The sequence below is a fragment of the Plecotus auritus genome (genome assembly GCF_963455305.1).
Source record: "Plecotus auritus genome assembly, chromosome: 3".
Lineage (NCBI taxonomy): Eukaryota > Metazoa > Chordata > Mammalia > Chiroptera > Vespertilionidae > Plecotus > Plecotus auritus.
In genome coordinates, this window is record NC_137772.1 from 133,665,346 (window position 1) to 133,726,293 (window position 60,948).

Genomic DNA, 60,948 nt, shown 5'->3' on the forward strand with positions numbered 1-60,948 from the left:
CTCAATGGTTGAGCATTGACCTATGAACCAGGAGACCACAGTTCAATTCCCAGTCAGGGCACATGCCCAGTGTGGGACATGCAGAAAGCGATCAATGATTATTTCTCATCATTGATGTTTATATCTTTCTCTCTTCTGCTCTGAAATCAATAAAAATAAATAAAGAGTTAATCTGAGCAAAAGTCTATTAGAACAGGGTAGCACCCAAACCAAAAGTGGTTAGAAGTGCTCCTCACCAACTGTTTTTAGGTAGCCCCAAAATGTACTTTCCCACCCTATAAAATCAAAGAAGCAGTTAAAGGCGGCCTTGTTTCCTGAAAGTTGTAGTTTCTTTTTTTTTAAAAAATATTTTTATTGATTTCAGAGAGGAAGTGAGAGGGAGAGATAGAAACATCAATGATGAGAGAGAATCATTGATTGGCTGCCTCCTGCATGCCCCCTACTGGGGATCGAGCCCACAACTCCTGGCATGTGCCCTTGGTCGGAATTGAACCCAGGACCCTTCAGTCCGCTCTATCCACTGAGCCAAACTAGCTAGGGCTGAAAGTTGTAGTTTCTATCACAAATGATATCATGTAGCTAGACTGTAAAGCCAGAATCTAGCCAGGGTGGTCTGTCTCTAGAGGCTGTGCCTTTAGCCCCGTCCTTGGGGCTATACTCCTCAGTCTCACTCCCCCCTCCCCGCGCCCCCCCCTTCCTCCCCCAGGCACCAGATGAGGCTGAGCACAGTGTAGCACAGTCAGAAAATGACCTGGTGGGGACTGAGCTAATTGGAAAAGATGCTGGTTGTGGGTGAACTCCCTCACCTGAGAAATTTCCAGAACGTGCATGCCAAGGCACCAGTGGGTAAAGACATCTAAGAACTGAGCAAGTGCTCTGAGTAGCTCAGTCTCGAAGGGAGTATAGGCTGTTGGCTCCTGTAGGTTCCTTGCAGCCTAAGCACTCAGTGTTCCGCTTCATTCCTAGAACCGCTGGCTGATAGAGAAATGCTTACGATAAACCACAGCATGGGACCAAAGGTGACAGGAACCGTGCCTTTGGCCTGATGTTTATCTTGTGGGCCAGCCAGCTACAGGCGGCCATTTACTAGCATTTCATCAGCTGTTGTAGGGCTTTCCCCATCAGCTTCCTTTCCAATTACTCATAAGCACCACACGAGGAGGGCAGGAAAGGAGGACACGTGGGGGAAGGGATCTCCCTCCTGAGTGCCACCCGGGCAGGAGGCTGATGGGAGCTTGAAGCACTGGCCTGGTTGCTGTCTGGACTGGAAAACCTGATGGTCCACTTTCCAATGGTCCAGCACCCAGAGTTTAGTTAGTAACACATGCCATTCATGCACCTCAACCATTGATTGTTTTACTCTCTGAACAAAAAAAAAATGGATTCACTCTATGTCCTCATTGATACCACTTTCTTTCTAACTACTTTTCTAGCCCATCTCATATACTCCCAAGTATATTCATGTACTCATTATCCTTTCATTGCAAATATTTTAATGAGCACCTATCATGTTCCAGCAGGTGGGCTTGGGGTGGTGATCCTTGGATCAATCTAGCATCAATCTCTGCCCTCAAGGAGCAACCAGCAACTGGGGGAAGCTGGCAAGGACTCAGAGAGCGGAGTGCGGTGTGAGAAATGTGTGTGCAGAATGAAGGGAGCTGGCCCAGAGACTTCCATTGAGGATGACTTTTGAGCTGGGTTGTGAAGATTGCTTTGGGTGGGAAAGGAAGGAGCAGCTCATGCAGGAGGCAGTGACTCAGAAGGAGTTGGATGTTGGGGAACAGTGAGTTCCGTGTGATACCTGGGGGTGGGTATTGAAAGTCTCCGAAGATTAGACTGTGAAGGGTTTGCACAGGGAGTTTAACTTTGTGAGGGAGTTTAGCTTTTATTCTATAAGAGATGTGGGCCAAAGAAAGCTCATTCTAGTGGCAACATGCAGGTGAACTCCAGAGGGACTGTGCAGAAGGCTCAGAGTCAAGCTAGATACCGGTTGCCACCATCCCGAGCACCCATGAGGAGGCACGATGAGGCTCAGCAGTGGCGCTGTAAATTGACAAGTTTGATGAAGACGTAGTGCACAACAGGTAAGAGCCACAGCTTAGAGTCAGACTTTCCTGGGTTTGCATCCTGGTTCTGCCCCTTCCTTGTGTGACCTTAGGCAAGTTCCTTAACATCTCGGTCCTTCAGGACCCTCATCTGTCAGTGGGGAAATGGTCAGAGCGCCCACCTTAGACATGCTGTGAGAGTTTAAGTGAGATGATGCCTGACCAGGGTGGGTGCTGTATGCACAGTGGCTCTTACGAATAAGGAAAGAAGGAGAGGAGTCACCAGTGACTGGCTTCAGCAGCTAAGTGGGTGGCGCTGCCAGTATCAAGAAGAGGATACTACAAGAGAGGCAGGTTTAGAAGAAGGACATAAAGAAGGGTAGAGAAGTTGGGTTGGGCATAAGGCTTGAGAGGACAGGCTCTTCATATCTAATAAGGCTGAGATGAGGACATCACTCCGTGTTGTTCCAGCTACAGCCACTTTATTTCTACAGGAACTTTGCACTTGCCGTTCTCACTTGTTCTAGTAACTACTGCTGCAAACAAATCACACCGAAACTTAATAGCTTAAAAACACAATCATTTTATTATCACATTTCTCAGTTCTGGGGTTGTGTGGGCTCAGCGAAGTCGTTCTCATTCGGGGTCTCTCATGTGGATGAAGCCAGAAAATGGCCACGGGTGGAGCTGTCCCAAGGCTTCCTCACTCACATTCCCGGGGTTGATCCTGGATGTCGGCCAGAGCACCTACAGTGGCTCTCCACCTAACCTGGACTGCCCCCCAGCAGGCTGGCTGCCTTTTAAGAGCGAGTGTCCCAGGAGAGCCAAGTGGAAGTTGTGCTGTTGGTGGTGATGCAGCCTTGGGGGCCATGTTGTGCTACTTCAAGTAGAGGGAGTGAGGACCTCATCTCTGAATGAGAGGACTGTAAACTCACAGTGTATTCAGATCATGTGGGATGAGAGCGATTGCTGTGTCCGTCTTTGGCAATGATATTTGTCATCTGCCTGTCTGGCACGCTTCCCTCTCCCTGCTGTACCAGCAGCTAATGCCCCCTCCTCAGGGAGGCTGCTGCGACCTTCTGGCTAGGTCAGATGAACCTATTGTGTGCTCCTGCACAATAGGTTTATAACTACATCGTCATGTATGTGATTTGAGGGTTCATGTCTCTTGTCTCCCACAGTAGACAGGTGCTCCTTGAAGAGGGATTCTTTTGACTATAATTATGCAATATTGTATTTCTGGTCTTAGGCAAAGTGCTTGCTACATAATAGGAGCTAAATGACTGTAAAAGAAATAAAAAGTGAAAGAGAGAGAGAGAGAGAGAGAGAGAGAGAGAGAGAGAGAGAGGAAGAAAGGAAAAAGAAAGAGAAAAAGAGAAAGGAAAGGAAAAAAAAGAAAAAAGAAAGAGAAGGAAAATAAAAAAGGAAGGATGGATGGAAGGAAGGAAAGAGAATGCTAGTTCTAGAAGCTAGGCTGGTTAGGGTTTGGACTCTAGGCCTCAGTCCCCATAAGGGCAGGAGAGACCTTGAGCTGTTGGGTGGCCTGGCCATGGTGACAAAAGAGCTGGCTCAGTAGTAGGTTTTATAACCTTGGTGCTTGCTGCCAACCTCGCTCCTCTGTCCACACTACAAAAACGACTGTGCACAGGTGCAGAGGATGGTCTTAGAGGCCTCTATAGTATGTAAGGCACATCAGTGATCATGGAGGGCTTCCTGGTGGCGATGACAGAGTTCAATGGGGTCTCTCTCCAGGCTCCTTCAGGAGAAGTCTCCCACAGCGAGAGATGTCCCTGACCCTGGGCTGTGTCTGCATGATGTGGCATGAGCTTTCAGAGTGGGAAGACTCCAGGAGGGGCTGTGACTGACCTCCTAGCTCTGTAGCTACAGGCAGATGGGCAGGCTGATTCTCAGAGAGGGTACTGGGGCCAGGGGAGGTTGGAAAGCAGCTGGCAGGGCTGGGACTGGTGAGGCCAGTGGGACCAGTAACAGTGCTGAGGAGAGCCATCCTGGGGCCTGGGACAAAAATGATAATACTGATTGTCTTTATTTAAAACTAGAGGCCCAATTCATGAAGATTTGTGCAAGAATGGGCCTTCCTTTCCCTGGCTGCTGGCACCACCTTTGCTCTGGCCGGAGCTGCCTTTGCACTCCAGTCTGGAGCCACCTTTCCGCCTTCCCACGCTGCCAAGAGGCCCGGAGCGGCTGGGGTGGTGCAGAATGCCTGCATCATCACCATGGCAACGATGCAAGCGTCCAGCCCCGCCCATGGCCCCTCGGTGCCTGCATATGCAAATTAACCCGCCATATTTGTTGGGTTAATTTGCATACTCACTCCTGATTGGCTGGTGGGTGTCATGAAGGTACGATAAATTAGCATGTTACTCTTTTATTAGGTAGACTAGAGGCCTGTTGCATGATATTTGTGCAAGAATAGGTCTTCCTTCCCCTGGTTTTGCTCCCAGCTGCCCAGGAGCTGGCAAGTCCCTGCTCTCGGGCCACCCGGGAGCCGCCAAGTCCTCACTCCCGGCCGAAGCACCACTCCTGTAGCTCCCTCCGCCCCCCTCACTCCCCCTCATAGCAGGCGTCCTGCCCCGGCCAGTCACTCCACGCCTGCATATGCAAATTAACCTTCCATCTTTGTCGGGTTAATTTGCATACTCACTCCTGATTGGCTGTGGGCGTAGTGGAGGTACGGTCAATTTACATGTTTGTCTATTATTAGGTAAGATTGTATTTCTGCCATCATGGATAATTTTGTATTAAGTTAGATTTTATTTACATTGATTATTGAGTTTTGGGGCATCCTTTTAAATTTTGCCCCTAACCCTAACTCTAATCCCAACCCTGTCTCGCTCATCTGACCCCAGCCCAGCCTTGGTAGCTGGACTCACAGAGTCTCATTCTTCTGGTCTTGGCTCTGCAGTTCCAGAGTCAGAAAACTCTGCCCTGCAGACGGGGCAAAGCTCCCAGATGGTCACCAGGCCAGTCCTCACAAGGCCTCCCTGTGAAAAGCCTCAAGGCACAGGCGGTGCCATGGTTCCTTCCCTTGGGAAGTGCTCAGTGCAGGCTTTCCCCCCAGGCCTGAAGGGGAGCACCCCTCCCAGAGTTCCCTGCCCTTCCCACGGGCCTTCTGCTTGGAACAAATTACTTCCATGGGTCAGAGCTCAGCAGAGATGTCAAGTGCCCCTCCCTAAAGATGCTTACAGGAAGCTACTTGGTGCCAAGCTACTTAGTGACAAGGCAAAATTCCTGCTGCACCTCCCGCTGCTAGGGCCCCAGATGGGCTGGCAGGCTAGGGGCTCAGAGTGGCAAGGGCAGGGGAAAAGTTAGGGGGACTGCCAAGCAGAACTTGTGGGGTTCCCCTATTCTTGGCACAAGGAGGGCAGGAGAATTTCAGTTGCATCCTGGGCTCTCCTCTGAGTTCCTGAACCTCTCTCCTGGACTCCCAAGACAGGCATGGATGATGCACAGAAGGAGCAGGGCTGCCCAGAGGGATGGGCGTTTCTCCGGCTCTAGAAAAGCCCCTGCTTGCCCCTTGCCCATATGCTCTCTCCCCAGTCACTACGGCAGGTAATTCCTACACATGGGGGTGAAGTGGGAGTGAGGAGAACCTGTCACTCTGTAGTTAGAGCAAATAAATAAATAATCTGTGTAAAGAAAATTCACATATGACTCTTAAAGCCACACTGTGGAGTCGCTATGATCATCTTCATTTCTGATGAGCTAAACGAAGCTCAGAGAGACCAACTGATTTTCTACCAGCTGGGTATGGAGCTGGGGTTCAAACCAAATATTCTAAGTACAAATTTCATGTTTTTTTCACTTATATTTACTGCTTACACTTGTAAGAAAGTACAAATGATGGTGGGGAGGGAAGTGTAGGAGATTCCCAAGGCTGTGGAGGGGTGTTAGGACAGGGCTGCCAGCTCAAGTACAAGATGCCCAGTTAAACTTAAATTTCAGATAAAGACTGAATAATTTCTTAGTATAATTATGACCCAAATATTGCCCAGGAGCATACTTATACTACAACATCATTTGTCACTTATCTGAAATTCAATGTTAACTGGACATCCTGTATTACTATTTGTTAAATCTGGCCACTCCCCTTCAGGAGTCTGCAAAGATGCACAGTAAGGAGACCAGGGATCTGAAAAGAAAATTTGAATCCACATCCTCTCCTCCAATGTTCATGTGTAACAGGCTGCCATGCAGGTGGTCCTCTGTGTCTGTGGGTTCTGCATCTATAGATTCAACCAACTGCAGTTTGAAAATATTCGAGAAAAAGAAATTACATTGTGCTGACATGTTCTATGCAGTTAGACCTATGATGGTTGTGTCTATAGTGAACATGTACAAATTATTTTTCTTGCCATTATTCCCTAACGATAAAGTATAACAACCATTTGCATAGCATTTACATTGTATTATGTATTATAAACAATCTGGAGATGATTTAAAGTATGCAGGAGGGTGTGCATAGGTTATATGCAAATACCACACTTTTTTATATAATGGACTTGAGCATCCTTAGATTTGGTGCCTGTGGGGGGTCCTGGAACCAATCCATTGCAGATTGGGATGAGGGACAACTATAGCCCTGTATGGGCGGTGTAAGTTGGGGGGAAAAGAAGGTTATAAGGAGGAGAGAGAAAGGCTTAAGAATTTAGTCTGATACCACCACATAGGGGACCCTTGATGACAGTATGCTCAGTGAAATAAGCCAGAAACAAGGGAAAACTAGTGGCTAATTTCACTATATGCAGTACTTATAGCCGTCATTCACAGAGACAGAAAACAGAATGGTGGTTGGCAGGGATGGGGTGGGAGGGATGTGTAGGAGATTCTCAAGGCTGAGGAGGGGTGTTAGGACAGGGAGAGCACCTGGGTTGGGCATAAGGCTTGAGAGGATGGGCTCTTCATATCTAAAAAGGCTGAGATGAGGACATCTCTCCGTGTTATTCCATCTACAGCCGTGGTGTTTAATATGTAGCACGAATGTCTGGTTAAAACGAATTTCAGTTGGGGAGGATGAAAAAGCTCAGAAGATGGATGGCGATGGGGCACAATGATGTGAATGTATTAAATACCACTGAACTATACACTTAAAAATAGTTAAGATGCTAAATTTTATATTTTACTACAACTAAAACAAAACAAACAAAAAAACCCACAGAAGATAATTTAGTCCAAGATCCTCTCATGTCCTTAAAAGAACTCCAGAGTGTTGCGGCCAGCTCACATCTGGGTCGCTCTGGGCTCTGGGTGTGGAGAATACAGGTGACGGGCTTCCTGGCTGCTTAGCACCCAGCCTGTGGGGCCAGGGGTTCAGTGCCCACCCACAGGCGGAGGTTCATGTCACTCAGTGAAGGTCACTCTGGACAGAGGCTCAGGGAGCCCAAGTCTCCCAGGCTCCAATATGGGGCCATTCCTCTGCTTTAAAGGGAGAGGAAAACACCAGCATCCTGCCCCCTCTCCTCCTTCCACTCCTGTCCCAGTGAGCTAATGCCGAAAAGAGCCTGGAGCTCTTCTCAGAAGGGTGCTCTATAAATACAGCATCTTCTTGCTAATTGGGCCTCCAGGGGTCACGGTCAGATCACCAGTGCGATCCAGAAGGAGGAAGATTCCTTGGGGACTTAAATTTAGCCCAGATAACTCAGCTCAGGTCACTGGCTGCAAAAGCCCTAGACGCTGTCCCCAGGAGGAGCCATCAGGGGAATACTGTTCATTCTTTGTAATTTGGTGGCTTCCTCTGATCCCAGTCACAGCCTATGAGCATAATGGATTAATATGGGGGTTTGGATACAGAGGATAAATTTTTATGAACAACTGTTAGGACATCCTCCCGGGTCCTTGCTGTAAGGTGCCTGGGCCCTGCTAAATTCAGACCAGACAGAGTTGCTGCTCAGACAGACCTTACAAGGAAGCCTCAAGGCCAGGGAGGCATGAGCTAAATACGACAGTTCTCCTGCCTTAGCCATGGCTCGCCAGGGTACTTTGGATGCTGTCGTGGCACCTTCTCTCGTAATATGAACTCACAGAGCAGTTCTCTACCCTAGCATACAAAACAGTACATTTAACAAAATAATATTTTATAGTACCATCTTTACTATCTTAAAGTGAAATTCATAGTTAATATAATTTATATGCAGCTTTAAAATCTATGTCTTAACTATAGGATAAGTGAAAGGAAAATAATAATACTCCGTATTTCAATTAAAAAATATTTTAAAATTGATTTTTAGAGAGAGAGGAAGGGAGAGGGATAGAGAGATAGAAACATCAACGAGAGAGGAAGTCATCAATTGGCTGCCTCCTGCACGGCTCCCACTGGGGATCTAGCTTGCAACCCGGGCATGAATTGGTAACCTCTTGGTTCCTGGGTTGATGCTCAACTGCTGAGCCACACCAGCCAAGCTGTATCTCAATATTTAAATGCTCGGGTGCAGCCACATTAACAGACTTATGAGGTATTCAGATGCTATTACCTAGTTATAATGGATACATTTGGATTTAAGAGCAGTAAGAAAATGTTCAACTAACAATTATGTGCCTAAAATTAAAAATAATGTACCTTTTGTCATTTAAAATAAGAGTTAAATTAATATATCTGTGTAAATATATATATTACGCTGTGAATGCAGAGCTACAAAAGCAGAGTGCTGATGACTCAGCACCACCAGCAGCGTCATCATTACATGATTATCCAAAATGGTAAACTACTGTTGAAAAATTCCAAACAAAAAGGTACAGTCTCCCTCAGACTTACACCCTAATGGGAAAATTCAATGTGTGTTAAACTCATGGGAAAAACACTTTTTGCATAATTAATTAGCGTCTGATTCTAGGTTCAGAGTTATAAACAGGTGTTTCACTTACATAAGATTTTATTTTAATTTTTTTAAAATCATTTTTTATTTTTCAATTACAGTCGACCTATAATATATATTAGTTTTAGGTTTTCACCCCAGTGATTAGACATTATAAAACTTACTAAGTGATCATTCCAATAAATCTTGTACCCATCTAACACCATAAATACTTATTATAATATTAATGACTATATTCCCTATGCTGTACTTTAAATCCCTATGACTATTCTGTTACTGTACTTCTTAATCCCTTCATCTTTTTCACCCAAATCCCCAAACCCTCTCCTATCTAGCAACCATCAAAAGGTTCTTAGTATCTATGAATCTGTTTCTGTTCTGCTTGTTCATTTATTTTTTAAATAGATTCAATTGTTGATAGATATGTATTTATTGCCAGTTTATTGTTTGTTTTTTTTTTTAGTTAATTCTCACTGGAGGATATTTTTTTCCATTGATTTTTAGAGAGAGTGGAAGGGAGAAGGGGAGGGGGACAGAAGAGAGAGAGAAAGAGAGAGAGAAAGAGAGAGAGAGAGAGAGAGAGAGAGAGAGAGAGAGAGAGAGAGAGAGAGAGAAACATGGATGTGAGAGAGTCACATCAATTGGTTGCCTCCTGGCATGTAGCCTGACTGGGGTGGGGAACCTGCAACAAGGGTATGTGCCCTTGACCAGAATTGAACTCACGACCCTTCAGTTCATGGGCTGTAATCACTGAGCAATGTCGGCCAGGGCTTATTGTTCATATTTTTAATCTTTCTCCTCCTCCTCCTCCTCTATCCTCCACTCCTCCTCCCCCCTCTTCTTCTTCAAGAAGACCCTTTAACATTTCATATAATACTGGTTTGGTGATGATAAGTTCTTTTAGCTTCTTTTTTTCTGGGAAGCTCTTTATTTGTCCTTCAGTTCTTTGCTGGCTAGAGTAATCTTGGTTGTAGGTCCTTGCTTTGCATCACTTGGAATATTTTTTACCAATCCCTTCTGGCCTGCAAAGTTTCTTTTGAGAAATCAGCTGACAGTCTTAGGGGATTGTCAGCTGCTTTCAATATTCTCTTTTTGTCTTTAACCTTTTGCATTTTAATTGTGATGTGTCTTGGTGTGAGCCTCTTTGGGTTCATCTTGTTTGGGACTCTCTGCTTCATGGACTTGTATGTCTATTTTTTTCACCAGGTTAGGGAAGTTTTCTTTTTAAAAAAATAATTCTTTATTGTTGAAAGTATTACATATGTCCCCCCCCTCCCCATTGACCCCCTCCAGCCCACCTCTGCCCCCCACCCCAGGCCTTCAGCATCCTATTGTCTGAATACATGGGTTATGCATATGTGCATACAAAGTGTTTGGTTGATTACTTCCCATCCACCCACCCTCCCCCACCTTCCCTCCAAGATTCCCTACTCTGTTCCATGCCTCCATGTCTCTGGATGCACTCTGTTCATCAATTTATTTTGTTACTTAGATTCCACGTATGAGTGAGATCATGTGATACTTGTCTTTCTGTGACTGACTTATTTCACTTAGCATGATACTTTCCAGTTCCCTCCATGCTGTCTCAAAGGGTAAGAGATGCTTCTTTTTTATGGCTGCATAGTATTCCATGGTATAAATGTACCACAGCTCTTTTATCCACTCATTTACTGATGGACACAGGGAAGTTTTCTGTTATTATTTTTTTCAAATAGGTTTTCCATTTCTTGCTCTCTCTTCTTCTCCTGGCACCCCCATGATGGAAATGTTGGTATGCTTGAAATTGTCCCAGAGGCTCCTTACACTATCCTTATATTTTTGTATTCTTTTTTCTTTTTGCTGTTCTGATTGGGTGCTTCCTTATATTCCAAATCACTGTGTTGATTCTCAGCTTCATCTACTCTACTGTTGATTCCCTGTAAATTATTCTTCATTTCAGTTAGTGTATCCTTCAGTTCTGACTGGTTCTTTTTTATGGTTTCCATTTTCTTTTTAATGCTGTTGAAGTTATCTCTAAGTCCATCTACTCTTCTCCTAAGTTTATAGAGCATCCTTATAACCAGTGTTTTGAACTTTGTATCTAATAGATTGCTTCTCTGTATTTTGTTTAATTCTTTTTCTGAAGTTTTGTTTTCTTCTTTCATTTGGACATGCTTCTTTGTCTCCTTGTTTTGGCAGCTTCTTTATGTTTCTATATATTAGGTAGAGCCTCTATGTCTCTTGGGCTTGGTAGAGTGGCCGAATGTAGTAGGTGTCCTATAGGGTCTTGTGAAACAGCCTCCCCAATCACCCAAGCTGGGCACTTCAGGTGTGCCCCTAACCCTGTGTGGGCTGTGTACACCCCCCCCGCCCTGTTGTAGTTGAGCCTTGATTGCTGTTGGCATGTCAGTGGGAAGGATTTACACCCAGGCTGATCAGCTGTGGGGACAAGCTGTGGCCACCATGAAGGATCAGCTGTGCAGGGGCTCATCCCACAGAGCAGCCCTCACTTTCGTGGGGCTCTGGTGCCCACTGAGTATGCCTCTTGAGTGTGTCACTTGTGGAGGGGGTTGGATGGTGCTTCAATGTGGTCTGAAGCTGTCCACCATGTACACTGGCTCTGGGGCCTACTGGGAGGTGCAGGCCATGGTCAGCCGCTACCTGTGTTCTGCAGGGGCCACCCAACCTGAGCTACAAAGTCATCTGCAGATACCTGCTACTTGTACTGGATTTGGAGATGCCCAGGAGAGGCCAAGCTCTAAACTAAGGTTGGCTGCCTCTACTGCCAAGCCTTGGACCACTTAGTGAGAGATATGGGGCACACTGAGACCAAATATTACTTGTTTGAGAAATTTTGGAAAAGTCTGAAGCATGAACCAAGACAGGTCATTCCTATGGGAAAGCCACTGGAAACAGCTTGGGTGAAACCACAGGTTGGTTGGGTGGGATTTTAGGGAATACCAGGGTGGGGCTGTTACAGAAGACCGGAAAAAAAACCAAGCCACGCTTAGAGAAAGGGAGTTACATTTTATTAAGGGCAAAGCCAGAGAAAAATGTGTCTTTCAAATTCTGCCCCCCCCCCAACATGGAGGAAACCTTTTCTATTTATACTTTTCCTAGCTCTTTTGTCTCTCAAATTTGGAATGAGACTTCTGGGCCTTCTGGGAAAGATGGCATATGTGCTGGGAAGGGGCCATGAGACCATATCTCAAGGCCTGGCCTGGTGTCAGCACTGACAACTCTGTCTGGGGCATAGTCCATGGCCTCTCTGGAATGGGAGTAGTCTTATTTTCCTTATTATTTAAGCAAGCAAGCATTTACAGAAGCCAAAATAGCAGGGTTAAAATTTCAAACAGCAGTTTTTATATAAAATGGATGCTTTAGGGCAAATAGTGTTAACTCTGTGGGGGGAAGTCTCAACAAAGAAAGTGGCATAATAAGATCCTACTTTAAGAGGAGGATCTGCCAGTACTTCTGTCTGGTACAAAGCTGCCTCCTCCCCACCCCCACCCCCCCGGCTCTCAACCTGATGCCAGACACTTAAGTTCCTCCCCATGTGCCCCTTGCTCCTTTGCTGCCCCACTGCTAGAACTCAGAGGAAGTGAGTCCAAGTAAGTCTATGCATGGATCCTTTAAGAGAAATTCTTGGGACTCTGCAGCCTCTGTATCACTCAGTCCAATCCCCACTTTTTTATTTTTATACCCTGCTTTTATGGGGACTTCTCTTCCTGGCACTGGAATCCTGGGCTGGGGGCATGGTATGGGGCTGGGACCCCCTCGCTCCTCAGGAGGGACATCTGCAGTTATATTCCTCTTGATTTTTATCCAACTCACGTGAGTGTGGGACCAGTCAGTTTTGCATCTCCACCCCTCCTACCAGTCTTCCGGTGGCTTCTTCTGTATATCCCTAGTTATAGGACTTACGTTCAGCTAGATTTCAGGTGGTTCTGAATGATTGTTGTTCTGTAGTTTAGTTGTATTGTTAATGTGGTTCTACATGACTTTTTAACGTTGAGTAAAGTACAGGACAGTTCATCATGACAGGGGACTGTCCTGCACACTGCAGATATCTCTAACCTGTGGCCCCTGTCCACTAATGCCAGCAGTATCGCCAATCATTGTAACAAAGCACCCTCCCAAATTGCCAAAAAGTTCCCATGGATAACCATGGACATAACAGTTCTGAAGGTGCTTCCTTCCTTCAATTCCTTCCTTTTCCTCCTTTTGTTTTTCCATATGATTCCAAGAAGTGGGAGCAGGGAGAAAGGAAAGAAGAACTTTATCTATCTTGCTGTGCAGAATGGCTAAGGAAGGACCAGATGAGTCCATTGCCAGGGGACCCATGGGCAAAGGCCTCAAAGATCTTCCCAAGAAGCCATCGTCAACAAGAAAAGAAAGACTTCCTTCTTACTTCTATAGTGATTGCACTTCACACAACTCTTTCCAGCATGTCATTTTATTAGAATTTACACACTAACTCTGCATGGTAGGCAGGGCAAGGTTATAAGCAACATTTAAGAGATGAAGAAACTGAGGAACAGGCAGCTTAAGTGACTCACTGACCCAAGGTTGTCCAGTATTTTAGCCTGTGTTTGTTTCCTTGCCAGCCCTCCCATGACATGTAATGATGTTGTTTGTTCTGTGGTGACTTAATGGACTGAAAGCTCCCACTAGCAGGAGCCTACTGCCTCTCCAGATCACCCATCATCATGAACACTAGCATGGTTATTTAAAGCAAGTGGGGTTTAAATAAATATTTTTAAATAAATGAGTTAGTAGCTAACTTGCTTCCAATCTTTTGTCATCTTTACAGGATTCTCCTCTTAAAGTAGGCTCTCATTATGCCATTTTCCTTGCAAAAGTCTGCAGTGGTTCACCACCATCTACAAGACAATGTTGAGCTCCTTAGCTTGGCATTCAATATCTGGCTTCAACTTATATTCCCCTCCACACCCATCCATGCCATCCACACTCTAAAACACCTGAACTACTGCCTTTATCAACTAGCATTTATTGAACACTTGTGTAAGCCAAGTAATGTATGTTATTCCATTTAATCTTCATAAGGACTCTATGAGATAGGTAACGTTATTATCCCCATTTTTGCGTGGAAGAGAAAACTGAGACTTGAATAACTCACCTGCAGTTCTTAGATGGACATCTAAGACTCGGCCTCCCACCTGTCTGCCACCCAACTTTATATTCTTAACACCCACACTAAGCGAAACTTAGGCTTTTCTATCTTGACGGGGCCTACTGCAGGCTCTTCTCAGCTTAGAATACCCCGTTCTTTCCTCCATGTGCCTTTCATCCTTGCAGTCCCATATCTAGTGGCCCTTCCTCCATGAGTCTTCCCATCCACCCACTCCAGTGAGTCACTTTTTCCTCTGTAACTTCTAATGTATTCTGATTTAAAGCAGCATCAGCTGGGCAGGGATTGTCCTCCACTAAGGACTGTGAGCTCTTTCTAGGAAAGGACTGTGGTATATTCATTTGTAGAGTCAGCATCCAAGTCCTAACTCACAGTTGGCATTAAGTGAGTCTTTCTTGAACATCTAGAGTTGAAATCCAGTGATAAAATCATTATTATTAAGGAAGTAACCACAAGGGGGCAGTAGCAAAGGGACTGATGATGGATTGCCCTTGACTTCCTTCTGGGAGATGGCTGTTCTATATGAGGTTCTGTGTAAGAGGCCCTGAGGGACAAAGGAATCAGGGTATAAAATAATTAAAATGTACTTAATCAAAAACAGTCAACAACAACATGAAGTGTGGAGGAAAATTGGAAGAAAATTAGAAAAATAAAAATTTTGGAAGTTTTAAATTTGAAATTTCTAAAAAATTTAGAAAACAAACTTATTTACATCTTTTGTTTCCCTAATATAATTTTATTAACAAACCAAAAAACATACAACATTCTATTAAGGAAAACATATATTTAGATCTGTATTGATAACTAAAAATATAATTGTTATTTTCTATTACAATCCTCCAAATTTTGCTACCTTTCTCCCTCCACCCTCCAAATGGTTATCTATGGATTTTAAATGTTTTAAATCAATAATTATGGATTATTTGCTTTTCATTTCTTTGTTGTTATTTTTAGGTTTTCCCAGCTGAAAATGGATAGAAGACCATACAAATTTTGAGGAATGTTATTTTCCAAGCACTGCTGGAGATCAAAGGACACCTACAGCTAACCCTGGAAAAGGGTGGGTTAGAACTGGATGGAGAAGAATGGAGAAGGCCTACCCCCCTATATTGTTGAGCCATAAGTGCCAGAATTCATTCATATTGAGGTTCAGAAAATAAGAGAATTTTGAGAAGTGAGTTCTTAGGGAGACCTCTTTAGAGGACTTTTAAGGAGGGCCTAGAGTGCCTTAACATGTCTAGAGAGAGATTTTGGTGAAATCCCACAGAAGGCTGGCTATGTGTTCCCAAAGCTGAGAGACGTGATGGGCGGCTGTGCTAATTCCTTCCTGGACAGTCTCCAAAGTAAGAGAGAGCAGGGTTCATTGCCGCTTCCGTGATAAGAGTGAAGGGCAGGTTGCTGCTGCTCTGGGGTCAATCTTCACTCCTGGAGTTTGTAGGGAAACATGCAGACTTAAAACAGGGCCACTCAGGTGAGAACTTACTGTCCTTCCTGGCTTCCCTTCTGCCCCCAAAAGGGTTAGAAACAACAGCTAACAAGTCAGGAAGGAGGTGATGGAGGAAAAGAGAAGAAACTGAGCACACCCCCCTCCTCCTCTGCAGCAGGCCCCGGGGAAAGCAGTCTTACATTTGAATGAAGACCGAAGTGCAGATTACTTTGTATTACCTGACATTATAATTTCTGGATTGTGGCTCTGTTTTGCAACTTTAAATGTCCAGATGCCTTTGTATTAACTTAGAGTGGCCAGAAAAGTCTTGGGAGTGGCTGGGTTTTCCTCCAGGGACAATAGCTCCATGGAGCCAATTGAAGGGGCAGAGAGTCAAAAACAAAATTGCTTTGCAGTAGCATCTCATAAACTGTGCTTATCCTATCTAGTTTGTTTTACATATGAAAAGCTGAAGGGAGATACAATAAAATCTAACATCAGTAGTCTCTGGGTGGTCAGATTATGAGTGATGAGATGATTTGTTAAATTTTCTGGAGTTCCTAAATTTTCTACCATGAACATATTTTAATTTTATAATCTTTAAAAAATGAAAATAAACAGTGTTCTTTGAAAAAGGAGAGAAGATCCCTAACCGGTTTGGCTCAGTGGCTAGAGTGTCGGTTGGCCTGTGGACTGAAGGGTCCCAGGTTCGATTCTGGTCAAGGGCACATGCCTGGGTTGCGGACTCGATCCCCAGTAGGGGGCGTGCAGAAGGCAGCTGATCAATGATTCTCTGTCATCACTGATGTTTCTATCTCTCTCTCCCTTCCTCTCTGAAATCAATAAAAATATACTTTAAAAAAAGAAAAAGAAGAGAAGAAATTAAGGTTATGTAGGTAAGAATAATTTATTGCTAAAGTTCTGTAGAACAGTTCTGCATGGCCATGGTGGGGGTGGGGTGGAGGCTGGAGATAAAACCATGATCCAGGTGTAAGGAGCTGAAAGACAATGGCAAGAAAGAAGGGTAAGTGCCTGTTGAGTTTCTTCCAGTTATTTCCCTTTGATACTAGACACCTGCCCCATGCTACTCTGTTGACCCAGAAACTTTTATCTGACACCCAGGTCTATGGTTCCTCAGTGCCCATATGCCAACTCTCTGCTCTGGACAATTCTTGATAGCTCATGGGGACTTCCTGGGGATCAAGATCTGCATGTAAGGGTGATAATGGCATCTGAAGCTTCTCTCCCAGCTTTTACGTCCTCATTGGTCTTCAATAGGGTTAATTTAAGAATTTCAGGACAAATAAGAGGGTGCATTACTTTGGAGCAGGGATTCCTTAACCTTGGCACTATTGCTCTGTGGGACTGAGTCACTCTTTGTGGCAGGAGGCTGTTCTGTGCATTGTAGGATGTTTAGCAGCCTCCCTGGCTGCTACTCATCAGATAGCAGTAGTACACACTCCCACTCCCAGTTCTAACAATCAAAACTGTCTTCAGATAGTGCCAAGTGCCTCCTACATGTCAAAATCATCCCTAATTGAGAACTATTACCTTAGAGGTAACTACCTGTTTCACCCACTCAAAAGAATAAGGCCCTGAAATTAGAGCTATATATAATTATAGGAGACCCTTGGGAGTCTGGTAAGTAGGTGACTGATGACTTCCCTCCTGAAATGTTACTAGAATGACATAGAGTCTGAGGTCAGGCTTCTCCAGATAGAAGTGGGACACTTTTAGGATGGAACGTTTGTGTCCTCCCAAAATTCATGTTATATTTGGAGATAGAACCTTTAAGGAGGTAATTAAGATTAAATGAGCCTGGCCGGCATGGCTCAGTGATTGAGCGTTGACCTATGAACCAGGAGGTCATGATTCAATTCCTGGTCAGGGCACATGCCTGGGTTGTGGGTTCAATCCCTAGTGTGGGGCGTGCAGGAGGTAGCCAATCAGTGATTCTCTCTCATCATTGATGTTTCTATCTCTCTCTCCCTCTCCCTTCCTCTCTGAAATCAATAAAAATATATTTTAAAAGAAGATTAAGTGAGGTCACAAAGGGCAGGAATTTAATCTTATAGGACTTGTGTTCTTATAATGAGTGGAGAGACACCAGAGAGCTCTTAATGTCCACATTCACACACAGAGGAAAGGCCATGTGAAGACACAATGAGAAGGCAGCTGTCTACAAGTCAGGAAGAGAGGCCTCACCAGAAACTGACCCTGCTGGGCCTTGATCTTGGGCTTTCAGAACTGTGAGGAAGTAATAGTGTTTAAGCCCCCAGTCTATGGCATCTGTGGCTGAGACAATGAAATAAACACTCTGTACATTCTCTAAGAGCAAGGGAGAGTCAGTCTCTTGTGGTCCCTTGGAACTATGAGTAGCCTTGCCTCATGGGGACATATTATGGCCCATTGGATGGAGAGTGTCCCACCAAAACCAGATGGGAGGGCTCTTGTGCTACCAATAAAAATAAGTAATAATTAACCATTGATATTTATAATCAGCACTGTGACTGGCCAGCTAAGTGACTCCCAAATGGCCACAGTAATCAGCCTCTCTTCTCTCTTGCACGACAACTCCAGGAGGAATGCTCAGAAATGGAATATTTTGATTGGCTAATTAAAAACACACACACACTGAGCATTGAACTCTTTTTTGATAATTGTACAAAGTTTTGTGTTGAAATCTTTTTAAAATTTGCATTTATTCCTTAATAAACAACTTTGTCACCTGAAGTTTCCATAGGTCTTAAGATGTTCACTCTGAGCATTACATCCTGTTGTATGAGACGGTAGCAGAATGTGGTGCAGAAGTTTGACTGAGTGTGGACAGACTTCAGAATATCCCTGGAATAATGTTTTCACAACAAAAGAAGTTCAACACCTTTTATTAGCTTGTTTCCTTGGCATTCAGCTCTTTCTCTTAAAGCCAGAGGAAAGGAGGGAAGGGTCTGGTCAAGCATGTGCTTGTAAAATGAGGTCATAGTGTCCCTTTGCCTGTATCAGAACCATCGTGCGGCCTCAGGGCCTTGTCAGACACAGATAGACAGAGGAGCTTCTTGTCCATCCATCCAGAAATATGAGTGGTCATACAGAGGATGTGCAACCTGTAGAGATCCACCTCAGAAAATGGTGGGGGCTGGTTCCTATGTTTCTGGTTTGAAAATTTTTAATTAATTTTTTTTTTTTAGAAGAATCAGGCTCATTCTACAAAGAGCTCCCTGGAGTCAGGGCTGTTGTATGAAGTGAGCAGCCCCTTTGCACCCTCCTGGCACTGTGCTGTCCTATGGGCATCTGCTCCCCCCTGGAACTCCAGCGGCCCCCACACTGTTCTCCCCGCACAGGGCTCACCTCCTCCGAGTCATTTTATATAAGACAGTTCCAGTGATCTTTCTGGTCTTATTTCTTCTTAAACTCAGTAAGGACCCCTCATTGTTTTAAGATTAAAAGAAAAGCTCCTTCAGTGAAAGAAGCCAAACACAAGGAACTACATATTGTATGATTACACTGCACGAAATACCCAAAAAAGGCACAACTTTGGAAACAGAAAGGAGGTTAATGGCTGCCTGTGATGGACATGGGAGGTGGGGAGGGAGAGTGAATGTGCGTGAGGGATCTTGTTGGAGGAATGAAAATGCTCTAAAACTGGTTTATGGTGATGATTGTACAACTGGTAGCTTTACTTAAAAATCACTGGCTTGTACACTTGAAAAGGGTGAATTATATGGCAGGAAAAATTTAAATATGCAGGCAGCTGACTGTACTTACCCCATGAGCCAGCTCCTAGCAGACTGTCTTGAGTCCCGTCTTTCCCAACTCCCCTCACTCTGTACCTCGTTCAGCGCCTCCAAGCTGCCCTGTTCTCCTCCTTGGCCTCCATCTGCGCCGTCAAACACCTCCCATGCTCTCCCTCCCCCAGAACACTCCTCCCCTGCTGCCTGTGACACCCCCCACCCAACAGGCCCTAAATCTGGCTGACCCCTTGAGCTCAGCTTTCTCTGGGATGCATCCCTCATCCACCCACATGAGGTGGGGACCCTGGTCTGTGCCCCCATAGTACCTGAACTTTCTCTTTCTTGTCATTCACCATGTTTCACCGTGATTATTTGTCTAATGTCCATCTTCCCTGCCAGTACATAAGCCCATATGTAATCTGCCAAGTGATATTCCTGGCGCCCAGAATGGTTCTGGCACACAGTAGGAGCCTAGAACATTGTGTGAATAAACACAGCACTGAGGTTGGAGGCCATGAGCAGGCAGCTCTCCTGAGAGCACATCGACTAATTCTGAGCCCACACTGCTCACCTGAAGGCACATGTTAACCTCCCCCGAGACTGCATGAGGAAGCAGAAGGTGCTGTGGGGTGCGGGTGCAGGGGTGTGGCGGGAGGATGACAGGTACGAGGATGAGGAGGTGTAGGGGGAAGAGCACCTGGGAGGGGAAACACAGCCATTGTGGGTTCTGGTTCTGGTTGCGTGATCCTGGATAAGAAACTGAAACTCCCTAATCTTCTTTTAACCTATAAATAGTTGTTGTTGTTTTTTTAAAAAAATAAGTTAGAGTCTCTCTTAGCTCAAATGTTCTACACTTCAGCCATCCTGTGAGGGCTTTTCAATGTCAGCATCACCTGGGGGGTGGGGTGTTTCAGAGCCAGACTCCTGAGCCCAGCATCAGAGTCCGTGCGTCTGTGCGAGTCGGCTGGGGAGTCTGCACTGTAACATATGCCTCGGTGACGACTTAGTACATGTTTGCAAGAGAATAGGGACTGTGTTACCCCGTGCACTCACGTATCCCAAAGCCAAGCCCCATGCAGCAGAGACAGGGTGCTCAGTAGATGTTCCCTGGTGGGTCACTAAGTGAATGAGCGAATGTGCTGGTCACAGACATGTGGGCATCTGGCCTTGACCAAGGCAGGAGGGGAGGGCAGCTGCCTCACCGTGTTTTATGGTCCACAGTGACTTCCTTCCCCTCCCCCCTTTATAAAACACAGTGATCGGACCAAGTGACCCGCATGCCTTCCTCCTGCCTTCGTAACCCACGGCTCCGTGCCTCTTTCATACCCACAGCAGGAATGTGCTTCTGTTTCCCCTGCTGCCTCCCTAAGAGGCGGGAAAGAGTGAAGATGAAAATCAGCCACAGCCCAGAGATTCACGGTCAGTTTTAATAGGAGGGGTGGAGTCAGTGTAGAGGAACGTATAAAAAGGCCTTTCACTTTTTGCTGGAACATGATATGGTTTGTGCATAGCACATACATATTAACAAAATAGAAGCATCACATTTTACAAGCACATGACTGAACAAATTCTGAGCTTTCCTACTCGCTAGACCTACACTTGAGAACGCTTTGCATTGGGATCCAGCCTGAGGTACGTAGTGATTTGTAGAAAGGGAAACCACGAGGGGACACAGCTGTCCAAGTGCTGGAGCCTCAGCGGTTTGTGAGGTAAACAACATGTTCTGCATGGCCTGTCTGCGCGATGGACTAGATTTGGGGTCTGTTTGGGTTGTAATCACTCCCTCCTGTTCTGGGAAGAGGAACCCCAACTCAGGTGCAAGTGCAGACTGGAGAATTCCTGTCTATTCTCTGGCCTTATTCCAGATATCCCTGCCCTTGGAGTTTTCCTGGGAGGTAGCAGAATGAGTGGCTGGTTCCTTGATGGGAGGAAGGGGGCACAAATATTGGAGACCTGAAGTGGCAAAGAAACCTCTTCAGAGCTGTTGGGGAAATCACTTGGAGGGAGGGATGTGGGAGTTCCCTAGTGTGCGTGCACATGAGAAGGCTCAGAGGGGACAGGGCAGAGGGGACAGGGCGACAGCACGTGGTGGATGCGGTGCCTCGTGGCTGTGGCGTTGGCAGTGAAGCCCAGCGTCGGAGGCAGGAGAACGCCAGCTCATGGACTTTTGCACTTGCTTCTTCCTCAGGACTTGCACAAGTGAGAACTTGCAGGGTCTGAGGTGGAGGACAAGACAGGGCCCCGAGCCAGCATGGGCAGGAGAATTCCAAACGCCCGGGGCAGGGTGGGGGCGGGAGAGGATTTTAGGCCTGGATTACTGGCCTGAGGAGAAACCTACTTGTCTGCAAAGGAGAGAGGTGTATAGACTGGATCAGATGAAAGAGAAAATACTCTCTTAAGTCATAGAATAAGGGCCCTGACTGGGGGCTTGGAGTGTGTGTGCTGGAGCTATCGTGGGACGTGGTGGCAGAGAGGGGAGGCTGTGAAGGATAATGACAGGGTATTAATCACATCATTATATGCTGCTTTCCAGGAAAGGTGGTTCAAAAACGTGTGGAAGTGGGAAGGGGGATCAGAAGGCAGCGAGTGATGATGCCAACCTAATCAACAGCTCGAGCAGGCAGCTGACGCTTCCTGGTTCCCTTGAAGTCCATCTGTTACCCTGACGGGTGCAGATCTCACCTGGCCGGGGGCTCCCCATGGTGTCTGAGCTAACCTCTTCCCAGCTGAGAAGTCTGTCTTCCAAGGGGTTCAGTATGTTGCTCTCTCTACCATTTATTCTTAAGAGGGAATAAGGCGGCCTCAGGGCTTCTGGAACCGCAAGTTTGCATGGAGCTGCCAGAGAAGTTCAGGGTAGAAGAGAGACCAATTAGCTACAAGACTCTCTAAACCAGGCTCAGAGCTCAGGGTTTGGGGGAGGGAAGACCAGGTCATTCATAGGACAGTCAGCAGGAAGGCGGGACACCTTTGTTCCCCTGCCTATGCAACGTTTTCTGCAGCCCCTTGGAGCCCACGGGGCTGACATCTGAATTCAGATTCACAGACGCGATGACCAACAGACACGACGATCAGATAGGTGAGGACTCTGCACCCCTGTGCACCGACACTAGCAGGAGAGGGGGAATGAGGAGCCCTGCGCGGATTTTGCGCTGTTCCTGCCCCTTAGCCTGCTTCTGTGAGTGGGGACTGATTTTTCTTAAGCCCAACTTACGTATAGGCCGAAGAGAAAGCCCTTGGCAGAATTCCTTTGGATGGGAAGGATTTCAGAGTCAAGGATGTGTGCCTTCATCCAGAGGTGTAATACAAAATACTTAATAACCTGGTACAGTAGGGACCTGGTACCAGTTAGAACAGACACCCAGCTGCTCAGAACTGATTTCGTTACAGCCAGCGTGCTGGGGCTGCTGTGTAGTGGCCGAATATCAAGCCTGCCTGGTCCTGGGTGTTCCACAGCTTCTCCTTCTCACTCCCAGCATGACAAATGGGAGGAGACATTTGGGGAAACTCCTTGTTGTGATTTCAGCGCTTTTATGAGCCTCTAGGCCAGGGGTGGGCAAACGTTTTGACTCGAGGGCCACAATGGGTTCTTAAACTGGACCGGAGGGCCAGAACAAAAGTATGGATGGAGTGTTTGTGTGAACTAATATAAATTCAAAGTAAAGGAGCGGAGGGGAGAGCAAGAGAACCCTCCGCTCTTTCGGCTCCGCGGGCCGGATAGAACAGCCGAATGGGCCGGATCCGGCCCGCGGGCCGTAGTTTGCCCATGGCTGCTCTAGGCAGTGGTTCTCAACCTCTCTAATGCCGAGACCCTTTAATACAGTTCCTCATGTTGTGGTGACCCCCAACCATAAAATTATTTTCGTTGCTACTTCATAACTGTAATTTTGCTACTGTTAATGAATCATAATGTAAACATCTGTGTTTTCCGATGGTCTTAGGCTCTACAGCAGCATTTCTCAACCTGTGTGTGGCGACCCCCAGGTTGAGAACCGCTAGCAGGGTCGCCTAAGACCATCGGAAAACACAGATATTTACATTACGATTCATAACAGTAGCAAAATTACAGTTATGAAGTAGCAATGAAAATAATTTTATGGTTGGGGGTCACCACAACATGAGGAACTGTATTAAAGGGTCGCGGCATTAGAGAGGTTGAGAACCACTGCTCTAGAGAGATGCAGAAAAGGCCTGGCAGTCTGCTGCCCCTCTCATGCCACGTTAGCTCAAAGAGCGAGGCAGGAAGGAACTAATGCTTTGGGACCTAAAACTTGTTCCTCCTCCATCCATCCACCCAGCCTTCTTGCACTCCCACCACATTCCATCGGAATGGATACGCGCCTCGGGTTCTGAGAGCATCCGTTTCTGACGAACCCTGTTACAAAGACCGATTGCTCTGGACAGCCTCCTGGAAAACAATCCGCTTTGTCCCCTGCCTCCTAGCAAGCCTGCACTTCAAATATTCCAGTCAAGATGGACCGCTTTTCTCTCTTCTACTTGATCTAGGACCTCAGGCCCCTCCAGTTGCTATCCCAGGTGTGGCCATGCCTTTCTTGCTCCTCCGCTCTTACTGTCTGTTCAAGATCGGCTCACCTGGGTGTGGCCTTTCCCTCCTCACCCAGCACATGTCCTCCTGCTGTTTGCTGGGCGGAGGCGGCGGCCAGTATGGCATCTCTCCCTTGGGTTGCCATTGTCCGTCTTGAGCTCACAGTCGTCCAGAGCAGGTCTATGTATAGATGGCACCTCTGCACTGGAGCAGCATGCCAGGGATGAGGCGCGGCAGCAGATGGGGCCTGTCTTGCAGGCAGGGGCCCCTGGGAGTAGTGGAGGGTGTCAGGTCATCGTGTAACTCCATGGTTCACGTAGGCCGAAAATATTTGCACTCTGACATGGCTCTCTCTGGTTTCAGATTTAGGAACGGTCCGATGGCTCAGGAATCTGAAGGCTCCGGGAAGACAACATTTATAGTCGCTCGGGGAACCTCTGCTTTAAATACTCTCAAAGGGCAGGAGGCAAGAAGCCATCGGGCAGCAAGGAGCTGCCTCAGCTTGGCTGCTTGGTTTTACAGGATTAACACTCTTCTACTGTAGGGGGCCGCGGGGGCAAACCCCAGACGCCACAGTGCCCATTCTCCTGCATCCAGGCACCAGCGTGTATGTGAGACGAGGACGACCAAGAAGGAAGTGCGGGTATCGGATGAGAACTTGGGTGAGTTTCCTGGACGGAGCTGGAGAGGAATTATCATCTGGAGTCCAGAGCTTCTCTACTTCCTTCATGCTCTATTTTGCATCCCCTCACCCCTTGCCAAAGAGGTTGCCATTATTAGGATCCTTGTCATCTGAGGTTAAAATAAGACCTGGTTCACAGTGAGGAAAAGTTATGGGCAGGCAGCCTGGCCCCACTTGATCTCGGAGCCACACAGCACTGAGTCCTCCAGCAGAATGGCTCTCCATGGAACATCCAGTCCCTCCGCTGCCTCCAGCAGGCCTTCCCCAACCTCCTGAGAAACTGCTGCTCTCCGAGAAGGGCACCCCTTCTCCCCCAGCTGCCCCGGCGATGAGCCTGTGACCCCACAGTCTTCCTGAGCAGGAAGATCAGAGTGCCTGCTCACGTTCCTTCTGGTTTGCCGTCAAACCTTACTCCCACTCACCCTGCCTCTCTGCTGCTCCCCGCCACTCATGCAACCCGTGCAGTCAGGGGCCTCTGAACGCAAAAGGTGATTGGAAAGAGGCAGAATGGGAGCACGCATCAATCCTGGTGGTTTGACAAGTGACATTCTTGCAGGCAGATGCCTGCCACAATGATCTGGAGGGAAGAAACCCAATGCTCTGAAATGCCTTTGCTCTGACAACATAGACAAAGATGTATGGATATACACCAGCACACACATGTTTCCTCTCTGGCCTCTCCTGGGCACAAGGTCACATTCCAAAAGTGTCATCTGCACCTTCTCTCTTCAGGTGAGGTCAGAGCATGGGCTCCACTGCCATTCTAGAAAGCTGGCTGCAACCCCTCATTTGGGTGGGTTGCATGTCCTGGGGTCTGGTGGCAGAGGGCACCAACACAGGCCTCCCCCAGCATCAGAGAAACCTGATTCAGGAGGCATGGGGATAAGGGAAATTGTTCACTGTGCAAAATTCCAGTAGAAAAAATGTCACTTTCAGCCTGGGCACCTTCTTTCAGGGTCCTTATATCCTGGGAAGGAAGTGAGTGACGGTCATGATTGGGGACACCTTGCTGCCCCGCTTTACCCGTCCATATTTGCTCAGTGCGATGTAGGTCCCTCGATACAGGTCTGACTCATAGGCGTTGTAATTGTTGGGCAGGAGGGTTTCTCTGAACTTGCATTCCTCTTGGAAGCTGGTCTGTGAAAGAATGGACAAACAGCAGGCCAATTACAAGTGAGGCCCAGCCGACCTGCTGCCAAGCGCCCTCCCCACCCCACCCCCCGCCCCCTTTGTAAAACAACCACTGTGAGATGCAAGGCACACCAGGTGAACAGAATCATGAAAGGCTGGAGCAGGAAGAGACCTCGGAACTCTCATGGTCCCCTCTCACCTCCCCTCCTTTGCGAGGAGGGAACCAAGGCCCAGGATGTAGATGGACAGTCTGTGTCACAGCGGGCGAGTCTCCTGATTTCCAATTCTGGGCACTTTCTGCTAAGCACCTATGATATTTATCCCACTCAGAGAAAGGACCAGAAAGGGATGTAACAGGCTGTTTTCTCCAGTCCACTGTGAGAGGTAGTCTAGTGGAGCAGGACCGAGAGAAAGAGCTCGGGGTTCTGGTTAGTGGCTTCTCCACTCCCTGGCTGAGTGCCCCGAGCAGGCTGCTCCTCTCTCAGCCTCGGTTTCCTTTTCTGCAAACTGTGTGGTGGTGTTGGAGGGGGTGTGGTGAAGGGGTCAAAGCAGATGACTCCTAACTCCTTTCTCGTGCTGTCTGTTGAACATAGTAATTCACTCACTCTTCCCACTTGTGTTTCCTCACTGCCTTTCCCACTTTAAGTACCAAGTTTGCAATTCCTTAAAGAGGCATTTTGACTTTGAGCCCGAAGATGCCCTGTGCCTCACTGGACATTCGTAGTTCTCCAGGGAAGTGCAGGAATAGAGATGGTGGGGAGCAGAGGTTTTTGTGGGGAAAAGAAGCTGGTTGCCTGTGTCACAGGGGTGCCATGGGGTTTGGGCCAGTGATAAAGCCCTGATCTGGTAGAGGACAGTGTGTGGACCGTCCGCTCAGACCGCTCAGAAGTGAGTGCTGGACTTCCTGTCACACACCCACAGGTTCATCCCCAGTAAATAGCCCACATCCTCCTTTATTCCTAGAAAAGAGAGCCCTTTGCTCCCCTAGCAGGCTGGGTCCCTGTCCTGAGGGGGGCTGGGAGGGTTTCTGTGCTTTTGATGAGGAGCAGCTCCTTGGGATCTAGAGGAAGAGAGCAAGCTGGGAGCCAGGAGACCTGGGATGTAGTCTTAAAAAGAAAAAAAAAAGAATGAAACAGAGAAATAGGTGGAGTATCATTTCTGATTCCTTCCTGCTGACTGAGGCCATCAGCTATAAAATAACCCACTCAATGGTTGACCACACCAGAGGTGTCATCTGACCTTCTCTACAGGAATTGTACTGTGAGCTCACTGACCCGCTGGCAGTGGGCTTCTTCCTGTTTTGAACAGAAGGTGATGAGCTTGCTCACCAGGGCTCCCAGACTCCCAGCCCTTTGAGTTCACCTCTCAGGCAGCATCTAAAACAGTGTGTGATCCCTGTGGACAGATTTTTCTATCCCAATAGACTCCAAGTTCCTTAAGACAAGAACTGTGCCTTGTTGAGTACATGGTGCTGAATGAATGATGACTTATTAGGGACAACACTGAAATGTATAGATACCCCCATGTGGATGGCTGTTTCCATGCAGAGTGGGAGTGAGCAGGGAGGAGGTGTGGTCTCCCCTTCTGCCCTTTCTCCTTCCCTCTCATGCCCCTAGTTTACAAAGCTCTTCCACATTATGTTAATTTCCTTGAGACAAATGTGAAAACTCTCACCAGCCACTATCAAATGGCTCCTTGATACCATCTAGGGAGTTGCCACAAGCTTTCCTTTCTCTCCTATGGGTGCTCAATAAATATTTGCGGAATGCGTGAAGGAAGGATTATCCCAAAGGTGGGGAGAATAAACAAATCAAAGTGGGTAAAGAGTACATTTGAGCAATAGCTTTGAGGTTAGACTGATGATGCTTCACCTCGTACTTAGCTGTGTGAACTTGGGCAAATTAACTTCCTAAGCCCCAGTTTCCTCATCTGTAAAGTGGGAGCAGTAAGAATAATTATGTCATAGAATTGGAGTAATTATTAATTGAGATAATGCATAAAAAGTCCTTGGTATAATGCCTGGCACATAGAAAAATAAAAAATAATTGTCTGGTGCCACAATAAAAGTCTGGTGCAGACAAATGAACAAAATAGAATGTCAAGAAGTAAACCCAAAGATACGTGAATATAAAATAAAAAATGAACCTGAAGTGAATATAAAATAAAAGTGTATTTAGAAATAGAAGTGTGTTTCAAATCACTGAGGAAACATGGTGTTGGTAAGAACAATAATAACAATAAAAATAAGTGATGTATGCCTTCGTTCTTATATTAAAATAAATTCTAAAAGAAGCAGAGATTTAATTGCAAAAAAGAGAACCTTAAAGATCCAAAAAATAAATTTTTTTTAAAGTCAGAAAGATCTTTCTAAGCAGGACACAAAAATCTAAATGTCATAATAAATAAATAAATAAATGAAATTGATTGTCTGGAAAAAAATTTAAAGACCTTAAACAAAATAAAAATATAAGTAATATACTGGATAAAAAATATTTCCAATGCATTTTATTTTGTAATGCAGTTTGCAATACATTGCAAAGAGGGCATTTTGTTACTGTATTCAGAACCCTTAACTCACTGAAAAATGGATATTCGTGAACAGACAATTCACAGAAAGGGACATACAAATAGCACTTAAACATAAGAAAATATGCCCTAGCCAATTTGGCTCAGTGGATAAAGTGTTGGCCCTCGGACTGAAGGGTCCAGGGTTTGATTCCGGTCAAGGGCATGTACCTCGGTTGGGGTGCATGCATGAGGCAACCAATCGATGGATGTTTCGCTCTCTCTCTCTCCCCCTCCCTCCCACTCTCTCTAAGAAGCAATGGAAAAAATATCCTCCAGTGAGGTTTAACAACAACAAACAAAAAAACCACATAAGAAAATATGCTTAATAAGAGAAATGTAATTGACATAAAATGTGAGGTCCCATTTTTAATTGTCAGATTACAAAGAGAACAATATTTGATAATATACTTTCATTGGTGAGGACACAGAAACTAGGATTTCTCATTCAATGTCCGTTGATGTGTAAACTGTTATACACTTTATAAAGAGCAATTTGACAGTGTTTATTAGAATAAAAAATTGTTACAGCTTTGAGGAGTGATTCTGCTCCTAGAAATTTACCTTACTGGTACAGGCTCCCACGTGTGCAAAAGTGACTGCGACATTGTTTACAGAAGTGAAAGCCCGACATCAGCCTAGGTGTCTATTAGGAGGAGTGGTGAACTCAATTACGGTGAGTCCACACAGACTGTAAGCCATGAGAACATTAAAGCCATGAGAAAGCAAGAACCCTTATTGTGCACTGACTTGAAATGGTCTCAAAGATACACTGTTAAGTGAAGAAATAAGCTTCAAACAGTGTGTGTAGTATGCTCCTGTTTGTGTGACTTTAAAAAAGGATGCTGTGTGCACGCGCAGGGACACAGGTGTTTCCTGGGATGGTATTCAAGACACTGGTAAGGGCGGCTGAATTTGGGAGGAAGTGGGTGGCTTTAGGACAACAGGGAGAGTGAGGCTTACTTCCCATGCTATATTCTTTGGTATTTGTTCTCCCACTTAGGCCATGGTCATGCATTACCTAGTCATATAAGTAGGTTACTTAAAATGGAAAAGGAACTCAGGATAGAAGATGGGCCAGGAAAGGGAGAAAACATCGGTATCAGAAACCAGTGGTCTCCTCCTCCCATCACAGCCCAGTCTCCACCCACCACTTTCCCCGCCCTTCTAATTGTGTATGTCCCTGGAGAGTAACCGCCCCGCTGATTTCCAGGAGAATTCATTTCTGACCTGGATGGTGTTTAGAAGAGAGGCTGCCTATGTGGTTTGCAATCTCCAGAGAGGGAATCAAATCCTGGGGTAGAGGGAGGGGGGAGAGAAGAGAAAGGGGAGAAATTGAGCCATTCTGGCAAGAAGCTCTGAAGGCCTTTGCTCATACCTTCTGTTCTAGAATGTGTCCAATTTAAGAACTCAGCCTTTCCTTAGTGCCTGGGTCTCCTAAAACATATTTGTTTACCTGTGCATGATGGTGCTTTATACATCATATTTTGTCTTGTTCATCAGATTTTGATTATTCAAGTCCCCCGCCCCCCCGCCCGCCTTTTAAAGAAGCTTCTGACTTGTTTTTCCCATTCTGTCCCTTTTATCTAGCTTAGCTCATATTCCTAGCCTTCCCCAGAATTCTGTACAAATCTAAAGAGAAATAGACCAAGTCTGCTTTAAAAGCCCTCTCTACCTTCCCCTGGCCCAGCCGTGGGCAAACTATGGCCCGCGGGCCGGATCCGGCCCATTCGGCTGTTCTATCCGGCCCGCGGAGCCGAAAGAGCGGAGGGTTCTCTTGCTCTCCCCTCCGCTCCTTTACTTTGAATTTATATTAGTTCACACAAACACTCCATCCATGCTTTTGTTCCGGCCCTCCAGTCCAGTTTAAGAACCCATTGTGGCCCTCGAGTCAAAAAGTTTGCCCACCCCTGCGCCTGGCCTGTTCTTTTAAGCACCCCCCTCCTACACCTTCCGTGCTCTAGTTCAGGTGCCTACAGACCTGTGGCAAGACAACTTCCCAAACTCTTGGTGCAGCTGACACTTTAGGCCCGTGCGATTTTCCTGAAGATTGGTGCTCCAGTTGGTATCACGACCCAGTCCCTAATTCACCTCCACCATTTCCCTGAGCTCTGAGTGCTCGAGCTCAGGAAGGTTGTTGGCTCCTCAGCTCTGGTGTGAAATGCACTCGGCCAAGTGAACACCGTGATAATAAAAGCAGCTACCATATGTTATTACTTGAACAAATGAAAATAATTCCAGTGGATCACATTTCCTGGTCCTGCTGGGCCTCAAGCCCCAGTATGACAATGTCTTAAGTTCCATATAGGTCTCATCAGACTTCTGTGGAGCCAGATCAAGCACTGACGCTCACTCTGGAGAAGGCCTCTGCAGAGGGGTCGATGTGTGGGTGTTTCCGCGTGAGTTACCTCTGGCAGAAATGCCCCTTGAAGTCTGCGTGGACCAGATAGCCATCTCCTGCCTTTAGGCAGAGTCCAGTCACCCAGGTTGATGGGAGTAGATTCTTGTCTTTAAAGTTTCTCCTCCTACGGCTGCCCTTGGCGCTTGTCCCTATTACTCTTGGCTGTGTGTGTGTGTGGAGGCGGGGGCGGTGGGTTAAGGAGTGGGCAGTAGAAACGAAAAAGAAAACACTTTGTCCTGAGACCCTTTCCTCCTGCAGCCACTGACTGCTTCTTTCCCTGTCCTCAGCTGAAAAGAAGACATTGCATCTCCCGGCTCTGAAGAGGTCTGTATTCGCTAACCCTCGTTCCTAGCGCACAACTGCATTGGCAATTTAGAAGTGTTTGAAAATGTTTTCACCAGGCACATCATTCTTCGCATTCCTGTAGCTCTTTGCAGGAGGCCATGCGTTCTGAGACTTCTCTGCAGGGCGCTCTGGCACTCACTGCAGCACGGCTTCCCCCTACACCAGACCTTGCACACACTAGCTGAGAGGGGCAGCAAACTGAGCACTGACGGAGGGAAAGGGTGGGTCCCTGCTCCCAGGTCATTCTCAGAGGCCTCTCGGGATGAAGCAAATAGCGTGTTTTGCGCATTGTCACACTGCTATTGATTTAAAAGATGTAGACACTGTTATAATTTGTAAAACTAAAACCACTTAAAAGCATAACTGAATTTCTAGTACCTTTTTGTTGCCGTTTATTGAGGATGAAAAAGGGGCCACATACTAAACCTGACAAGCTCAGGGGAGGCCTGCATGGTGGGCCCTGCAAACTCAGAGACTAGGATGGTCTGAAGTTAAAACTTCCTAATGAAAAGCGAGTCATGGCAGGTAGGCCCATCCTAGGCCTGTAGCTTCCCTGACAAAGGTCAGCCTTACCTTAACTGAGCCTGTCGATAGTCTTTTTGCATCTATGATAACATATCTTTGGAATGTCAGAGTAATCCCCTTTCCAGACCCCTAGGGCACAACTACAGGCACCAGGGCAGAGACCACAGAACCCCTCATTGTTATTTTGTGCCCCAAATACCATCTCCACGTGCTGTAAATGTTAACTCTTCTATACACCCCAATATAAACAAAGTGCTCTCCGTTTTACCTTTTATCCAATCCCAGAGATTTCTCCACTTTCTTTTCTCCCACCTCCCAACTCTACCACCAGTACATTCCCTGTAACCCTGTTACGTCTCCTCCTTTGATTCCAATGTATAAAATAAGCTGCAAAACTGCCACTCTGTGGAGCATTTTCTCAGTGTGTTGAGATTTTGCTTCCTGGCAATTGTCCTCAGTTTGGCTCAAATAAACTATTATTTGGCTCAAATAAACTATTATGGATGTTTTTTCATTGATGGCATTTTTTTTTTTTCAACCAAAGGATTCTAACAGAACCACTGTCAAGTGGAGAGTCTTGATTTTTTTTTTTTATTATTTAAAAAAGGAGATTGGGATTCATTCATTGATTTCTGCCTCATTTGAACTCGGGTCCTAGTCTGTACATCAAATGCACGTCTGCTGTGGGCCTTACCTGCCCTACCTGCTGGGCCTTGAGGCAGGTCCCCCACAGCCACGATTGACCCAAGACGTTGGAGACCTGGCTTCTTAACTATAAAGGGAGGGTCAAACGTGCCTCCCGGGGGGTGCTGGGGGATAATGCTCAGAAAGCCCTTTGCAGGGCACCCTGCAAACAGTAGGTGCTTAAAATGGGGTGGCTATTTGTATTGTCTGAGGAGGGCCAGGCTCTGCACCCCTCTTTCCTGCGGGTGAGACAAGTGGGAGGCCGCTTTTCCTCAGATGGGCTTTCATGACACTTTTTCTCCCCCCAAGGGCTGTCCCCTGTCCCCTGTCTCCAGCCCAGCACGGTTCCCTCCCTAGGAGAAGTCCCATTTAGCGGCAGGAGCAGCTGAGCCAGCTCGGGATGAGGCAGCGCTGGGGGCTTAAAGGGAAATAGTGTGAATGAAATCATCGCCCAGCAGGAGTCCTCCTGGCTCGGTTGGCAATTGTTTTCTCAGACGGTGATAACCAGCCCCGCGGGGCAGCGGCTCCAGGCTCAGCTCTACACTCCCCTGTCCAGCCCCACTCCTGCCTGGCTCTGGGCTCCATCCGAGATGAGACTCTCCCCAGTTGGAGAAAGTGCTTCTGGGCCCAGTGCTCCTGGGGAGTGTGACAATCGGGCGATCTTCTCCCCTTCTTCCTAAACCCTGGTCATTTAACGAGCCCTGCTTGTCCCCTTGGAAGTCATGTGCCTAAGCATTAGGGCCAGGGGTGTCCCCTGCACTAGGAGTCAGTCCACAATGCAAAGCGCTGGCTCCCTTCCTGTGGTTACTCTGAAGGCTTTACCCTGTGCGGCATGTCCCCTGATGTTGAATCTCGTGTTCCCAGCCTCCTTGGCTTCTCCTCCCGGGACCATGGACTTAAAGTGGGGAGGGGATAAACATCCCCCATATTTGTGTCCTTTCCCCGCCTCCCAGGAGAATTTCTTTCTGGGCAGAGAGATATGTTGAACAGCTTGTTAACAAAGGAGGCAAGAGTAAGGGCTGCTGTACTGAATGCTTCCTTCCAGATTTCCCTGCCTAAGCCCTTGCACAGGGTCCCCTAGCTCAGCAGTTGCCAACCTTTCGGACCTCACGGGCCACCAGTGGACCTAGCTCGCACCCCCACTGCGGCTCTCAACCAGTGGGCTCCAGGCATCATGCAGGCTGCGAGGGGCTCTGGGGGATGACGCACTCCTCAGAGGGGTGCCTGCTCCGTGGACACCCCTGGCCTAATGCTTAGGCACATGGCTAATACCTGGGTTGGTCCTGGCTGCCTCCTGTCCCCTCCATCACCAGTGCCGAGTTGTAAAAGGTGTCTGAGAATTCCATCTCCCCAGCCCTCCAGCTCTCAGGGCTGGGGTCACCCTTGGGCAGGGCAGAGGCTCTGTAGCCTGGTCATTCCCAAGCCTGCCTGTGCCTCAGAGACACCAGAGAAACTTAAAAAGCAAAAACAGACAAGCTGATTTTCAGGCCCCAGCCCAGCCCTCCTGGATAAGCATCTCTGAGGAAGGTCCCTGGAAATCGCTACTTTTAACAAGCTATCAAGGTGATGTGAATGCAAACGGTCCTGTCACGCGTCTCATCTGTAGGAGAGGGGTGCTTGCAGGTTGCCCTGCAGAGGGCTTTTTGAGCATTATCCCCCAGCACCCCTGGGAAGCATGTTTGATCTTTATCCTCGCTTTATAGTTAAGACCCCAGGTCTCCAAGGTCTTGTGTCAATCATGGCTGTGTGGGGACCTGCCTCAGGGCCCAGCAGATAAGGCAGGTAAGGCCCACAGTAGACGTGCATTTGGTGTACAGATTGGGACCCGCGTTCCAGCTCCTGCCCCACTGCCCCTCTGTTACTTGTCTTATTTCAGAGACCCATGGAATTTAATCCATGCCTGTCTGCATGGAAACAGCTCAGACGGAGAGGTGTTCAAGGGCAGAGGCCACATGGGCACCCCATTCAGGTATCTAACAGACCTGCTCTTGGAATAGTCTCCCCAGAAGCAAGCACCAATCCCAGATCTCTCTGTGCACTTCCTGATCCTCAGACTGTCTCCAAGGAGAGGTAGAGCAGCCCTCCACACCCTTCCCATAAATAACTCTGGTATTCCTTGACCATTGCTCAGAGGTCTTTCTTTTTAGCCCTCTTATTTCTGTCGAAAGAACTCTTGGTTTCTTCAACATCATAGGGATACTTTCCCAGCCTGTATTTTGGAATCAGCCAAATCATGGGCTGAGAGGCCCAGGATGAAGGGATAGAGAGGACAGGGATTTTGGTAAATGTGCTCAGAAGTCGGGAGATAAACCTTGCCAGGTGATCTGTGACAGGGAGGAGGAGTGGGCCTGGTGCGATAATAGGGCCGATGCTTCCCCAGCCTCTGGGGTCAGGGGTTAGACTTGAAACCTACGTGAAAAGTTCCCCACACTGATGAAGGCGAGGAGAGTGCCTCCCTTTCCCCTCCTCCTGTTGCACTGGGGCTGGAAGCGCCCCTCCAAGGGCGGGTTGTGGAGAACTGCGCACTGGCCACTTGCTTCTGTGGCCTCTCCAGTTCCGGGGATCAAACCTGCCACAGCAAGGAGGGCGGCCGGAGGCCAGAGGCAGCTTTTCCTCAGGCCAGCAGCCCTCTGAGCTGCGGGTCCCTGGAATTACAAAGCGCTGGGAGGCAGAACCAAGAGGATCATGGTCCAATGAAGCCTGAGCTTCAAGGCCTCCCCACCTGCACAGGCTCCTATTACAGCCCCCTCTGTTCTCATTCTAGAGAAATATTCATCTCCATACTCCAGAGTTTGTATTATTTTCCTCAGTGGCGTCAGTTTTAGGCCTTGTACAACCTGGAGCTTCCCCTGGCTTGATGAACTCACCGTTGTGTATAATCTTCCTTTACTGTTCATGGCAACGAAGAGGGCGCTTTTCACTCCAAAGAGACTCACCACACCTCGCTCCACGGTGGAAATCTCCAGCAAGCCTGATAGGGAAACACGGGCTGTGTTACCTGAGGCTTGTACAGATCCGACTGAGCTGTCAATCTAAAGGTGACCCGGCGGGCCATCCCCCTGCTCCTAGAAAGCCAGACCCTCGTCACCTCCATTCCTGATCTCTCTAATTTTAGGAAATCCTGCAGCTAGACTCGGCAGGTCTTGCCAATAGACTATCAAAAATCCGGTTCTGCAAGGGGACGTTCTGACATCAGAGTTAGGGATCACAGTGGCCACTTAGGTATCTACTTACGATTAGCTTTGAATCTGGGCTTTCACTGACTTAATCACTTTTTCAGTTGGGTAAAAATTGCATTCAGATTCGTTTTGTTAAAAATGTACACTCCACATGTTTCAACACATCTCAGCCCATCTGATCTTGCAAATGCATCCTCAGAGGCTGATGGTTTGCCTGGATCCTACAGTCCTTTCCCTCCCCCCACCCCCTTAGATGGGAGAGCTTATCTATGCAGCAACCATCAACTTGTAGGACCCAGACCCCAGAACAGAGTGAGCAGGCTGAAATGAAAAGAAGGATGTGCTTCAGCTGGAAATTGTGCAAACCACTTGCCTTTCCTTCTCAAAGGGGAAGCTAAATAAAAACAAGCTTGTATCTAATTTGGTCCAAGTATCCTCACTCATTCTCCCCATCCTTGCCTTTAGTTTCCCAGGCTGATGGTTCCCAGTGGTCTTATATGGCCACAGATGGCCCCCTAATGCTGAAATATGAGTGCCACAGGGGGTCCATGAGATAATGGCAAAGCACACGGGGATGCTGAGACTTCCACATATTGAGCCTACACCTGGGCAGAGTCAAAATGAGTCTGGAAGGGATGGCTCTGTTAAGGGCATCCAAGTGGCAAATAGCATTTCACTCTCCTTCATAACAGGACCCCGCGCATCAGAGCAAGTCCCCTGCATCCATTAGCCCTGCTTGAGCTCAAGCCCCCAGCTTCCCAACTGGCTGCAACTGGCACTCACTGTAGGGGTTCTCCTCGTGGGTCCCGCTGATCCGGCCGTCGGGGGGCACCTGGAGGTGAAAGCCGATGCCCACGTTGCAGTAGAGCCTCCGCTGTCGCTTGATCCCCACCAAATAGCCACTTTCCCAGTTCACACCGGCAATCTCTCCAGCTAGCCCAGCTCGGGACCTGGACAGCAGGGTGCCCCAGCCCCTGGAGTCCAGCAGCGTGCTGTTGGCTCGGGTGCCCGCAGGGGAGGGCACCACCATGCCCACTAGGACGCCTAGGAAGAGGAGAGCCTGCAGCGTGCCCTGAAGACGTCCTGCTCCCCGGGACATAGCGATGAACAGCCTCTGTCCCAGGGCCATCCACCTTGCCTCTCAGGCACGTGGTCAGAATTAATGGCCCTAAAAATACCGCCCTTCTTGTTTTTCTCCCCTCGGCATGGCGGCAGGGGCTTATTTTTGGAAGGCAGATGAAGGCTGCTGACATAAAACCAAAGCCTGCTTTGGGCACTCGGGTCGGGAGCAGAAGGACCCAAGCTGAGCCGCGGCTGGTAGGGACCATGGCTTGGGGACGCTGTCTAGTTCGCCCGCTAGCTCTGTCCCGAGTTGATTACATTTGATTTGACCTGTCTTTATAGTCCAGCAGTCTGGCGCTCCCCTCCACCCATCATCACCCTGACGTCAGCTGGCCCAGCTCACTTATCCAGGGCTGTAACATTAACCTGCTCCTGAGCTGGCTGCTCCCCAGACCCCCAGCACCCTCCCCATGCCTCAGGGATGCTGGGAGCCACTGTCATTCCAACTATGAGGCAGGAATGAAGTGAGCAGGGAGCATCTCTGAGGGAGGGAGGGATTGGCTGGGGGCCCAGGGAAAGAGGCAGGCGAGAGGCAACCCAGGATCCAAATTGGGCAGAAGTTCTTGGCTTGGCAGTGCTGGCTTCCTTATTTAGAGGGCAAAGGTAAAGATGGGGATAGGGGAAGGCTTGGTGGCACGTGGCGACCAGGGCCTATGAGTTACCCTAGAGATCTTTTCATGGAAAGAGCGCATGGTTGACAGCAATAGTGGCTCAGGGGACCCTTTCAGCAGGAGAGGACAGAGACTGGGTGGCAAGGAGTGGGGGATTATCCAAGGAGCATTAGGGTCATGGAGGGAGGGAGGTTGGGGTCTGGCTTCTGCTCACTGTCCTGGCCATGGCATTCACCCAGCCAATGGAGTGAACATTGTCTCTGGCCCTTGACATAGCCCACTAGCCATTTTCCTATCTGGCTCATCCTTGTCATCTGATAGGTACTATTCCCATTTTACAGACAGGAAAGCTCAAGCACAGAGAGCTTAAATGACTTGCCTGAGTTACCATAGCTAGTGAGTGGCAAAGCCAGGACATAAAGTTGGCCTGAGTTGAAAGCCCATGCCTTTAACCTCTGTGTGCTTGCCTGGAGTGGAAATGGGATTTCCAGGCTGGCCCTCGGGGACTACTGAGCTCATTACATGCCACGAGTCAACCACAGGATTATTTCAATAGCCAAAATGATTCACCAGTGTCCACAAGCTGGAGGTTGAAGGCAATGTGGGGAAAGCTTCTGAGACTCCAAGTCTTCTGCTTCTGCTTGGACCTCAGCCTCATCTGTGGCATCCACCTGACTTCTGCTTCTCTGCCTAGTTCACTTAGAGTGATGCTTTTGTTAGAATTTCTGCCAAGCCACACATGTCAGTTTTTCCCTCGACATATTCCCTCAAATCCTTTGGAGCCCAGAAAACTTCTGTCATTACTTTTAGCTGATAAACTGAGTGGGCCCCCAGCTTCCAAACATCTTTCCCCGCCCTGTCACATCCATTGTCTTCTGCCCAGCCTTATCATCACCAGCACCATTTCCCACCACAAGGGAAGACTGGTACCTCTTGGGCACAGAATGAGTCTACTATGTAGGCCTTTGTTGGGAAAATGGTAAATAAATAAATAAGTAAATAAAGCCGAAAGCAACCAAGTGTCTCTATGTAGAGTAGGAGAGTCATGAATAATGCAAATACAAAATTGTAAAAAACAAGCAAACAAACAATCAAAGCCCACAACCAAATGCCCTTCCCTTTGGATTCCCAGCTTGGTTTCATGTCTTTAAGCTTTCATGTATGCAAGAGCAGTGGAGACACTCTGCCAATGGTGTTTACTTTGGGATCTTGTGTTTACTATGCCTGCTGGACTGAGCTGGGGAAAAGGCACCCAGAAGCATGTGGATGGTCAGAAGAAGTTAGTCTGAAATGAACACTCGCCTTGGATAACTGGAGAGGTGCTCATCAGCAGAGGTCAGAATCTCTGGAATTCTTCTTGGAGCACATCCACTTTAGGACCTCCTTAGAGGAGAGATTAAACTATAATAAAGTCCATGCTATCTATTAATAAAAATGTTAAATCTCTTTAGATTCCCTTCATCCCAGATTCTTCCTTGTACAGAGCAATGGGCTTTGGATTGGGGGACACCTGGATTTGAGTTCTAACTCTACTTCCTATTAGCTGTGTGACCTTGGGAAAATGTTGAACCTCTCTGAGCCTCAATGTTTTCATCTGCAAAATGAGATCATTACTTCATGGGATTGTTATAGGAGTTAGCAATAATATATGCAAAGGTCCTGGTGCAAAGCACAGTAGAGCTCTTTCCCAGTCTTTCCTCTGAAACATGTTGAAAATCTCCTACCCAATTAAAAGAGGACAAACCCAAAGTGAGAAGGTCCCTCTCTCATCTCAGGGGTGAAAGAGACACATGAGCTTCTAGTTCTTAACTGCCAGCCACCAGAGCATATGTTGTGATGGCTGTTAACATATGTACAAACAGGCAGCCCAGATTCCTAAAATATTCTGAAAACCAGTAATAGCCTTGGTATCGTCCCCTGTTAAATATAAAACTTAAGTAATTCATGCTATTAAAAAGCCTGGGTCTTATTTTTATCAGGTGATGTGATGAGGCCCTGTTCTAAATGCGCCTCCTGGGCCTGTCTCTATAGCAACTCCACTGTGCTCATATATCCATATATTTTTCCTGAAGGCTAATTAAGTTGACAACTGCTAGGGCTTCTTGGTTTACCAGATTTGCACTTGACCCTTCTCTTGGGGCTTAGGGACCCCTATGGATGTGAAGTGATAAAGAAAAGAGTAACAGGTGGAGGAGGCCTCTCTGTGGACCCCTCTGTCAAATAGTTGTCCAGCAGCCTTTGGGGTTGTCAATCACTTTCTCTGGATGAGCCAAGAGTTAGTGGAGGTGAGTGGGAAAAAATGTTAACGGCTGTCTCCTTTCACGACAGGGTCCTTGTCCCTAAGTGGGGTACCATGCGGTCCAGGTTGGCCAAATTCTACCTGTATAGTGGAACTACCTTGGTCACAGCCAGACAGGTGACCTTCTACGAGTTCTGCTTATTACATAATAAAGTCAAACACCTTGGGAGTGACCGTAGGGAAAGCACATAAAGCTCATGTAGATTGTGAAAAGCTGTTTACTTGTACTTTTTACATTTAATTTTGAAAAAGATTTGCCTTTTTCTATAGCTAATTTGGTAAAGTAAAGAAAATTATAAAGTAGAGAATAAAATAGCTGTGGTGCTTAGTGTCTTTCTTTTGTCTTGGTCTTTCTTTGAGCTCACCTGGCACAGGGGCCTGGCCACCTGCCTTGGTCTCCCCCTCCCTCTTGCTTAGATAGGTGTTCAGCAGCGGAGTTTGCTCGGGGGCCTTGATGGATGGGAGATGGGTATGTGCCGAGGAGAGGGATGAGGAAGCACCTTTGCTCTAGAGCTGAGCAGAAGGGCGTTTAGGGCTCATGAAACTCACTATACATGGGAAGATTCGAGAGAAAAAGTTTCTACTAAAACAAAGGTCTCCAAGGACCTATCTTGCCAGTTGGTCTCTGGAGGAATCCATACTTTGCACTTTCCTAGTGAAATTCAACCTTCCCCCTGTCTCACCCTATCCTAGTGGGAACCCATTAGCATTCGTAATCCAAATTCTCCTAGTTAGTTTTTGCTTTGACCAGCTCATGTGGAACCTCTTCACCCTGCTCTAAATGAGCCCCGAGTTATTTCTGGAGTTCCAGAGCAGTCTCACTGGGGCCATGGCAGTGGGTCGGCGTGGACACCCCTGTCCACCATCTCCCACCTCCTGATGGACAGCTGATGGGTACAGTAGTCCTCGCTATTAGCAGTCTTACTTTCTGTGATTTCAGTTACCCGTGGTCAACTACTGTCCAAAAATATTAGATGAAAAATTTTGGAAATAAACAATTCATAAGTTTTCAATTGCAGATTGTGCTGAAGAGTGTGATGAAATCTCCTGCCACCCCACCCCACTCCGTCTCGCCTGGGTTGTGAATCTCCCTTTGTTCAGTAGCAGCAGAGTGGAGGTACATGCAAAATATTAATGAGGTAAGGCAAGGAGGGGAGACAGGGACACCAGATCCAGCTTAGAGACAGATCAACTGTTACCACATCACAGTGCTTGTGTTCAAGTGGCCCTTATTTTACTTAATGATGGCCTAAACGTGCAAGAGTAGTGATGCCGGCAATCGGAAATACCAAAGAGAAGCTTAAAGTGAAAGGTGAAAGTTCTCGATTTAAAAAGGAAAGGAAAAAGTTTATGCTGACATTGTTAAGATCTACCGTAAACACAAATTTTCTACCTGTGAACTTGAGAGAAGGAAAAAGAAACGTGTGCTAGTTTTGCCGTCACACCTCAGACTGCAGAAGTTACTGCCACAGTGTACAACAAGTGCTTAGTTAGGATGGAAGAAACATAAAATGTGTGTTCTGACTGATGGCAGCATGTTGGGCCAGAAAGCCCTGAGCCTATAAGAACACTTCAGCAAGGGATCTCCTGAGATAAATGACAACAAACTGTTCACTGCATGTAAGGGATGGTTACACAGATACGGGAATAGGTTTGGACTGAAAAACATGAAAATGACTGAGAGGTTGTATTTTCCGATGAAAACGCCGCTGCCACCTTTCTGGCAGACGAGAATTAAGGTTCAGTATGACCTGCAGTTTCAGGCAGCCACTGGAGGGCCTGGAATGTATCCCCGTGGGTAAGGCAGACTACGCTATTACCTTTCTCAGGATAGCTCAGGACCCAAAGACCTCGAGGAGCCGACCCACAGCCTTACGCTTTGTTTCAAAGCAAGAACGAATACCTCAGTCCTCTTCTTCACAGTGACGCTTGGTAAAGGAATGTCTCACTGCCTGTGTGCTGGTGATTCCTCGTCTGGATTTTATGTCAGTCTGTTTGCACAGAGGACTAAATCTTTGTTGTGGGTCCGGGCCATCAGGTTGGATTCCCTTTTCCTCCAGGATGGGCTCTTTCACAGGAGCTTCTTCACTTTCAGGCAAATAGACGCCCACTGGGGCCGCCCATCGGCTGTCCAGATCTGCCTAAATCCCGGCCTAAGTTCAGACAGAAGACTCTGCTCTACTCCCAGCAGTCCTTCTACTGGGGGGGAAGGGAGGCCCTGGACAATCAGCTTTGTGGCCTGAGCAACCAAGAATTTGCAGAGTCTGCTAGGAGGAGGCCATATTCTCCTCTCCACTCCAGAAATCATCTTCTTGGTTTAAAGTTCTTTGTGATCTATTTCTTCCATCTGAGGCCCCATCTTCCTGTTTCAGTGTAATTCCTGTCTCCCAGATCTGTCCTTTCTCTCTCACTTGCTCTCTCTTCTCCCCACTCTGTCCCTCTTGTCCTCTCCTGTTCTCCAGCCATCTAGACAAGCCTAGAGGGTTAGCCAGCTGCCAAGGAGGCAGCACCTCAGAGTTGGCTGACCACCATGGCCGCACATCTCAGCTGAATTTGCAAAGGGGCAGAGGAGTCAGATAACTTTCTGGAGTCTCAGAACATAAGAGACTTGGCTCTGATCAGAGTTTTGCAGTTTCTCAGGTTTGCCTCTCACGATCATCATCTAATAATACCTACTGCGTGCTGAGGCAGTCATGCTCCCTGCCAGCCACCGTGCAGAGTTATGTAAAGGACTCCGGCCTAATGGCAGGCTCCCCAGTGTGGCGTGACAGGCCCTCCGTGCCTGACCTCTGCTGGCCTCTCCAGGCCATCCCTGCCTCTCCCTCTCAGGGGTTCTTGCTTCAGCACCCTCACATGATCTGTCGTTCTCAGGCATACGTAATGCTGCTTCTGCTTTCATGTATTCATTTCCATTGTCCACTCTTTGCCTGGTGAACTGCTTCCCATCTTTAAAGATTCAGCTTAAATGTCACCTCCGAAAGCAATCTCTGTCCACTTTCCACCTGTCTCTAAACTGGATCTGGTGTCCCTGTCTCCCCTCTTCACCTTTTCTCATTAATGTTTTGCATGTGTCTCTATCACTGCCCTTACCAGGTTATCTATATAGATAAAAAGCCAGCAACTAGAAAGCCATGACCAGAATGACCAGTCGCTATGACGCTCACTGTGGCCAGCGAACTGCCCAATCAGGGGGTGGGGCTGGCCGGCCAACCTTCTGTGGTCCCTCCCTATGACCGACCCTAATCCTAATTGGCCCCCACCACTTTGATTGGCCTGCGGCCTCCCCCCAAGCCAACTCCACCCCTGATAGGCCCCCCCAGCCCACCCGATGCCAATTGGGGGTGGGGCTGGCTGGCCAATCTCCCATGGCCCATCCCCTGGCCACTGACCCCTGATCAGCTCCCCAACCCCTATTGGGGCGGGCCGGCTGGCCAACCTACTGCTGTCTCCTCCTCCTGAAAGGCCTGGCCCCGATCCACTCCCATCCGCCACGATTGGGGTCTGGTCAACCAGACCCCACTGTGCACGAATTCCTGCACTGGGCCTCTAGTATTATAATAATCTGAATAGGTTGTCACTCTGATAGTAAAATCCTTGAGGCAGCAATAGTGTCTTATTCATGTCTGTAAGGTTCATGAAATGTTTGAATAAATGTTGAATTAAAGGCTTTGAATGTATGGACTTCACTAGATGAGTGATTTTCATCAAGAGCCAAGGCCTCTGTTAACAGGTGATCAGAATTTTGGTGGGGGTGGAGCATATTAATTAGAAAAAAACCCACTTTTAATATTATAATTTGCATCTTGTCATTAAAAAAAATAGTTACATTGGCAATTTCTGCTTCCACTATGTTGGAGAAACTTGTGCTGGATTTGTACTTCCAAAACAGACAACAACAAAACTGGACAAGTATATAAAACAACTGCTTTTATATATTGGGTAACAGGCAGGCCTGTGATCCTGCAAGGAAAGAAACAAATGAAATGGACCCTAAGATCACATTTTCTTTCTTTCTGGATGCACTTTCCAGAACACAGAGCAGGAAAGGAGAACCCAAGTGGAGCCCAGAGGACACAGTGAGTTAAGCACACAGAGATCAAAGTTTGGGGAGGCAAAGGCAGGCAGTATTTGTAGGGTGGAGTAACAAAAAAAAAAAAAAAAGAGCTCCAAAATCTGTACATTTGTCCTTACGTCTGTTGTTGAACACTAAGCCACACCAGTAGCGGGGAAGAAGGTGGCACCGGCCCCTGCTATCATGAAGAAGCAGGAGTCCAAGAAGGTGGTAAATCCCCTGTTGGAGAAAAGGCCCAAGAATTTTGGCATTGGATAGGACATCCAGCCCAAAAGGGACCTCACCCACTTTGTCAAATGGCCACAGTCCAATCAGCTGTAGTGGCAAAGGGTTATTCTCTATAAGCTGTAAGTGTCTCTTACCATTAACCTGTTCACCTAGGCCTTGGACTGCCAAAGAGCTACTCAACTGCTTTAAGCTGGGCCATAAGTACAGGCAAGAGACAAAGCAAGAGAAAAAGCTGGGATTGTTGGTCCGAGCTGAGAAAAAAGCTGCCGGCAAAGGGGATGTCCCCACCAAAAGGTCATCTGACTTTGCGAAGGGGTTAACACTGTCACCACCTTGGTGGACAACAAGAAGGCCCAGCTGGTAGTGATTGCACACGATGTTCATCCCATCGAGCTGGTCTTCCTGCCTGTGCTGTGCCACAGGGCGATGGGTTCCCTTCGCATTATCAAGGGGAAGGCCAGCTAGGGCTTCCAGTCCACGGGGAGACCTACACCACTGTTGCCTTCACACAGGTTAACTCAGAAGACAAAGGAGCTCTGGCTAAGTTTGTGGAAGCCATTTGAACCAACTATGACAGATATGATGAGATACACCACCACTGGGGAGGCAGCATCTTGGGTCCAAAGATGATGGCTCACATTGCCAAGCTGGAAAAGGCCAAGGCTACAGAACTGGCCACCCAACTGGGCTAAGTGTATGCTGCTGAGTTTTCTGTACATGAAGTAATAAACACTCTCTTTCAGAAAATAATAAAAGTAAAAGTTACTATCTTGATTATAAGATTAGCATTTAATATTTTTTCCTAGATATTTTGCATTAGAATAGAATTGAGAGTCTAGAAATACATTCATACATTTATGGCCAGTTGATTTTAGAGAAAGGTGCTAAAGAAATTCAATGGTGATAAAGGATTGTCTTTTCAACAATGGTTCTTAGACAATTTGATGTCCATATATAAGAACATGAGTTTAGACTTTTACCTCATATAATACACAAAACTTAACTTTAAAAAATTGACTAGCTGAACTTCATTAAAATTAAAAGTGATTGTGCTTCAAAAGACACCATTTACAAAGTAAAAGAAGCCACAGGCTGGGAGAAAATATTTGCAAATCATATATCTGATAAAGGACTTATACCCAGAATATATAAGGAACTCTTATGAAGGTCAAAGACAAATAACCCAATAAGAATGCAAATAACACAATTAAAAAACAAGCAAAATTTCTACAATTAAAAAAAAGGGGCAAAAGATATTGGTAGACATGCCACCAAAGAAGATATAGAAATAGCCAATAAGCAAATAAAAACATGCTAAAGATTATTAGTCATTAGGAAAATGCAAATTAAAAGTACAATGAGACACCCATTCACACCCACCAGGATAACACTATAATAAACAGGACAAACAATAATAAGGGTTTGTGAGATTATGGAGAAACTGGAACCTTCATTGTGATATTGGCATTTATAATATGGACTATATGTTTGGTGTTTGTCCCATTACTGAAACAAAATTCCTAAAATCTTTTGAATTTCCCAAGTGATGAGAACAGCAAAGGTGTCTTTTGTTTTGTGAATGAGGCTGCTATGGACCCAACCAAAGGATGGAGGCTGGTTGCCAGTAGAGCCGATCATGTGATAACCATATGACCTCTGCTGAGAGGCGAGGGGCTGGTGATAGAGTTCAGTCACCAATGGCCAATAATTGAATCAATCATGTCTATGTAATGAAGCATCCAGAAAAACCCAGAGAGCTTCCAAGTTGGTGAACACTTGGAGATTTGGGGAGAGTGGCTCACTCAAAGAGGGCAGGAAGCTCTGCACCCTTTCCCCAACCTTTCCCCACACATCTCTTCCATCTGGCCATTCTTGACTTATGTCCTTTATAATGAACCAGTAACCTAGTAAATAAAAGGTTCCTCAAAGTTCTATGAGTCACTCTAGCAAATTAATTGAACCTGTGTGGGAGTCATTGGAACCTCTGATTTATAACCATTCAGTCAGAAGCCCAGGTGACAACCTGGACGGACTTTCGATTGGTGACTGAAGTGTGTGTGTATGTATTAGGGAAGTTGGGGGGACAGTCTTGTAGGACTTAACTTATGGGATCTGACCCTACCTGTAGGTAGATAGTGTTGGAATTGAATTGAACTGTAGAACAGCCAGCTGGTGTCTGAGAATTGCTTGCTGGTGAGGGGAAACCCCTTTCCATATGTTGGAATTGGGAGACCAGAATTTATTTTATTTTATTTTATTTACTATTTTATTTTATTCTATTCTACTTTATTCTATTCTATTTTATTTTATTTTTTAATCCTCACCCTAGTGTTGTGGAGCAAACGCGAGTGAACGACCACTGGAGTCCAGACCAAATTAAAATTTAGGGAGCCTTTATTAGCCGGCTAGCGACTACTCTCTCTCCACGCAGGGAGTCCAGAGAGCAGCCCCAACCCTTTGTGCAGGACCACTTTTAAGCACATTAACCACATCCTGTTTTTGCAGAACAAGTAACCCAAGACAAAACAGTTTTTCCTAAGCAATGTCAGGATCATGCCATTGACGACCATGTTATTTACAGGGTCATCCTGTTCTTCAGAAAGCTGACAGTGATCTATGAAAGAAGGCCTACGTGCTGGGAAGGGGCCATGAGACAGTATCTCAAGGCCTGGCCTGGTATCAGCACTGACAACTCTATCTGGGGCATAGTCCATGGTGTCTCTGGAATGGGCAAAAATTTCTACTCTCCAACACCAAGGGTATTTTTTTCCATTGATTTTTAGAGAGAGAGAGCAGAAGGGGGTGAGAGAGGCATAGAGAAACACCGATGTGAGAAAGACACATCGATTGGTTGCCTCCCACACCCCATGGACCAGGGCCAGAAACCTGCAACTGAGGTACGTGCTGCCTTGACCAGAATCAAACCCAGGACCCTTCAGTCCACAGGCTGACGCTCTATCCACTGAGACAAACTGGCTAGGGTTTGGGTGACCAGAATTTAGATTTATACACTGCTGGTGGGAATATAAAATAATACAGCCTTAAAAAATTAGTTTGGCAGATCTTCAAAAACTTAAACATAAAGAGAAAGGAAAACATATGTCAATATAAACACTTATATATGAACTAGGGGCCTGGTGCACAAAAATTCATGCACTGGAGGGGGGGTCCCTCAGCCCAGCCTGCCCCCTCTCACAGTCCAGGAGCCCTCAGGGGATGTCCTCTGTGGGAGGCAACTGGGCTGATCAGGGGAAGGCGCCACCCCCATCAACCACTGCCGCTGGAACTGCTGGCCGCAGCGGCTGTGAGGCCTGAGCCCTGGGCCACGCAGCTGCTGTGGCTTTGTCTGGATCAGGCGTCCTCAAACTACATCCCGCGGGCCACATGCGGCCCACCGAGGATATTTATCCAGCCCGCTGGGTGTCGCTGCCTGTCCTGCTTAGCAGCCGACTCCTCCTGGGCCCGCAGGAATTTGTTCATAGTTTTTTTTTTTAAACTATAGTTCGGCCCTCCAATGGTCTGAGGGACAGTGAACTGGCCCCCTGTTTAAAAAGTTTGAGGACCCCTGGTCTGGATGTACATCCGGAAGACGTCCACCCTAATTAGCATATTACCCTTTTATTAGTATAGATGTTCATAGCAAAATCATTCACAGTAACCCCAAAGTGGAAACAATCAAATATCCATCAACTGGTGAACACATAAACAAAACGTGGTCTATTCTTACAATGGAATGCAATTTGTCGCTAGGATTACAAAGAGTTACAAAGTACTGATAGGGGGTACAAGATAGAACCTCAGAAATGACAGCAGCCAGACAGAAGAGATCACATATATTATCTTATTTACCTGAAATGTTCTAAAAGGAAAATCTATAGAGATAGAAAGTTGATTAGCTGCTTCCTTGAGCTGCGGGTTGGGAAAGGGCAGTTACTACAAATGTACCTGAGGATCTTTGGGGATGATGGAAATGCTCTAGAGTTGAATTGTGGTGATAGTTGCACAATTCCGTAAGTTACTAAAATTCCTTGAATTTTATACTTATGAATAAGTTTTATGGTATGCAAATTCTATCTCAATAAAGCTGTTAAAAAACAGGAGGGCTTTTCATAGAAATTAATAATTTGTCTCTAATATCTATAGGAAATGTAAAGGTCCTAGAATAGCCATTAAAAAAAATACTTCAAACAATAAAAATAAAAAAATACAAAAAAAAGAACAAAGTTGGAAACTTACATTATCTGACTTCAAGACTTGTATAAAGCTGCAGAAATAAAAAGGATGTGATATAAGACAGATATAAGATTAATGGAGCTGAATAGAGACCAGAAATAGGTTCATACATATGTAACAACTGATTTCAGCAATAATGCCAAGGCAATTCAACAAATTGTGCTGGAATAATCCATGGGTTTTAGCAGGCAGACAATTTACACATACTTTATGATTCCATATTTTAAATGAAATGCTACAATAGACAAAAATAATCATCTATAATGACAGAAGGCAGAGTGGTAGCACCCTGAGTCAGGAGTGGTGGAGATTGACTGCAAAAGGGCATGAGGGACCGTTCTGAGGTAATGGAAATGCTCTCTAACCTGACTGAGGTGGAGGTTGGACATTTTCAAAACTTATGGAACAGTATAATTACAATGATTATTTTTTTATTCTGTGTAAATTATGTTTTAAGCAAGTTGATTAAAATATGACTTTGAAATTTCAAATAATAAAAGAAAGGTCATAAAATATCGATTCTACCGTAATTGAATGGGAGCACTGACTCAAGATGTTTGAGAAATACAGAGAAGATGGTCTCTAAGGTCATCACCTCCCATATTCTATGACTTCATGAAAAAGGTTGAAAACTCAATGAAAGAGGTTTAGACTTGGCATCAGGAAGAAATTCTAAGCAGTAAACATAGAAAAATAATTGACTTTGGAGTTAGAGAGGCAATTAGTGGCCATTTTAGCCAACTTTCACCCGATATAGGAATCCCCATTATAGAGTCTTCTATTAGAAATTTATTACAGAGACTCTGCTTGCAAATGCCACCCTGCAAAGAAAATCCATTTTGGACTATCCCACTTGTTGAAAAAAATTCTCGCTAGTATTGAACTGGACACCTCTCTCCTGGCAACTTTTATTCTTGGGCTTTAGTTACCAATTTTGGGTTTTACTGTTATGAGCATAAGTCATTTGGGAGAATGTGCCTCTCCTGAAAGTCATTTTTAAGGGCAGAAGAGATCCCATATACATGGTGGTCAGGGAGTGCTGAGGAAAGTTCTTGTAAAGACTCCACTGGTGCTTGCATAGTTCCTGCCACCAGTTGGGGGGACAGGGATTGTCCCACAAATACAATGACCTAAACTTTTTACATCTCCTACAATTCTGCACTTTGAACATAAGGCTCTGTTGTATATTTACAGTGCCCAACCCAATTTATTACATACAGTGAGAGAAAATCTTGGTGTGCAGCTATGTTCCCTGAGTTTGATAGCAGGATGCAAATATCAGATGGGAGCTGGACTCAGTGACCTCTAAGATACTGTGGTTCCGGGAAAGTTACAAGTACATCATTCATATTACTCATTCACAGTGTCATACCTGCACATGTAGATGAGGAATCTGTGACAAAATACTACTAGCTGGTTACCCAACAGATGTTCCTTTCAGTCTGCTTTGACATACAACTGTGTAAGCATGTAATGTGGGCTATGCTAACCATCTTGTGATCATGAAGGAAGAGCCAAGAAAACTGCAGAAGGTTGATATCATCAAGCTGCTGAATTTACCAACCCTGAAACCTCCCACCTCTAGATTCTTTCATAAGTGAAATAAATCCTGTTTCACTAAAGCAACTCTAAGTTGGGTGTCATGTTTTTATTTCTCTCTCTCCCTCTCTTTTAATTCTTTATGATCTCTTTCTCTAGACAGATGAATTGTAACTAACAAAAATTCCTAGGCCATCCTAATATGCAGATCCTAGAGAGATAGAGATACATCTTTTAGCTCTCTTAGTATTTAGGTGGTAGGTAGCTAGCTTCTGGGATGGGCCCCATTGTACCTTGTCTCCTGGTATTTAGGTTCTTGGCCAGCTTCTCACTGTATTGAATCAGGGCTGGTCACTGTGACCAACAGAGTATGGTAGATGTGATAGTGTATGACCTCTGATGCTAGAGTCATAAAAAGATTGAAGCTTCTATATGGCCTCGTGGTTTGCTTACTCTTGAGTAAACCAGCTGCCATGTTGTGAGGACACTCAAGTGGCCCTGTGGAGAGGCCCATGTGCAGAAGAATTGAGGCTTCTCACCAATAGCCAGTACCAACTTGCCAGGCATGTGAGTAAAGCAGGTGCTCCAGTTAAGTCTTCAGATGACTGCAGCTCTGGCTGACCTCTGATTTACCTTCTGAGAAACCATGAGCCAGAACACCTGGCAAACCGTTCTTATTTCTTGACCCACAGAAACTATGAGAGATAATACTTTTTTGTTTGTTTGTTTCAAGTCAGTAAGTTTTGGGTTGACTTGATACACAGAAATAGATAATATAGAAAGTTCTTTTGTGTTAGGACCCAAATGCTACTGCTCAGTACTTGCTTTCCTTGCAGGTACTCAAAGTCCCACTGATGATTTGTTAAATTTCACCCACAATTGACTCAAACTGGGGTTTTTCTTCTCTTTGCATTCAGCCTATAAGTGAGATGCTCCAAGTTGTCCCTGTTCTAAAAACAACTATTTCCTATTCTTCACCCCTTCCTTTCCTTCTCCATTCTTTCTAAGTCTGTTTTTTAGTTTTTACTCTAAAAGCATCAAGATTTTCAAAACCAGTTCCTCATATTATTAAATTCCTTAGGAGTCAGCAAACTATATCCTCCTGGCTGAATCTGACCTTCTGCCTGTTTTTATACATAAAGTTCTATTGAAACTTTATGTCCTGTTGCCCATTTGTCTACTTATGGTCTATGTCTACTTTTGCACTATAGAGTTGAGTAGTTGTAACAGAAACCATATGGCCACAAAGCCTATAATATTTACTGTTTGGCCCTTTACAGAAAAAGTTTGCAACCCCACACTTAGGGTTTCTAGTATTTTCTATTGTGTGCCACTCTTTCCAGGGCTTCTGCGTTTAAAACTCTAGGAAAGAAGCAGTCACAGCGCATCTTCAGGAGGCAGAGTTCAAGTTAATGATCTAGGGCACGCATGTCAAACTCAAAGGCTAACATGGGCCAAATAAATGAGGCATGTGGCCCACGGGCCGCGAGTTTGACATGCTTGATGTAGGGAGTCTGTTACTATCAGGTTCCCATATCCTGTACTGTAAACATCAGTACAACCCACATGTGAAGTTGTGGGGTGGGAGAATGGTTCTCCCTTCCCTTCCCTTCCCTTCCCTTCCCTTCCCTTCCCTTCCCTTCCCTTCCCTTCCCTTCCCTTCCCTTCCCTTCCCTTCCCTTTCCTTTCTTTCTCTGTGGTAAGAATGTGTAAAATAGCACAGACATTTTAATTCATTAAAAAACCACCCAAAGAGAGGGGAAATTTTTGTCCTGGAAGCAGACACACACGCACACAGACATACACACATACAAACATACACACAAGATACACACACACACACACACACACACACACACACACACACACACACACACCACAAACCAGGCCAAGCAAGTTTGGCATAGAGTTGTCATGCCCTGACCCATAATCACAGAGCACTTCTCAGCTCTGGCCCTTCACAGAGGAAGAGGAACAAGGGTAATTCCAGCTATTACAGGCTCCTGGGCACCAAATGAAACACTGCTGTAAATTGTATATAATCAGTGAGGAAGACTTCTATTTCTCCGTGGTTATGAATGGGACTTTTCCTTCCTCTTGTCTAGGAGGAAGGGAACAGGTTTAGATCAGTCTGGGGGAGTGTCATTTGGTGGAGATGACCAGAACTCTCTCTGGATCCTAGGAGGGTCCCAGTCCTATATTCAGGATCTGTGTAAACAGAGATTCTTATGTCTCTTTTCTTAATACCAAAATTTCCCTTCTTACCACACAATTTCTGTCCTTAGAACCAAGCACATCATAAGGGGGTGGACATTTTCAGATGCCTGGAAAATTTCTTGGTCATCCTGTGACATTTTTGCAACTTTATCCACATAGTCTCTGCCCTCTGGAAGATCACAATTTTGTAGAAAAATGCTGAGTTACAAAGGTCTGGACGCTTTAGAAGCACAAGGAGGAGGACTCATCAGATATGACATACATTTCTTTCTGTTCCTTCTAGCTTAAGCTTTTAGAAATGAACCTTCCAGGGGTGACTGGCGATGGCCTACAGGTGGTGATAGTGGTAATTGGAGATTGAAGTTCCCTTAACTATTCCCACATATATACCAGGGCTGTCCTTCAACACATTCTCTCTCAGCCTTGCACACTGTGTGGGATACCAAGAAAATGAAGTGGGTAGTAGAACCACTCTCACTGGGGACAGTCTTCCAAAATGGAAACAAGAATTGCACACACAAAGCAATTAGAAAACCAGACAGAAGAAAATACATTTCTGAACTGTACAGAGAACAGAGTGTTCCCAAGTGGTGTGAAAGTCAGGGAAGATGGAACTAGGTTGTGTAGGAGTGGGGTGAGAGGAAAAGAGGGGGCAGGCTGGGCAGGTGGATAGCGGTGTCCTCCATCCCACAGACTAGAAGTCATTCAGTCCATCCTGACCTAGTTCTCACCACCAGCCCTCCTTTCAGCTTCCCTTTGTGCTTTACAGTATAGATATAGATATAGATATAGATATAGATATAGATATAGATATAGATATAGATATATTTCAGAGAGGAAGGGAGAAGAAGAGAGAGATAGAAACATCAATGATGAGAGAGAATCATCAATAGGTGCCTCCTGCATGCCCACACTGGGGATGGATCCTGCAACCCGGGCATTTGCCCTGATCAGGAATTGAGGTCAACGCTCAATCACTGAGCCATGCCGGCCAGGCCCTTTGTGCTTTTTTTTCCCATTTAGCATTTGCCACTATTTTCTATATTTCATTCTGAGTTTGCTATCTATCTGTATCCGTTGATCTTTCTCGCATATCATTTTTTAAAATTTATCTTTACCATTTAAAGTATTACAGATGTCCCTCTTTTCCCCCATTGATCCCCACCTCCTTGATCTCACTTATATGTGGAATCTAATGAACAAAATAAACTGACAAACAAAATAGATCTAGAGTCATGGAAGCATGCAACAGATTGAGGATCTTCAGAGGGAAGGGGGTGGGGGAGAAGAGATCAACCAAAGAACTTATATGCATACTAGAGGCTGGTACATGAATTCGTGCACCAGTGGGGTCCCTTGGCCTGGCATCTGGGATTGGGCCAAAACCGGCTCTCCGACATCCCCTGAGGGGTCCTGGATTGCAAGAGGGTGCAGGCCAGGCCAAAGGACCCCACCAGTGCATGATCGGGGCCGGAGAGGGATGCAGGAGGTTGGCCAGCCAGAGAGGGACCGTGGGAGGGCTCCAGGGCATGTCTGGCCTGTCTTGCTCAGTCCCGATTGGCCGGACCCCAGCAGCAAGCTAACCTACCAGTTGGAGCGTCTGCCCCCTGATGGTCAGTGCATGTCATAGCAAGCAGTTGAGCAGCCTTAGCATATTATGCTTTGATTGGTTGAATGGCCGACTGGTGGACTGGACACTTAGCATATTAGGCTTTTATTACCTAGGATATGCATAGCCCATGGTCACATACCAGTTTTATCAGTTACTCTTTTCTCTCTATATATATATTTTTACCTCTATGGTGTTTTCATTATGTAGTCTATTTCTCAATCTCTTTTTATCTATCTATTGTCAATCAAATTATCTATTTTTCTATCCTTTTATATCTTCATGTATATGCTTTTATTTTACTGTCCTTTCTCTTTAATGTCTAAATGGTTATTTACCTTAAATCTTTCATTCTTCCTCTTCTTCTTTAACCTCTATTCTTTTTCCCACCCTGATTTCCACCCAATAGTTGTCTTCCTTTATAGGGCAACACTTCTTCCTCCCCCGAATATTTGTTTTCCTCTCATTAATTAATAATAATTAAACAGTTATGTAAGCATCTCTTATGTGCCAAACAGTAAAACTGTTTTATAGATGTTCATTCATTCAATTCTCCCAACAACATTGAGATAGTTGATTCTTATTATCCCCATTTTAAGGAAACCAAGGTACAAAGAAGTGAAGTAACAGACCCAGGGTCATACAGTTAATAGCAGAGGCAAGGCTCAATCGAAGACAGTTGATCTCTAGAATTTATGCTCTTAACCACTATGTAATACTACCTCTCAAGAAGGCCCACAGTACTTCAGCTTATTTAAATGTGACTCCGAGGCTGCCAAGCTGGTGGTTAATGCAGTCTCCATCATTACTGAGCACCCCCCTCCCCCACTTCCCCAGCCCCTAGGACAGGGCCAGATCCCAGGAGTACTATGCAGAATAGAATGCTTAGGTGAGAGGCTCTTCTGGTCCTTGATCCATTGAGAGTTGATATGCTCACTGTGCCACACTTGGGTGCAGGAGTCCTTTGGGGGCCGGGGACCCTCTGCAGCCTGGGGTCAAGCTTCCAAGAGGTAGAATGCTGCTACCTCATTTCAGGTTTCAACTACTCTTAGGACCAGCAATTATTGGTTCTTCAAAGTTTTTGGGAAGCTTTCCCTGCTCTGTTCTCTCAACTTCAGCTCTGACCCCAGTCTCTTTTCTCCCCTCCTACAACATTATCCAACATGGAGCTCAGAATTCCTAAAGTAAAACTCAGAAAGGGTGGTTGTCCACAGGCAACTTGCTTTTAGCCTAGTTCCCTAAATGGCTTATGCTAGGGAACACAAATGTCTGCCACCTTCTTGGAATGAGGAAGGAAAAATGCAAGAAGACAAAGATATAGATTATTATCTCAACAAATCACCCTTCCCCAAATCATGGACTATACCTTACTCCTGTTCAGGTCTCCAAGCCTCTGAGCCTCGTAGCTTGCCTCTGTGTCCAGTTTCTTTCCACACAAGCACTCCTGCTTTTGTAGTAGGGACAATCTGCTTGAAATACCAGTTTATCCATGAAATCTCTGTTCAGAAATATTCAAAGCCATGTTGTCTGTTTTGAAATTAGATCACAGTGATGGTTGCATAACTTTGTGACTAGACTAAAACCCATTAAGTTTTGATTTTTAAAATGGTGGGTTTTATGGCATGTGAATTATACAGTTCAGTTAAAAAAAGAGAAGGGTTATTTTCATCTCCTTTTGCAATTAAATGCTTGATCTTCAAGATCTTCCATAGTATGATCTTCCACTTTCTCTTCAGCCTTATTTCCCACTACTCACTTTTCTTCTCCACTCTCCAAACTCAGTTCTCCATACCTCTGGTCATGCCACTTTCCCTAACTGAAATCCATTTCTCTTTCCATTCATTAATCTCTATCCCATACTTTTCTCAAAACCAGTTCAAATTTTGCTTTCTTGGTATAACTTTCTCTGATAACTTTAGCTTTTATTGATATCTTCAACTTTAAGTCCCCTTTGTATTATAATTCTTACTTTGGTGTAAATTTTAGTCGGCTGACAGCTCCTTGAGTGAAGTTTCCATCTTTGTGGCTCAACATCCCATACTGTGTCTGGCATTGAGTATGCACTTTAAAAAGTGAGTGAGTGAATAAATAAATGTATGTTGCTAATCTCTAAATGGTTCATATGTGTGCGTATTTTCAACTAGATCACAAGGTCTTGCAGAAAGGGCCAAGGTCTTTACCTGAGACTTAGCACTAGTTCAGAACAGGTCACATGGTTGACACTTCAGCTACTTAATTATCGGATGGCTTGTCAGAGAAAGTTGCCCTTTTCCCACTTTATTGGTGATGGGCTGGAAAGGGAGAACACTGAATAGGCAAGGAGAGTCCCCAGGATGCCTGGTTGAATGGTGGTTGCTCCACCCTTAACCACAAATGGTTCATTGTCTACCGCCTTTGGCATCTACAACAGCCTTTGGAAAGAGATGTAGCAATTTCCCCCTCAGGGCTTATTTTTAAAATCAGCAACTCAGAATGCTTATCGGAAGTGGGATCAGACAGCTCTGAGCTGCCTGAGAGAAGATACAGTGGTTGGTCCTTAATTTTGGAACTCTACTTCTCTGGAAGGAGAAGCCAGGCCAAAGGAGAGAGATGGCTCACCCAAAACAGGTCACAGCTTCCATGGAGATACAGCTTCCACGGAGATTCAACCTCCTAGTCAGGCCACGTTTTCCCAGTCCTAAAGTTTCAAGACTAGGACTGGGCCTTCCATTCACTCAATGGAAACAATGAAAGTTTTATTGAGTGCTGATATGTGTCAAGCACTCTGCTAGGCACTAGGGATTAAAGTGTGGGCATGAAATAGTTTCTGCCCTCCAGAAGCTTATAGACAAGTGGGAGAAGACAGACAAGTAAGCAGGTAAATGTATTAGTAGGTAAATACATTAGTGCGAGAAGTGCAACAATAGAGGTAGGAATAGGGAGTCCAGGGAAAGAGTCTCTGAAGTAGTTACATCCAGACTGAGAGAGATCCGGTGCTGAATTGAAGGCAGCCACACAAAGGAGAGAGACATTCCAAACAGACAGTAGATTGTGCAATACTCAAGAGATGTGAAAAAATGCCATGTCCACAGATTTGTAGGTAGTATACCTGTCTAAAGGGGTCACCACATATCCAGCCATGCACTTACTTTTGTAATTAAAATTTTATTTGCAAATAGTCCTAACCATTTATTTACATATTGTCTATGGTTGCTTTGTGCTACAACTACAGTGTTGAATAGTTGCAACAGAGGACATATAGTCCTCAAAGTCTAAAATATTTATTATGCTGGTATAAAGAATATAGTTCAGGGGGAGAGATTGAAGAGTGGCAGCAAATGAGGCTAGAGAGGTGATCAGGAGTCAGACTATGAAAAGTCTGGTAACCAGGCTAAAAAAAGTCCATTATTTTAAAAGCAATAAGGGAGCAGCTGATGTTTTAAGCAGGAACACAACATGATGATATTTGAATTTTAGATAATTGGAGTGGGATGAAGAAAGTAGAAGAGGCAAAACTAGAGTTAGGGAGACAAGTTGGTGGGATAGTATGTAGATAAAAAAAAAAAAAAATGATGCCCTGTTCTATGAAGGCACCAGTGGGATGAAGAAATGAACGGATTTGAAATAAATTGAGAGGATTTGGTAATTTTTTAGATATAGAAGTGTGTGAGAGGGATGGGCCATGAGGCAAAGTTTCCATTTGGAATTTTTCTAAGGGAAGAAGCAGTCATGATCTGATAGTCCTGTGGTACAATTTGACTTCTTATTTAGTTGAATGCATAAGACAAATTTCTTGTCTCAGTATTTTTGTTTGTTGGTTTGTTTGCACAGTATCACAGACTCAGTATTACCACTTCAGTGGAATGTAGAAACCTATCACCATACAAATCCCTTTCCCCTCCTTCCTTTATGTTGTAGTTGTTTTGTGCATTCCATCTACATACGTTGAAAACCTTATTAAACTATGTTACAGTTTTTGCTTTCAATTGTCAAATATGCTTTAAAGAACTCAAGAGAAAAATAGTCTATTATATTTACTGAGATATTTTCCATTTGTGTTGCTCTTTCTTCATTTCTGATATTCCAAGTTTTCTCTTGAAAGACAATTTTCTAGTGTTTGAATAAGTTCCTTTAGCAATAATTTTAAAGGATGGCTGCTGGTAATGAATTCTCTTAATATTTCTTAATCAGAGAATGTCTTTATTTCATCTTCATTCCTGAATATATTTTCATTATATTCAATATAGAATTCTGGATTGATAGTCTTTCAGCACTTCAAATAAGTTGTTCCACTTTCTTTTGACTTCCATGCTTTCTGATGAGAAATTTGCTGTCATTCAAATTGGTTTTCTCCTATAGGTAATGCATTGGTTTTCTCTAGCTGCTTTCAAGATTTTTTTTCTTAGTCTTTAGTTTTCAGCAGTTTAATTATAATATGTGTCTGGATGTAGGTTTCATTGAATTTATCCTCTTTGGGACTTATTGAACTTGAATTTATTATTTTATATTACTGACTATACTAGAGGCCTGATGCATGAAATTCATGCGTGGGTAGGGTCCCTAGGCCTGGCCAGCGATCAGGTCTAATCTGTGGGCCGACCAGAGGGGTGATTGGGACCCCTGCTCGTACCCGCCTTGGCCAGGCACCACCCGATGTCACTGCTGGTCAGGGCCTGTGGGCTGGGGGCAGCTCCTGCATTGAGCGTCTGCCCCCTGGTGGTCAGTGTGCATCATAGTGACTGGTCATTCCACCGGTCCTTCTGCTGTTCAGTTGATTTGCATATTAGGGTTTTATATAGATAGATTTGTTTTAGCACCACATTCTTTCTCCTGTTGGGACTCCAATGACATGAATGTCAGATCTTTTGGTATTTTCCCACAGGCCCCCAAGGTTCAGTTAAATATTTTTTCAATCTTTTTTCTCTCTGTTGTTTAGCATGGAGAATTTCTATTGATGTATCTACATTCACCGATTCTTCTCTTTGTCATTTCCATTCTGTTTCTAATCCTGTCTAGTAATTTTTAAAAATTTTGATGATTGTATTTTTTATCTGTAAAATTTCCATGTGGTTCTTCTTTATATATAGTCCTTTGTTAAGAATTGTTTTTATTCATTTTAATAAATTTTTGGTCTTCTAGGCAGAAATCTAGGGCTTTAGTTTTTCTACTGGGTTTTGTACTTCCTGATTTTTAAACATTTTGTTTATTCGATTTGTTTTATTTCCTCAGCCTGAAAGAACATCTTCCTCAACTCTTTGTCAAGTTAATTAAAATTAATTTTTCATGTCTTACCTCAAATGTCATTTACTCCTAAAAGCCTTCCCTTATGTTCATATCAATTATATTCCCCTTCTTATTCCCCCATAAAATCTGCCATAGTTTATAATTACATATGTATTTATTTATTGATTTAATATATCTCTTCTACTAAATGGAAGATAGGATTATATGTCTTCTTCAGCATTATGTAAATTTCTAGTATCTAAAATTGTGTGTGATGCACAGCAGATACTCAATAATATTTATTTAATGAATAATTTTACATTCCATCTATCCACCCACCCATCCATGTCCTGCTCCATTCCCCAAAAGATATGAACATCCTCATATCCAAATATGGCCTGACTGTCAAGAATCAAATTAAATCTTATCTTTTTACAACTTTATAATTTGTAAATCATTCTCACATCTCATTTTTATCTTGCCTGATTCTATGAAGTTAAGAGAAAAATGGTATTAGTCATACTATATAGACTGAGAGTCAAAGAAATATAATATTTTGTTCAAGGTCAAAGTTAGTTAGTAATGGAAGTGAGGGGTATGGCTGGTAATAGGATGAAGCAAGTGAATTTCCTAGGGAGAAAAATTTAAGGAGGTACTTACTGTCAGGGTTGTGAATGTTTGCACAACCCTGAGAGCGGGTGCATTTTTAAAGTTCACAGTCTCAGCATCTCATTAGGCTTGGCCCTGCTGGTGAGTCAATTAAGATCTGACTCCAAAGTCTCTTTTGATATTCTGACAGAGAGCTCTAAACAAATGTCACCACCTATGCATTTAGATCTCACCTTCAACAGTGTGGTAATACATTTTGGAGTCACAGATATCTGGCTTTGAGTCACAGCTCCTCTCTACTAACTGTATTGTCTTGGGCAAATTACTTTCCTTTAGGTACAAAATGGATACAATGTGTATTTCATAGGTTTACTGTAAAGATTAAAATGATATAATGTAGGCATGGCAATCTGGTAGTTAACCTTAATATTTGTTCCTTTCTTATTCTACAGACATAGAAACAGCAGTTCTTAGCTGGGACAAGGCACCCAAAAAAAGGGACTCCATTTCTCAACTTCTTTTGCAGCTAGGTGTGAGTATATAACTATATTCTAATCAATGGAGTGTGAACGGTACTGATGTGTACAAATTTCGAATTGTGCCTTATTCTCACTTTCCGCTTCTTGTTGACTGGAATGCAGACATAGTGGCAGGACATCTTGGACCATGACTGATTCAAGAGCAGAGCTGGCATTTTAGATTGGACTTGCATTAGAAGAAAAATTTTCTCCCTTTTCCTCTAATCCTCACCGGAGAATATGTTTTTATTGATTCTAGAGAGAGAGGAAAGGAGAAAGAAAGATCAATGTGAGAAACATTGATTGGTAGGCCCTGACAGGGGATTGAGCCCACAACCCCTTGGTGCATGGGACAACACTCCATCTTGTCTTCACCAATGTAAGTTTGAGACTTGGTCACAGAAGTTGAACTTACATCTAAATTTATGCAGTAGGTAAAGCAGCATAAGACTTAGGAGAGAGTAAGTGTTTAATAATTGGTAACATATTGGTAAGTATTCATCTGTATGTTTCTGTTAAAACCTCATTCATTAACATATATATATAGCTTGAGCTCAATGTGTGTGTGTGTGAGAGTGTGGGAGGGAGTCCATGCTATAAGTAAATTTAGAGTTCAAATTTATACTATAAATGTGTTTTTGGAATGAACAATTTCAATAAATTAACACAAAAATTGGTTTTAAGCCAATAATTCCTTTGGGTAGCCTAAAAGAAACATATGGTAAACCTTTCTGGAGGAATATACCTTCAACTCAGGTTATATAAACTTACTGCAATGATTCAATGAAGGCAATCTGATAATAAAAAATTACAAAGAAAACAAGAACATAATACACTGTGTATGAGAATGTGCAGACTCCAGAAACAGAAGAGATTACCAAGAACTTAAGATAATTGATTGGTCTTAAATGACTACATTAAGAAAAAGGAAAGATCTCAAACAAACAACCAAATTTTACTCCTCAAGAAACTAGGAAAAGAAGAACAAACTAAGCGCAAAGTTAGTAGAAGGAAAGAAATGAATATCAGAGTGAATATAAATGAAATAGAGACAAAAAATACAACAGAACACTTTTGGGTAGAGAAATAACATCCCTCAACATAATAAAGGCCATACATGAACTGTGCACAACTAACATCATACTCAATGGTGAAAAGCTGAAAGTTTTTCCTCTAAGATCAGAGTAAGATCAAGATGTCCACTCTTGCCATTTTTTATTTCACAACAGTTCCTAGTCAGAACAATTAGGCAAGAAAAATAAATAAAAGGTATCTAAATCAGAAAGGAAGAATTAAAATTGTCTTTATTTCCAAATGACATGGTATTATGCATAGAAAATCATAAAGACTCCATTAAAAAAAACTGTTAGAACTAACTAACTCAGTTTTTGCAGGATACAAAATCAATATCTAAAAATCAGTTGCATCTCTATACAACAAACTATCAGAATGAGAAATTAAGAAAGCAATC

The 60,948-nt window shown here is 45.2% G+C and overlaps 1 protein-coding gene and 1 pseudogene across 2 annotated transcripts; one reads left to right on the forward strand and one right to left on the reverse strand.

Annotated features, from left to right (window-relative positions):
* Positions 1-25,348: 25,348 nt before the first annotated feature.
* FGF6 (fibroblast growth factor 6) lies at positions 25,349-36,347 on the reverse strand (the record flags this gene model as incomplete). The annotated part of the gene is made up of 3 exons (XM_080659443.1): positions 25,349-25,525; positions 34,907-35,010; positions 36,002-36,347. The coding sequence occupies 3 exons, from the start codon at positions 36,345-36,347 to the stop codon at positions 25,349-25,351; spliced, it is 627 nt and encodes a 208-aa protein (XP_080515569.1).
* Positions 36,348-40,519: 4,172 nt separating this feature from the next.
* LOC308244181 (large ribosomal subunit protein eL8-like) lies at positions 40,520-44,113 on the forward strand (annotated as a pseudogene). The gene is made up of 2 exons: positions 40,520-40,562; positions 43,462-44,113. The product of its transcript is annotated as a large ribosomal subunit protein eL8-like (transcript).
* Positions 44,114-60,948: the final 16,835 nt, after the last annotated feature.